This window comes from Macaca fascicularis, chromosome 5 (assembly GCF_037993035.2).
Source record: "Macaca fascicularis isolate 582-1 chromosome 5, T2T-MFA8v1.1".
NCBI classification, from domain to species: Eukaryota; Metazoa; Chordata; class Mammalia; order Primates; family Cercopithecidae; genus Macaca; species Macaca fascicularis.
In genome coordinates this window covers 77014033-77085712 of record NC_088379.1, presented here as the reverse complement: position 1 = coordinate 77085712, position 71680 = coordinate 77014033, and the positions used below count along the sequence as shown (strand labels likewise).

At 45.0% G+C, this 71680-nt stretch overlaps 1 protein-coding gene across 4 annotated transcripts; it reads right to left on the bottom strand.

Moving 5' to 3' along the window:
* Positions 1-29992: 29992 nt before the first annotated feature.
* Positions 29993-40067, bottom strand: SPINK2 (serine peptidase inhibitor Kazal type 2). 4 transcript variants are annotated; one of them, XM_005555216.5, is made up of 4 exons: positions 39649-40055; positions 38777-38811; positions 31824-31933; positions 29993-30316 (listed from the first exon to the last, which is right to left on the bottom strand). In XM_005555216.5, the coding sequence occupies exons 1-4, from the start codon at positions 39851-39853 to the stop codon at positions 30271-30273; spliced, it is 396 nt and encodes a 131-aa protein (XP_005555273.1). In that variant the 5' UTR covers positions 39854-40055; the 3' UTR covers positions 29993-30270. The 4 variants fall into 4 exon arrangements, with proteins under 4 accessions (XP_005555273.1, XP_045248495.1, XP_005555275.1 ...); XM_045392560.3 differs by having other exon boundaries at positions 39694-40053; XM_005555218.5 differs by having other exon boundaries at positions 39799-40007.
* Positions 40068-71680: the final 31613 nt, after the last annotated feature.

Here is a 71680-nt window from a genome sequence, read left to right as displayed (position 1 = left end):
GGGGGGGCAGTCGGTTGCTTGGATTTTAGCGGCCAAGCAACCAGTGCCTTACAGGGTTCAGGGGCTGATTGAAAAGGGGACAGCCAGGGAGGCGGGTTCTCAACAAGGTCCTGCCATACGAGGATATATGGGATTTGATCTAAGTGGCCTGCACGCCCAAGTAGGAAAATCTTGGACTTTACTCTAGTGATGATAGGAAGTCGGAATGTCCCTTCGGGTGGCCACTAATTACTCTGTGCCACTCTGAATGGCCATCAAAGGCAGGCCATTCAGAGTGGCACAGAGTAATTAGCTTTCCCTCCCTGATTTCCATACTAAGATCATGGCCCCTTGCTCTAACTTCCTTGAAATTACTTGTAAGGAGAGATAGGGGAGTGCTCTGGGTATTGCCCATCCTGTAATAATTTGTAGTCTCTTCCTGTAAAGGAATATGGGTTAGAATTCCTGTAAAGGAAATCTGGTGTATTAATAATATCTAGCCGCAAGCGCGCTCCGGAAGCCCGGGTCAGAATCAGTTCAGATAACCTGTAAAGGAAATCTGGCGTATTAATAATATCTAGCCGCAAGCGCGCCGGAAGCCCAGGTCAGAATCAGTTCAGATAAAAATCTAGATCAGACGAGAGCCAGGGGACGTCTCCCACCGGTCTCCGCTGGCCATCCTATAGTGCGTCCGCCAGGACTGCGTCAGCTTCAGTTTCAGACCTCGCGAGTCACAGATACAGGTTCAGAACAGACACAGACAGTAAAACAGAGACGAGCTGGCTCACCTATCAGCAGATCGATCCTGGTAGATCCGTTGACCAGGGGTCTGGTGGACTTGGGGAATCCCGGACGAGCCCCCAGATGTTATACCCAGACCGTTTGTTCCCCGAAGAAGACCACCAGAGTCCAGAGTCAAAGCCAAGCGGCAAGGATCTTTTACTGCAAGTTCGGACTTGGTCCCTCCATTCTACAGCATACAAGAGGGCCCTGAACAATGTGAGTGCTTGCTTTTTATAGCCCGATGTAAATAAGATACATAAAGTTACAGAGGAACAAGGGAATTCTTTTGGTTACAGCATTACAATTGGTTTACATTTTAAGTTATACATTTAGCAGTTTTCTATTGGTTCCCACGCTTTCAGTAAAACCACAAACGGCTGTGTCCTTATCAGGGACTTTTCCAGGTGGTGTTTGTACTGGGCTCAGGAAATTGAGAGATATATGGTGGGATGTGTTTGTACTGGGCTCAGGAAATTGAGAGATATATGGTGGGATGTGTTTGTACTGGGCCTGTTTGTGTTGAGCCCGGGGCTGAGGAATGTGCCTGATTTCTTTCACCTCCAAATGGAATGGAGTCAGGAAGACTTAAGTGATGTAATTTCTTTTTTTTTTTTTTTTTTTGGTGGGAGGGGACAGAGTCTTGCTCTGTTGCCCAGACTGGGGTGCAGTGGCCCAATCTCAGTTCACTGCAGCCTTCCAGGTTCAAGCAATTCTAGTACCTCAGTCACCCAAGTAGCTGGGATTATGGGTGTGCACTACCATGCCTGGCTAATTTTTGTATTTTTAGTAGAGATGAGATCTCACCATGTTGGCTAGGCTGCTCTTGAACTCCTGAAGTCAGGTGATCCACCCATCTCGACCTCCCAAAAGTGCTGGGATTACAGGAGTGAGCTACTGTGCCCGACCAAGTGATGTAACCTCTACTTCTCTTTTCTCTTTGATCTTTACCCTCCCTGACAATGGCTCTGCCAACTTCTCAGCCTCTCAGTTGGCATGGTGAAGTGAGCTCTGTCCTAAGAGCCAAGGATATTCTTGTTGATTCTATATCGGGGAAAAGAATCACCAGCACATCTCAATATAGGTTAACAGGACTTTAGTGCTTGAGTTTGAAAAGTGATGGGTAAATAATAATAATAATATGTCTCCAGGTTCCCCTTACAGTTTTCACAGAGGATGAAACTAGACTGCAGTGAAATGTCCCTTCACTGCACAGGAAGAGGCAACTGCAGATACAAGAATAAATAGGAGTATAAGAATAAACTGCCGGGCGTGGTGGCTCACGCCTGTAATCCCAGCACTTTGGGAGGCTGAGGCAGACGGATCACGAGGTCAGGAGATTGAGACAATTCTGGCTAACACAGTGAAACCCCGTCTCTACTAAAACTACAAAAAATTAGCTGGGCGTGGTGGCGGGCACCTGTAGTCACAGCTACTCGGGAGGCTGAGGCAGGAGAATGGCGTGAACCTGGGAGGCAGAGGTTGCAGTGAGCCAAGATTGTGCCACTGCACTCCAGCCTGGGTGACAGAGTGAGACTCCATCTCAGGAAAAAAAAAAAAAAATAATAAATCCACACTGATGTCTAGACTGAAAAAACACTGAAAGCAAATCAAGTCATTTGCAATGCTGGGATTGGTGCCTTAAAATCAAAATAATTAAAAATATTGGCAATTCACCTAGAATTACAATCTTTAAATGTGTCATGTCAATATTTATGCATATGTACATGTTTAATAAGTGAGGGTTTTTCTTGGGTGGTGGTTGTTGTTGTTGTTTAGTGTCTTGAAATGTGTTTAGCTGTTTCCTACTTCTCTTGAGATTAAGTGGTGACTTTTACAAAGTAGTCACTTGTTGGGAGCAGGCCCCCAAAATCTGGCCATAAACTGGCCCCAAAACTGGCCATAAACAAAATCTCTGCAGCACTGTAACATGTTCATAATGGTCCTAACACCCAAGCTGGAATGTTGTGGGTTTATGGGAATGAGGGCAAGGAACACCTGGCCCACCCAGGGCGGAAAACCACTCAAAGGCATTCTTAAGCCACAAACAATAGCCTGAGCGATCTGTGCCTTAAGGACATGCTCCTGCTGCAGTTAACTAACCCAACCTATTCCTTTAATTTGGCCCATCCCTTCATTTCCCATAAGGGGTAATTTTATACCTACGTTTGAGGCTTTTCCTTTTACTTTTAGTTAATTTAATATCTATGGAAACAATGCTAATGACTGGTTTGCTGTTAATAAATACGTGGGTAAATCTCTGTTCGGGGGTCTCAGCTCTGAAGGCTGTGAGACCCCTGATTTCCCACTTCACACCTCTATATTTCTGTGTGTGTGCCTTTAATTCCTCTAGTGCCTCTGGGCCTGACCAAGCTGGTCTCGGTGGTCACCACAGTTGTCTTTATTATCTTTACATTTGCATTTAATTTATAAACATTTTTCATTTGAACTATATGCTGGACATATCCTTTAAGTGAAATAAGGCAAATTGCCCTAGTAAGGAAATTGGAAAGGAGAGGCAATGAGAGGGGGGTAAGCCCCACGTTCCCACTCTCACTTGCAATTCACATTCACAAGTTGTTCATCCCATGCGTGCCACTTCCCTGCTCCTCTCTTGCTTCTAAAATTACCCCAAGATCCTCTGGCCAATTTTCCTCCAGGATGAAAGCACATTTGTGGTGAAGGAACTTTCCCAGTGGTCACTCCTTATGGTTGCTGCTCCTGAGGAAGTGGACACAGATGGGATGGCGAGGAACTGGCCCCCTTTCTCCTGCCCCACTGTTTCCTTGCCTCTGCTCTTCCATGGTGACCCCTGGAGACCAGGAAATCTCTGACAGTCCCTTCCTCATTCCTACAGGTGACAGAGACAGCTAGATGTCTACCCACCGCCATTTCCCTGCTACAGACTGAATGTTTGTCTTCCCAAAATTCATATATTGAAATCCTAACCCTCGATGTGATGGCATTTGGAGATTGGCCCTTTTGGGGGTGATCAGGATTATTTGAGGTCATGAGGGTGGAGCCCTTGTGATAGGATCAATGCCCTTATAAAAAGAAGAGGAGAGGGCCAGGTGCAGTGGCTTACACCTGAAATCCCAGCACTTTGGGAGGCCAAGGCAGGTGGAACACGAGGTCAGGAGTTCGAGACCAGCCTGGCCAATATGGTGAAACACCGTCTCTACTAAAAATACAAAAATTGGCCAGGCGTGGTGACAGGCACCTGTAGTTCCAGCTACGTGGGAGGCTGAGGCAGAAGAATCACTTGAACCCAGGAGGCAGAGGTTGCAGTGAGCCAAGATCACGCCACTGCACTCCAGCCTGGGCGACAAAGCAAGACTCTGTCTCAAAAAAAAAAAAAGAGGAGGAGACAGGGAATCTTCCTCTCTACTCACCAACATTTGAGGATACAATACAGCCATCTACAAACCAAGAAGTGGGACCTCATCAGACACTGGATCTGCCAGCACCTTGATCTGAGACTTCCTAGCCTCCGGAGCTGTTAGATGTAAATTTCTATCGTTTAAACCATTCAGTCTATGTTATTCTATTATAGTAGCCCATACTAAGACTTCTCCTTTCTTCCTTGCCAATGAAACCTTTACTTTATTGCAAATGTCAATATGACCAGTTTAAGAAAACTACTTTTCCCAGTCTCCCGAGTGAATAGGCATGAGTAAGTGGCAAAATTTTGGCTGGCAAGATGGAAATAGAAATCGTTGAGTAGGACATCTATAAAGCTTCTTAAAGGGGGGAAATGGCTCATCTGTGGGCCCCTTAAATTTTTTCCCTTCTTCTTTATTACTTATGCATACTAAGCACAAACACGGCACCACTACATATATTACAAGGATATATGCATATTCAAGAGCACATCTCAATCTCACCAGAGCAGGATGCCTGCAGGAGGCACATACACAAACACGCACACACACACAACTTTAGGTTTGGGGGTACATGTGAAGGTTTGTTACATTTGTTGTACAGATTATTTTATCACTCAGGTATTAAGCCCGTACCCAATAGTTATCTCTTTGTGGTTTTGATTTGCATTTCTCTAATGATCAGTGATATTGAGCTTTCTTTCATATGCTTGTTGGCCGGATGTATGTCTTCTTTTGAAACATGTCTGTTCATTTCTTTTGCCCACTTTGTAATGGGGCTGTTTGCTTTTCTCTTGTAAATTTAAGTTTCTTATAGATGCTGAATATTAGACTTTTCTCAGATGCATAGTTTGCAAATATTTTCTCCCATTCTGTAGATTGCCTGTTTACCCTGTTGATAGTTTATTTTGCTGCACAGAAGCTCTTAAGTTTACTTAGATTCTACTTGTCAAATTTTGCTTCTCTTACAATTGCTTTTGGTGTCTTTGTCATGAAATCTTTGCCCATTTTTTTGTCCAGGATGGTATTGCCTAGGTTGTCTTCCAGGGTTTTTATAGTTTTGGATTTCACATGTAAGTCTTTAATTCATCTTGAGTTGATTTTTGTATATGGTGTAAGGAAGGGGTCCAGCTTCAATCTTCCGCATATGGCTAGCCAGTTATCCCAGCACCATTTATTGAATAGGGAGTCTTTTCCCCATTGGAGAAACAAATTTTGTAAAAGAGAGAGGAGGTCAAGAAGGAGGATCAGGCCAAGCATGGTGGCTCACACCTGTAATCCCAGCACTTTGGGAGACCAAGGCAGGTGGATCACCTGAGGTCAGGAGTTCGAGACCAGCCTGGGCAACGTGATAAAACCCCATCTCTACCAAAAATACAAAAATTAGCCGGGCGTGGTGGTGGGCACCTGTGGTCCCAGCTACTCGGGAGGCTGAGGCAGGAGAATTGCTTGAACCCAGGAGGTGGAGGCTGCAGTGAGCCAAGATTGCACCGCTGCGCTCCAGCCTGGATGACAGAGCAAGACTGTGTCTCAAAAAAAAAAAAAAAAAAAAAAGAGGAGGACCACTCACACCTCTAATCCCAGTAATCCCAGCACTTTGGGAGGCCAAGGTGGAGGCTTGCTTGAGGCTAGATGTTTGAGACCAGCCTAGGCAACATGGTAAGACTCCATCTCCACACACACAAAAATTTTTTTTTAATTTAGCTGAGCATGGTGGTGCGTGCCTTGTAGTCCTGGACATAGTGACACACTCCTGTAGTCCCAGCTTCTCAGGAGGCTGAGGAGGGAGGATCACTTTAGCTCAGGAGTTTGAAGCGGAAGTGAGCCCTGATAGTGCCACTGTACTCCAGCCTAGGTGACAAGGCAAGACCTTGTTTCAGAAAAACAAAAACAAAAACAAACAAAAAACAGAAAAAAGGGCTCTGTACAGGCTGTTGATAAGAATGTTTTCTAGGGCCGGGCGCGGTGGCTCACGCCTGTAATCCCAGCACTTTGGGAGGCTGAAAGCGGGCGGATCACGAGGTCAGGAGATCAAGACCATCCTGGCTAACATGGTGAAACCCCGTCGCTACTAAAAATGCAAAAAATTAGCCAGGCGAGGTGGCGGGCGCCTGTAATCCCAGCTACTCGGGAGGCTGAGGCAGGAGAATAGTGGGAACCCGGGAGGCCCGGAGCTTGCAGTGAGCGGAGATTGCGCCACTGCACTCCAGCCTGGGCAACTGAGCAAGACTCTGTCTCAAAAAAAAAAAAAAAAAAGAATGTTTTCTGAAATAGGTGTTATGGGTGTTTTTATTTAACTCAGCTGTCTGCACCTTATGTCCTGGAAGGGAGGGGAACAGGGAGAGGAGAGATGAAGAATCAGAGCCAAAACTATGGTCAATAATCATATGAAACCCTGCGGTGGTGCAGCATCCTCTGTTCTGCGGGTAATTAAGAGACGAACTCTCCACTTCCAGTACTATTCCTTGAAGATGTGAGCAGCAACCCATGCTGTCCTGCAGGAAAGACGTGGGCTGCTGGCCAGGTCTTATATCTCAAATCCAAACTTGCATTCCCTTTCCAGATCCTCTGTCCTAGGTGGTGGGCAGGGGCGGCGGGGGGTGGGCGCCTAGCTTCAGATCCTTGATCCATCTTATCTTTGCACAGCTGTCCCTTTTAGGACTCAATAGACTTAACTTCCTGTTTAGGTTCTCTTTTCCATCAGGAGAGACTGCTGGCTGTCTTCTTCCTCTAAGCAGAGGTGCAAAAAATTAAATGTTACCTAAAGTCTCTGTGTTGTGGGAGAGGTTAAAGGAGGAGTGTGGTAGGCTGTCACATTGGTGACCCCCGCTAAGCCATGCCTCCTTGTATGGAATTACAGGCCAGGAGACCTGGCCCTGTGACCTGCTTTAATCAGTAGAAGCAGGCAGAAGGGGTGCTGTTTGGAACTTAAGGCCTGGAAGCTTCCGCTTTGGCCCTCTGAGGGAAGCCAGCTGCCCTGTAGGAAGATGACTGCCCTAAGCCCAGCAAGCTGTGAAAAAGCCCTCATTAAATTTTACAGTGGTTTGTTATGAACACTAGATAACCAAAACAAAGAGGCACCATACTGCACTGCGTTATATTTAGGGCTTGTATTTCCAACTTAGGGGAACAACAGCTTAGGGGAGAAGGTAGTGTTGCTTCTCACAGGGAATGAGAGTGGTTGCTTAACAGACGTCTTCCATGCATAAGAGGATGCATAACACTGCAAAGCATCATCAAATGCTGACTTCCTCTCACGCATTTCTCTCCTCTGGCTCCTTTTCTCCCTCTACCCACCCACCCCAGCATTTTTTTGAGACAAGGTCTCACTCCAGTTGCCCAGGCTGGAGTGCAATGGCATGATCTCAGCTCACTGCAGCCTCAACCTCCTGGGCTCAGTGATTCTCCCAACTCAGCCTCCTGAGTAGCTGGGAATACAGGTGCACACTATCACGCCTGGCTAATTTTTTTGTATTTTTAGTAGAGAAAGGATTTCATCATGTTGCCCCGGCTAGTCTCAAACTCCTGGACTCCAGCAGTCTGCCCACCTCAGCCTCGCAAAATGCTGGGATTATAGGCATGAGCCACCATGCCCGACCTCCTCCCCCTTTTAATGAGCTGATCCCCATGCACCCCGGATTTGCTTTCTGCTTCTTCCCACTCCTGTTGCTTTGCCTGTGCTGTGCCATCCACCTGCAACGCTCCTCCTTCATCTGTGTGTCAAAATCACTCCAGTTTTTCTGAACCATTGTAAAGTATAACCTTTTTTTTTTTTTTTTTTTTGAGATAGGGTCTCACTGTGTTGCACAGGCTGGTCTTGAATTTCTGGGCTCAAGTGATCTTCCTGCCTGTGCCTCCCAAAGAGCTGGGGTTGCAGATGTAAGCCACTACATCTGGCCTAAGTATAACTGTTTTAATAGTTTTCCATGAATACCTCAGCCCCAGTAAAAGTTGTTCCTTTCCTCTGAAATCCATTCTCAAAGCAATTCTAAGTGGAAAATTGATTTGGCCGTTATTCAATTTGTAACATCATTTCTCTTATTGTCTTGAACTAATATGTAAATGTACCTTGATTTAACTTTACAGTAGTTTGTTTCTTGTTCACTGAATCAGATCGTAGTTCATTAAGAACAAGAATATTGGGCCGGGTGCAGTGGCTCATGCCTGTAAGCCCAACACTTTGGGAGGCCGAGGTGGGTGGATCACGAGGTCAAGAGATCGAGACCATCCTGGCCAACATGGTGAAACGCTGTCTGTACTAAAAATTCAAAAATTAGCTGGGTGTGGTGGCGCTCACCTGTAGTCCCAGCTACTCGGGAGGCTGAGGCAGGAGAATCACTTGAACTTGGGAGGCAAAGGTTGCAGTGAGCCGAGACTGTGCCACTGCACTCCAGCCTAGCAACAGAGTGAGACTCTGTCTCAAAAAACAAACAAACAAAACAATACAAACAGGAGTATTGGCTGGGCGTGGTGGCTTACGCCTATAATCCTAGCACTTTAGGAGGCAGAGATGGGGGATCACTTGAAGTCAGGAGTTTCAGACCAGCCTGGCCAACATGGTGAAACCCTGTCTCTACTAAAACTGCAAAAATTAGCTGGGCATGGTGGTGCCTGCCTGTAGTTCCAGGTACTCAGGAGTCTGAGGCAGGAGAATTGCTTGAACCTGGGAGCCAGGGTTGCCATGAGCAGAGATGATACCATTGCACTACAGCCTGGGGGACAACAGCGAACCTCTGTCTCAAAAAAAATACAGGAGTATGTGTTGTCATCCACTCATTAGAAAGTAAGTTAGTAAATATCTATTGATTTCAACTGTATTTACCAGTTATATCCAGACCAAGCAGTGTAATAGCTTTCTTTTTAAAGTTCTCATATCCTATCAAAATGATTGCAACAATTTTAAACTTTTGCCCAAGACCGAGGGGATTTCTGGGAATGAGAACCTTCAGTTTTAAAACTGAAAAATTAGCCAAGTGCGGTGGTGTGCACCTGTAGTCCCAGCTACTCTGCAGGCTGAGGCAGGAGAATTGCTTGAACCTGGGAGGCAGAGGTTGCAGTGAGCTGAGATTGTGCCATCACACTCCAGCCTGGGTAACAGAGCAAGACTCTGTCTCAAAAATAAATAAATAAATAAATAAGTTAATTAATAAAATAAAATAAAATAAAACTGAGAGCGTCCCATGCAAACCAGGACAAGTTGGCTACCCTACTTACAAGTTTACTGCCCCATCTAATTCACATGGTGCCCCACCCAGGGTTTCAAACAGCAGAACAGTTGCCCAATCCTATTTTCACATGAACTACTCTCATAAGTTCTATTAGTTCAAACAGGTGGTCTCCTAAACAAGTTTCACTGTCATTTAAATTTGATAGGCTTTTGAGAATCATTTGTGATAATTATACGTTACCATAATGGAGGTTGTTTTCATAGTAGAAGCTATAAAAAGGAAGGATAAAAACTTGCTGGATTTTCTCCAGCTTGGTTCTTGGAGGGAAGGTGTATGTGGCAAGCACATGTCATTCAGCCCCAGACAGTCTTACTATATTCCATCCTGCTGCAGAGGAAGTTCAGGGCTTCACTAAGACCTTAGTTAGACCTTTTGCTACATTGTATTGAAACATTTACCTGTCACTCTTTACCTCCCAATACTGTGAGCTGCTTTTTTTTTTTTTTTTTTTTTTAGATGGTGTCTTGCTCTGCTGTCAAGCTGGAGTACAGTGGTGCGATCTCTGCTCACTGCAATCTCTGCCTCCCGGGTTCAAGCGATTCCCCTGCCTCAGCCTCCTGAGTAGCTGGAACTACAGGCATGCGCCACCATGCCCAGCTAGATTTTTTGTATTTTAGTAGAGAGGGGGTTTCACCATGTTGGCCAGGATGGGCTTGATCTCCTGACCTCGTGATCCACCCGTCTTGGCCTACCAAAGTGCTGGGATTACAGGCGTGAGCCACCCTGCCCGGCCTACTGTGAGCTTCTTAAAGCCAAGGGCTGGTGTATTTATACGACAACATTTATAAAACACATACAATGTGCCAGATAATGTTCTTTGCTTTTTACACATTTTGTGTGTGTGTGTTTTTAAAAAACATATTGTAATGACATGTTCTCAAAGTTTGCGTCCAAAGATGTTTCTCTGTCAAACACTTATATTCACTGACTGAAAACAGTTTTTGATGCATCTTTAAGAAATCATGCTTACATTTGCCTTTTTTTGGTATAAATTTATGGGGTACACATGTAATTTTGTTTCATGCATACATTGTTTAGTGTTGAAGTCAGGGCTTTTAGAGTATCTACCACCCAAATAATGTACATTTTACCCATTAAGTGATTTCTCATTATCCATGCCCCTCCCACTCCCTCCCTCTTCTGAGTCTCTATTGTCTATCATTCTGCACTTTAATCCATGTGTCCACATTATTTAGCTCCTACTAGTAAGTGAGAACATGCAGTATTTGTCTTTCTGTTTCTGAGCTGTTTCACTTAATGGCTTCCAGTTCCAACCATGTTGTTGCAAAAGACATGACTTCATTCTTTTTATGGCTGAATGGTATCCCAATGTGTGTGTGTGTGTATGTGTGTGTGTGTGTGTGTGTATATATATCACGTTTTCTTTCTCCAACCATCCATTTGATGGATAGTTAGGTTGATTCCTTATCTTTGCTATTGTGAACAGCAGTGTGATAAACACATGAGAGCAGATGTCTTTTTGCTGTAATGATTTCTTTTCCTTTGGGTGGAAACCCAGTAGTGGGATTGCTGGATTGGTTGGTAGTTCTATTTTTAGTTTTTTGAGAAATCCCCATACTATTTTTCATAGAGAACACACTAATTTATATTACACCAATAGTGTATTAGAGTTCCCTTTTCTCCACATCCTCACCAACATGTTATTTTCTGTCTTTTTAATAATGGCCATTCTGACTGATATAAGATGATCTCTCATTATGGTTTTAATTTGCATTTCTCTGATGATTAGTGATGTTGAGCATTTTCTCATATGTTCATTGGTTATTTGTATGTCTCCTTTTGAAAAATATCTTGGAGGCCGAGGTGGGCAAATTGCCTGAGTTCAGGACTTCGAGACCACCCTGGGCAACATGGTGAAACTCCATCTCTACTAAAATACAAACAATTATCTGGGTATGGTGGTGCATGCCTGTAGTCCCAGCTATTCAGGAGGCTGAGATGGGAGAATCACTTGAGCCCAGTAGGTGGAGGTTGCAGTGAGCCAAGATCACGCCACTGCACTCCAGCTTGGGCAACAGAGTGAGACTCTCTCTCTCAAAAAAAAAAAAAAAATGTATATTCATGTCTTTTGCCCACCTTTTAATTTTTATTAGAGACAGAGTCTTGCTCTGTCACCCAGGTTAGAATACAATTGCATGATCATAGTTCACTGTAACCTTGAACTCCTGCTTTGCTCACTTTTGTTTTGTTTTGTTTTTTGTTGTTGTTATTTGAGATGGAGTTTTGCCCTTGTTGCCAGGCTGGAGTGCAATGGTGCGAACTCAGCTCACTGCAACCTCCGCCTACCAGGTTCAAGCAATTCTCCTGCCTCAGCTTCCAGAGTAGCTGGGACTACAGGCATGTGCCACCACACCTGGTTAATTTTGTATTTTTAGTAGAGACAGGGTTTCTCCATGTTGGTCAGGCTGGTTTCAAACTCCTGACCTCGGGTGATCTGCTCACCTTGGCTTCCCAAAGTGCTGGGATTACAGGCCTGAGCCACCGCACCCGGCCTTTGCCCACTTTTTCAATGGGGTTATATGTTTTTCATCGTTGAGTCGTTTGAGCTCCTTGTAGATTCTGGCTATTAGTCCCCTGTCGGATGCATAGTTTGCAAAATTTTTTCCCATCTGGCAGGTTGTCTGTTTACTCTGTTGATTATCTGATTATTTCTTTTGTTGTGCATAAGCTTATTAGTTTAATTAAGTCCCATTTGCCTATTTTAGTTTTGTGGCCTGTACTTTTGAGGTCTTAGTCATAAATTCTTTGCCTAGACCAATGTTCAGAAGAGTTTTACCTAGGTTTTCTTTTAGTATTTTTATAGTTTCAGGTACATATAAGTCTTGTAATTCATCTTGAATTGATTCATCTTATATGGTGAGAAATAGGGGTCCAGTTTCATTCTTCTGCATACGGCAATCCAATTTTCCCAGCACCATCTATTGAAAAGGGTGTCCTTTCCTTAATGTATGTTCTTGTCAGTTTTGTTAAATATCAGTTGGCTGTGCTTTCTTATAAATGTTGACTCGTTTAATTCTCATATGACCTTTATCAGAAAGGTGCAATTATTATTCCCATTTTACAGATGAGGAAACTGGGGCACAAAGTGGTTAAGCAACTGTCAAGCTAGTAAATAGTAGAGTTGGAATTTGAATTCAGGCAATTTGTCTCCAGAATGTGTTTTGTCTTTTTTTTCTTCTTTTCAATGTTTAAAAAATTTCAATAGAGGGCCGGGTGCAGTGGCTCATGCCTGTAATCCTAGCACTTTGGGAGGCCAAGCTGGGCAGATCACCAGAGGTCAGGAGTTCAAGACAAGCCTGACCAACATGGTGAAACCCTATCTCTAGTAAAATACAAAAAAAAAAAAAAAAAAATTACCCGGGCATGATGACAGGTGCCTGTAATCCCAGCTACTTGGAGGCTGAGATGGGACAATTGCTTGAACCCGGGAAACAGTGATTGCAGTGAGCCGAGATCGCGCCACTGCACTCCAGCCTGGGCGGCTGAGCGAGACTCCATCTTAAAAAAAAAAAAATCAATAGGGATGGGGTCTCACTATGTTGCCCAGGCTTGTCTCGAACTCCTGGCCTCCAGTGGTCCTCGCCACTCAGCCTCCCAAAATGTTGATATTACAGATATGAGACATCAAGCCTGACCCCCAGAACGTATTTTAATCACTACATAATCCTGCCTAGTCCTTATTTATTGAACCACAGCACCTAGCTCCATCTCTGGCATTAAGTAGATGTTCAATAAAATATTTATTAAAGAAGAAACAAGTGGCTGGGCACGGTGGCTAATGCCTGCAATCCCAGCACTTTGGGAGGCCAAGGCGGGCAGATCACCTGAGGTTGGGAGTTCGAGACCAGCCTGACCAACATGGAGAAACTCCGTCTTTACTAAAAATACAAAATTAGCCGGGAGTGGCAGCGCACATCTGTAATCCCAGCTATTCGGCAGGCTGAGACAGGAGAATCACTTGACCCTGGGAGGCAGAGGTTGCAGTGAGCTGAGATTCTGCCATTGCACTCCAGCCTGGGCAACAAGAGCAAAACTCCATCTGGAAGGAAGGGTGCGAGGGAGGGAGGGAGGAAGGGTAAATGATTCACTTTTGTACAACAATCACATTCCAGGATATTCTTGGGGAGTTCTAATTTAAAACATTCTGCCATGTTTTCAAAACATGTTAAATTAGGCATGAGATGATACATTTGGATTTAGGGATCAGAAACCGTGGCAGTTTCCATAAGATTATTAATTCCATTTACTCTGATTCTATGTTCAACACATCATCTTCAAATTGATAATTCTTAGTCTACCATCTTAATACCAGGAATGAGGTGCCCTGGGATAATTGTTGTCAAATGCCAAGCACTGGAAAAATATCAAGTGTTGACCAGGTGTGGTATCTCATGCCTGTAATCCCAGCACTTTGGGAGGCTGAGGTGAGAGGATCACTTGAGACCAGGAGTTCATGGCCAGCCTGAGCAACATAACGAGACCCCATCTCTAGAAATATTTTTTTTTTTATTTTTTATTTGAAAAGGATAGAACTTTTTGTTTTAGAGATGGGGTCTTGCTATATTGCCCAGGCTGGAGTGCAGTAGCTATTCACAGGCACAATCCCACTTCTAATCAGCACAGGACTTTTGACCTGCTCTGTTTTCGACCTGGGCTAGTTCACCCCAGGTGAACCTGGTGGTCCCCTGCTCCCAAGAGGTCACCATATTGATGTCAAACTTAGTGTGGATGCCTGATCGACATAGCACAGTACAGCCCAAAACTCCTGGGCTGCAGCGATCCTCCCAGCTCTGTCTCCTGAGTAGCTGGGACTACAGGCATGCGCCACTGTGCCTGGCCCCTAGAAAGAATTTAAAATTCACTGAGTGTGGTGTGGCAGTGTGAGCCTATAGTTCCAGCTACATGGCAGGACAGCTTGAGCTCAGGAGTTCAAGGCTGCTGTGAGCCATGACTGTGCCACTGCACTTCAGCCTGGGCGACAAAATGATATGTTGTCTCAAAAAAAAAAAAAAAAAAAGAGAGAGAGAGAAGAGGAAATTTGGACACAGAGAAGTACAGAGGGAAGACCATGTGCAGACTCAGGGAGAAGTTGGCCATTTTCAGAGCCAAGACAGACCTCAGAAGAAGCCAGCCCCGGAACACTTTGATCTTGAATATCTAGACTCCAGAACTGTGAGAAAATTAATTTCTGTTGCTTAAGCCATCCAGTCTGTGGTACTTTGTTACAACAGCCCTAGCAAACTACCCCAGGGGCCTAGCCAAGAATGTACCTTGTTAGGATACTATCTTATGGCAGGGACTGCTTATCTTGTATTATAATCTGGTCTACAGAATCTTTCAGCTAAGGATTCCATGGTCCAGAAAACTTTCTATGCTAGTGGTTTTTATGTGTTCCCTGACCAGCAGCATCAGCAGCTCCAAGGAACCCATTAAAAATACAAATTTTCGAGCCCATTCTATAACTACGAAATCAGAAACTCGGAGTGGAGCTTAGCTATGTGTGTGCCCTCCAGATGATTCGGCTGCAGGCTAGCGTTTAAAAGTGACTGATCGGCTGGGAGAGGTGGCTTACGCCTGTAATCCCAGCACTTTGGGAGGCTGAGGCAAGCAGGTCACTTGAGGTCAGGAGTTCAAGACCAGCCTGGCCAATATGGTGAAACCTCATCTCTACTGATAAAAAATACAAAAATTAGCTGGGCGTGGTGGCAGACACCTGTAGTCCCAGCTATTCAGGAGGCTGAGGCAAGAGAATCGCCTGTACCCGGAAGGCAGAGGTTGCAGTGATCTGAGATCGTGCCACTGCACTCCAGCCTGGGTTACACAGCAAGACTCTATCTCAAAAAAAAAGAAAAGAAAATAAAAAAAGCTACTGTTTTACAATAATAACTAAATTTGGTTTGTTTTTTAACTCAACTTTATTAAAAGAGAAAGAAAAAGAGATGGCAGGTACATCCCAAGTTCCAAGAATCCCCATGAGGTTAAAGCGGTGTTCGTTTCATGTATAATCAATCAGAGGCTGCCCCTCCTCTACCAGTGATGACTTGGTGCCCTGTCTGCTCTAGCTGTGCTTTCAAGACTAATTCTGGCACACCTTGCCAGAGTGCTCCCTAAATGCCTTTTTCTCCTTAAAGAAGCCTGCAGGGAAAGGGGCTTTGGGCCCTGCTCCACACTCCTGGGGAACCCTAGGTGTTCTCATGAGCACACCCAGGCCAAGGCTGGACCCTTCTTCAAGGGGCCAACCACTGCCGCCTCCCCATTTTCCCCTCCTGACCATTCCATACAGGCGCTGCTGCCTATTATAGTGCCTTCTTTCAGGGTGGGGGCTCTCAGCCGTGTCTCTCTCTGTCCTCACTGCTCTGGGGGTTGTCTCCCACCTTGAGATGCCCTCTCCCCTTGGCAAGGAAGGAGCCATAGAATCCTAAGAAGATGAATGTTCCCTAACTTGCCCTTATGTGACCAGGGCTTATGCAACTACTGACTGCCTCAACCTGCCTGCTCCTGGGGGCCTTTCCTGTCCCCCATAAGCATCAGTAAAGTCGTCTGACTCCGGGTGGTGGGGGGTGATAAGGCTGATTATACTTTCACAGCCATAACTACTGCTATTATCTATCAGAGCTGTGTTCACTTTCAAGATGCTTCCTGTAACCTGCCAGCTGTAGCTCCTACTCCCTTAAGCGGACTTCTTTCTTTCTGTATGATTTTTGCTCTGCTTTTATTTCAGAGAGGTCATGTACACTGACTTTGGGGCAGGAAGAGAACAAATTCTAGTAGTTCATCCAAAGTATCTGGAAAGTCTACCACAATGTGCAGGAGATATTGACTTCATTGTTATTTTCTAGGTGGCACTATCTAACTCCCCTTGGCAATAGCTCCTCAACACTTCCCCATTTAACAATTCATGTCCACTATGTGTGGGCTTCACTTATCCTAGGGATCGAAGACTATCTGTGTGTGAGTCTTGATGAATGAGCTATTTGAAGACAGCTAATTACCCTTAGGGAGGCCTGAAAATGTTCCACTATTTTAAAGTAAATATTCCTAAAGTATTCTTTTGTAGTTCTGTCACCCTTGTTTCTTATTTCTGCCATTAAAATATAGCGGCCAGGCGCAGTGGCCCATGCCTGTAATCCCAGCACCTTGGGAGGCCAAGGCGGGCAGATCACAAGGTCAGAAGATCAAGACCATCCTGGCTAACACGGTGAAACCCTGTCTCCACTAAAAATTCAAAAAATTAGCCAGGCGTGGTGGTGGGCACCTGTAATCCCAGCAACTTGGGAGGCTGAGGCAGGAGAATCACTTGAACCCGGGAGGTGGAGGTTGCAGTGAGCTGCGATTGCACCACTGCACTCCAGCCTGGGTGACAGAGCAAGACTCTGTCTCAAAAAAAAAAAAAAAAAAATATATATATATATAGAGAGAGAGAGAGAGAGAGAGAGAGAGAGAGAGACAGAGAGAGAGAGAGTTAGGCAAAGAGCTTAGGATGCAATTGTGATGTAGAACAAGATTGACCTTAATATTTAACCTCCTTATGCCCTTATCATCCAGTTTGCTGGTTTCTGGAACCCTGACCAAGAAGATAATATATTAGCAACTCATCCAGATTATGCTGCTAAGGTAGGGAGGGATGCCATATAGGCCTCTACTCATATGCCAACGTTGACTAGCCTACATAGGCTGCCAGCAGCACTGTGTTGAGGATTCTTTTTTTTTTTTTTCTGAGATACAGTCTCTCTCTGTCACTCAGGCTAGAGTACAGTGGTGCAATCTCAGTTCACTGGAACCTCCACCTCCCGGGTTCAAGCGATTCTCCTGTCTCAGCCTCCTGAGTAGCTGGGATTTACAGATGCTGGCCACTATGGCCAGTTAACTTTTGTATTTTTTTTTTTTTTTTTTTTTTTAGTAGAGGTGGGGTTTTACTGTGTTGGTCAGGCTGGTCTCGAACTCCTGACCTCAGGTGATCCACCTGCCTGGGAGCCTCCACACCCAGCCTTTTTTTTTTTTTTTTTTTTTTTTTTTGAGACAGAGTTTTGCTCTTGTTGCCCTGACTGGAGTGCAATGGCATGATCTTGGCTCACTGCAACCTCCGCCTCCCAGGTTCAAGTGATTCTCCTGCCTCAGCCTCCTGAGTAGCTGGCACCCACCACCGTGCCCAGCTAATTTTTGTGTTTTTAGTAGAGACGGGGTTTCACCATGTTGACTGGGTTGGTCTCAAACTCCTGATCTCTGATGATCCACCTGCCTTGGCTTCCCAAAGTGCAGGGATTACAGGCATGAGCCACCACGCCTGGCTGCCTTGAGGATTCTAAGGCTAATTCCAGACTCTGTGAGAAAGCACGTGATGATAGATTAGTGACACCTGCAGTCAATTGGCAGCATGCCTGGGAACTTGCCTAGAATTTGCATCCCTGTGTTAAAAACTTAATATATTACCTTTCTATAGGATATTTGCATGTTAAAAGAAGAATGTGAAGGAGACAACCATTTATTAAAAGACCGATGAAATGTGGAGGCTCAGACATTGGTAGAAGGTCAGTGGGATATATTAAATACATTTTGCAGGAGCCATGGAGAGAGTTGAAGAAGGTGGAAGCAACATCTGTTCCAAAAGAAAGAATCAGCTTGAAAGGGTGCAGAGAGAAATTGCTTATCTTAGCCTTACTAACTACCATTTTATAGACCTAATATTAACTCAAAATTCTGGTTAAATGTATAAAATATGTCCAAGGTGCTGTGATTTATTTTGCCAATAATGTGGTTTCTATTTAAAAAACAACTTTCCAGGCTTCACATCGTGCCCTGGCTCAGTTGTTTATTTTATTTTCCTTTGTCTGATGTGAGCCAAAAAGCCTGAGAAGGTGGCCTTATAGAAGGCATGGAAGGGGCCGGGCGCGGTGGCTCAAGCCTGTAATCCCAGCACTTTGGGAGGCCGAGGCGGGCGGATCACGAGGTCAGGAGATCGAGACCATCCTGGCTAACACGGTGAAACCCCGTCTCTACTAAAAATACAAAAAGAAATTAGCCGGGCGTGGTGGCGGGCGCCTGTAGTCCCAGCTACTCCGGAGGCTGAGGCAGGAGAATGGCGTGAACCCGGGAGGCGGAGCTTGCAGTGAGCCGAGATCGCGCCACTGCACTCCAGTCTGGGCGACAGAGCGAGACTCCGTCTCAAAAAAAAAAAAAAAAAAAAAAAAAAGAAGGCATGGAAGGTACTGTATGTGATTTTCCTACTGGTCTGAGGACATCTTTGGTGCTCCACAAATAATAAATCACCTAAGTGCTGCCACCTACTTGGGAACCAGCTTTTTCCCCAACAGAGTCTAAATGAGAAGCTCCTGTCTCAGCAGCACTGAGAACTACATCCTTTCAGCACCTTAGTTGTTTATGTAATCCCAGCACTTTGGGAGGCCGAGGCAGGGAGATCACTTGAGGTCAGCAGTTCAAGACCAGCCTGGCCAACATGGTGAACTCCTGTCTCTACTAAAAATACAAAAATTAGCTGGGTATGGTGGCGCATTCCTGTGATCCCAGCTACTCAGGAGGCTGAGGCAGGAGAATCGCTTGAACCCTGGAGGTAGAGTTTGCAATGAGCTGAGATTGCCCCACTGCACTCCAGCCTGGGTGACAGAGTGAGACTGGGTCTCAAAAAAAAAAGAAAAGAAAAAAAAAGAAAACAGTAACAGTAACAGTAGCCACCAAATCCACTGCAAAGAGAGGAAACAAAGTACTGTTGATCACGACAAGCCCCAAATATATTTACAAGCATTTATTTAGTGTGTAAAACCACACTACCCTAAAATCTCTACCGTAAATGCTCCTTTTGAAAGATTTTTCTGCATGAGTAAGACTTGTTGCAACTTTCGAAAATATATGGTTTAGAAAGGCAACTTTCCCTAATAAATCACCTGTGGCAAACAAAGGAATTCTTCACTCTTCCAAAGACCTCCAAACAACATTGAAAATGAGGGTCATCTGTCTCACATATATATTCACTGCTGATTTGATGTGCACAGATGCCTGTGAAAGTCTTTGAATAGAAAATGCTTCCACAGTGTTGCCTTGCTCTTCCTTTTCAGAAAGAAATTCACTGCCAAGCTCCGTATTTGAGATCCTGGACTTTTCACTCTGCCCACATCAGGAGCTTTAGCCAGCAGGCTGGTCAGTGGTCTCAGGCCAATGCGATGTCATTAGGGCTTGGTCCAATAATCCAGTGGTTTCCAACAGCAGCTTTAGTCACTTGGGGTGTACTCATTTCCAATATAGTGAAGGTCAAAAGCCCAAACCATTTCAGATCATGGGTGGAAAACATGCGTGAAAATATAAAGTGTGAACAACTTTGTAAACAGTATAGCCAAGCAAAGATAGAATGTTATATGCATTGCCTGAAGTAATGCATAAAGGCAGAAGTTTTAGCCAAAATGAAAGATTGTGAACTGGGGGTGGGACAGGGGACCACAGTATTGAGGCAGAAAAGCTGGAGAAGAAAATTGGGAACTTCCTCCTCAACCCGCCACCCACAGAGAAGCACGCCCCTCTTTCTGATGGCTGCGGGAGCTAGGTTAACCTGGACCGCTAAGTTTGAACCCTACCGTGGCAGCTTGTCAAATCCCTTTCCCTGACTCCTACTCCAGAAGGCAAAATGGTTTCGGTTTGTCTTTATTTCCCATCTTTTCACCCAGGTCCTCAACTACATGCTAACCTCCTCCGGACCATTGTTCAGTTTTATTCACAGAAACAGTGTCTTCAAGAAATCAAAGCATAAGAGCCTTTGGAAGCAGCATTTAAGTGCAACGTAACTTTCCCAAGGTTGGTGACGATGAATCGATGAATCGTAGACCGCAGGCTGAGCTGCTTGAGCTAGGAGCAGCAGCAGTTCTCAGGGAGGCACTCACTGCCCCCTGGTGTCTCCACACTGGCCAGGAAGCATTTTTGGTCATTATCTGTAAGAGATTATTGCTGGGCTCTTTCTGACTCGTGCATTTGTTGGTTCAAACAAGACTTCCTTCATCTCATGGCTTTTAAAATCAGACCTTGCTTCCTCCTCCCCCCACTCTGATTTTTAATAAGACCCATTTTATTATAATTAGCAAAATAGTGTATACTGCTTGAAGAAAATTTGAGTATGATTATTTAATTTCATTAATGTTTTAATGTATTTCCTCCCCCAATTTTTTTTCTTTCTACGGATAAGGAAATCTAATTTTACTTGGGGACAGAAAGAAAAGCCACAAAAACTATGAAATCTAATTTTATCATAAATGTCATATAAACACAATCCTCTGCACAGTAATAAAACCAGTTTTTGAATCTGCTAGAGTACTAAGAAACAGAGTTGATGTTTCTCTCTTAATCAATATAAAACATAAAGGATAGCACTTTAAATCATAGGCCCGCATAAAATGTGCCTGAAGTTCCAATACTATGGATTAAGAATACTGGAGTGGGTTTTGGCCAGGCTCAGTGGCTCACGCCTGCAATCCCAGTACTTTGGGAGGCCAAGGCAGGCGGATCACGAGGTCAGGAGTTCGAGACCAGCCTGGCCAATATGGTGAAACTCCGTCTCTACTAAAATACAAAAAGTAGCCGAGCATGGCGCTGCGCACCTGTAGTCCCAGCTACTCGGGAGGCCGAGGAAGGAGAATCTCTTGAGCCAGGAAGGCAGAGGTTGCAGTGAGCCGAGATTGCACCACTGCACTCCAGCCTGGGTGACAGAGCGAGGCTCCATCTCAAAAAAAAAAAAAAAAGAAGAAGAAGAAGACTGTAGTGGGCTGGGCATGGTGGCTCATGCCTGTAATCCTAGCACTTTGGGAGGCTGAGGAGGGCAGATCACTTGAGGTCAGGAGTTCAAGATCAGCCTGGCCAACATAGTGAAACCCTGTCTCTACTAAAAATACAAAAATTAGCCAGAAATCACTTGAACCCAGAAGGCAGAGGGTGCAGTGAGCCAAGACTGTGCATTCCAGCCTGGGCAACAGAGCGTCTCGAAAAAAAAAAAAAATTACTGTAGTGAATGCAACTATAGACAACCATTAAATTAAATATTATCTGATTTTCAACACAGAAAAATAAAACTCCCTGCTCTCAAGAGAGAATGTGCCAATTATTCAATTTGGCAGTCTAAATGATTCTGTTATTGGCAACTGCTTTCACATGTGATTGCTCATATTGCTAAATATTGTGTAGGTATGTTGCTTCCTGTCACCATGGAGAATACAGAAACAGAGGCTTAGATCTGGGTGTTATAGAAGGAGGTGAGAATGAGGTCTTTTCTTCCCCAAGTTCCTTTTCTTCTGTATTTTATTCGTTGTGTGTACCAGTTAAATGCGTATACAATATAACCTAAACATAGTTGTATCATGTCAGAGAGCAACTGTGGATGAGAACTGGAATGAGGTAGAAGGAAGTTTAATGCTTTCAATATTTTGTCTGATGCTTTATTTTCTTTGAAGACCCTGTGACTAAAAGAGGACATTTCAGTATGAGCAGAATTTGATCTCAATTAGGAGTTTGGAGAGGGACAGGTGAAAGAAGCCCTGGAATGTGGGTTCTCCATTTTTTTTAATCCTAAGATCACTTTAATTCTACGGGAAGAAAACTCCATGGTTGGCTGTGCTGGCTCACTTCTATAACCCCAGCATTTAGGGAAGCCAAGGTGGAAACCTCATTTGAGCCCAGGAGTTTGAGACCAGCCTGGGCAACATAGTGAGACTCCTATGTCTATTATTTAAAAATTAAAATTAAAAAGGCCAGGTGCAGTGGCTCACACCTGTAATCCCAACACTTTGGGAGGCCGAGGCAGGCGGATCACTTGAGGTAAGGAGTTCAAGACCAGCCTGGCCAATGTGGTGAAACCCCGTCTCTACTAAAAATACAAAAAAATTAGCCATGTGTGGTGGCAGGTGCTGTAGTCCCAGCTACCTGGGAGGCTGAGGCAGGAGAATCACTTGAACCCGGGAGGTGGAGGTTGCAGTGAGCCGAGATTGCGCCATTGCACTCCAGCCTGGGCAACAAGAGCAAACCTCTGTCTCAAAATAAACAAATAATAAAGACAAATAAAACAAAGTGCTTTTTTTGTGTTTGTTTTTATTTTTTTTAATTATACTTTAAGTTCTGGGGTACATGTGCAGAGCATGCAGTTTTGTTACATAGGTATACATGTACCATGGTGGTTTGCTGCAAAAAAATTAATAAATAATAATAAAATAATTAATAATAAATAAATAATAGAGACAAATAAAACAAAGTGCTTTTTTGTTGTTGTTGTTGTTGTTTTTATTATACTTTAAGTTCTGGGATACATGTGCAGAGCTTGTAGTTTTGTTACATAGGTATACATGTGCCATGGTGGTTTGCTGCACCCATCAACCTGTCACTTACATTAGATATTTCTCCTAATGCTATCCCTCCGCTAGCCTCGCACCCCCTGACAGGCCCTGGTGTGTGATTTTCCCTCCCTGTGTCCATGTGTTCTCTTTGTTCAACTCCCACTTATGAGAACATGTGGTGTTTGGTTTTCTGTTCTTGTGATAGTTTGCTGAGAATGGTTTCCAGCTTCATCCACGTCCCTGCAAAGGACATGAACTCATCCTTTTTTATGGCTCCATAGTATTCCATGGTGTATATGTGCCACATTTTCTTTATCCAGTCTATCATTGATGGATATTTGGGTTCCAAGTCTTTGCTATTATGAATAGTGCCACAATAAACATATGTGTGCATGTGTCTTTATAATAGAATGACTTATAATCCTTTGGGTATATACCCAGTAATGGGATTGCTGGTTCAAATGGTGTTTCTAGTTTTAGATCCTTGAGGAATCGCCACACTGTCTTCCGCAATGGCTGAATTAATTTACACTCCCACCAACAGTGTAAAAGCGTTACTATTTCTTCATATCCACAAAGTGCTTTCTTAAAAACAAATAGTGTTGACCAGGTACAGCATCTCACACCTGTAATCCCAGCACTTTGGGAGGATGAGATGGAAGGATCGCTTGAGCCCAGGAGTTCAAGACCAGCCTGGGCAATATAGTGAGACCCAGACTCTGTCTCTACAAAAAAAAAAAAAAGTTAAAAAGGGTTAGCTGGGCATGGTGGTGCATGCCTGTAGTTCAAGCTACTTGGAAAGCTGAGGCAGGAGGATTGCTTGAGCCCGGGAGGTCAAGGCTGCAGTGAGCTGTAATCTTCACTCCAGCCTGGGTGACAAAGTGAGACCATGTCTGAAAAATATATATATATATATGTATATATATACACACACACACACAAGCATACACATATAGTGTTCAGCAAATAAATGTTCAATAAACTAGGACATAGGGCCCCTTATTTTGAGGTTTATGGCCTGGGTGAGCTCACCTCCAAGACATGGTGAGGAAGTAGCTCCCCTGAAGGTTGAATGAAAGTGATTTATGTCTAACTGTTGCCACTTGCTTTGCTGCCTGAAGTTCAGCTTCTCCTTTTGTCCAAAATACTCTTGCCATTGTAATGCAGAAGCCATCAGAATGAAACTGACTTCAGTAAGCCCGCTCAGAGCACTTATTAAGCACATACTGTATGACAGGCACTATGCCAAGTGCTGGGAATTCAGTAGGGAACACAACAAATATTGGTTTTAACCTCACGGAACTTACAAGTCTACAGCAGACATCAGATTCTTAGTTTTCAGGAGTGAGAGTTTTTCTGCTTTTCAGAGAAAAAGAATGATCCTATAAGTTCTGCATGTATAGGAGCTAAGGGTCATTTGTCATTGTATACCCCATGCTCATCACATAGTAGATATCTACAAGTGTGTACTACATAAATGAGTGAATGATCAGATGTAAAGACTTTTTGTCATTAAAAAAATCTAAGCCAGGGCCGGGTGCCGTGGCACATGCCTGTAATCCCAGCACTTTGGGAGGCCAAGGCAGGCGGATCGCTTGAACTCAGGAGTTCAAGACCAGCCTGGGCAACATGGCGAAGCCCCATCTCTACAAAAATAAGAATAATTTTCAAAATTAAAAAAAGGGCCGGGCATGGTGGCTCACACCTGTAATCCCAGCACTTTGGGAGGCTGAGGGGGGTGGATCACAAGGTCAGAAATCCAAGACCAGCCTGGCCTATATGGTGAAACGCCGTCTCTACTGAAAAATACAAAAAGTTAGCAGGGTTTGGTGGCGGCCTCCTGTAATCCCAGCTACTTAGGAGGCTGAGGCAAGAGAATCGTTTGAACCTGGGAGGCGGAGGTTGCAGTGAGCCAAGATCACACCACTGCACTCCAGCCTGGGCAACGTAGCAAGATTCCATCTCAAATAAATAAATTAATTAAATAATAAAGAAAGAATCTAAACCAGTTTAACGTATGCTCCTGGAACTGTTCATAATCATCTGGGCATGCAGCATTGTTTTTTCAGAGTAACATAGGAAAAAATGAAATTCACTCTTGGGCAAGTCAAAATCTTGTTTTCTTTGTGGTGTGTGGATTTCTGGTTTGAGTTATCTTGCCTGTTCTTGCAGGAAGGAAATTCGTGGAGGTTGGTGGTTTTGTTGTCATTATTTTGTGAGCCTCCTAAGCCGTATTTTCATGTCCTCAACCAACAAATATGCACTGTGCTAGGTGCTGTTCTGAAATACTGAAAATACCATGATGAGCAAGACTTGGAGGATCTCCATCCTTGGCAGCTTCTATTCTAGAACTGTCCATAGACTGTTGCACTTTCTTCTCACCATTTACTTGAGACAACTATAATTACTATGCCACCTTTAAAGAAGAACATTAGACCAGCCTGGCCAACAAGGTGAAACCTCATCTCCACTAAAAATATAAAAACTAGCTGGGCACAGTGGTGTGCACCTGTAATCCCAGCTATTCCAGAGGCTGAGGCAAGAGAATCACTTGAACCCAGGAGGCAGATGTTGCAGTGAGCCGAGATCACGCCACTGCACTCCAGCCTGGAGCGAGACTCCGTCTCCAAAAAAAAAAAAAAAAAAAGTAAGAAGAAGAAGAACATTAAGGGGGAAAAAATAATTCTTCAATAAAGAATGAATGCTGGCCAGGTGCAGTCGCTCACACCTGCAATCCCAGTACTTTGGGAGGCTGAGCGGGTGGATCACCTGAGGTCAGCAGTTCGAGACGAACCTGGCCAACATGGTGAAACCCCGTCTCTACTAAAAATTCAAAAATTAGCCAGGCATGGTGCCACATACCTGTAATCCCATCTACTCCAGAGGCTGAGGCAGAACAATTGCTTAAGCCTGGGTGACGGAGGTTGCACTGAGCCAAGATGGCACCACTGCACTCCAGCCTGGCCGACACAGAGAGATTCTGTCTTGAAAAAAAAAAAAAAAAGAATGGATGCAAACTGAGTTTGCAGAACAAGTCTGAGTAGATTCGGGACAGCACTACTTCTCTAACTCAATGGTAGTAGAAAGAAGAACCAGGCACTCATTTATCACAGAGGATGTAGATAGGTACACCCTTTTCAAAAATGTTTTGCAATTTCTTTCAATATTTTAAATTTGTGTATCTTCTGACCAAGTAATGCCAGTCTTATGAATTTGTCCTACAGAACGTGCACAAACAAGGAAGGGCATGAGTACAAAGACGTAAGTTTAGCCGGGCGTGGTGTCACATGTCTGTAGTCCCAGCTTCTCACGAGGCTGAGGTGGGAGGATCATTTTGGGTCCAGGAGTTCTGGGCTGTAATGCGCTGTGCCTATGGGTGTCCACACTAAGTTTGGCATCAATATGGTGACCTCCTGGGAGCAGGGGACCACCAGGTTGCCTAAGAAGGGGTGAACCGGCCTAGGTCAGAAACAGGGCAGGTCAAAATCCCAGTGCTGATGAGTAGCAGGATCTCGCCTGTGAACAGCTACTGCACTCCAGCCTGGGCAACATAGTGAGACCCATCTCTACTAAAAGAAAATTTTTCACTTTTTAAAAAATAAATAGGCCAGGCGCAGTGGCTCACACCGGTAATCACTACACTTTGGGAGGCCGAGGCGGGTGAATCATCTGAGGTCAGGAGTTCAAGACCAGCGTGGCCAACATGATGAAACCCCATCTTTACTAAAAACACAAAACATTAGCTGGGCATCATGGTGCACGCCTGTAATCCCAGCTACTCAGGAGGCTGAGGCAGGAGAATCACTTGAACCCAGGAGCTGGAGGTTGCAGTGAGCCTTGATCGCGCCGCTGCACTCCAGCCTGGGCAACACGAGCAAAACTTCACCTCAAAATATAAACAGAAATTTATAAATAAATAAATAAAAATGAAAGACATAATTTTAGCATTATTTGTGATACTGAAAAATGAGAAATAACGTAAGTGTCCATCAGGATGAGACTGAATAAACAAATTATGGTATGTCTATATAACGGAATACTATGCAAGTGTTTTCAGTGATGTAGATCTACATGTATAGATCTGGAAAAATATCAGTGAAATAGTAAGTCAAAAAAGCAAGCCGTTTTTGAAAAAAAGGTATAGTTTTCTATAATACAGCCAACATTTCAAGTGTCCTGAACACCTTACATGCATTATCTTAAGTGATACTATTATCTTCCTCACTTTATAAATGAGGAAACTGAGTTAAGCAGTAACTTGGTCAGTGAATGCAGACATCTGGCTTTGAACCAATGTGCTTAGTCACTTCACTACACCAAGGCGGTAATTAAGTCCCCCTTTAGCTTAGGCTAGTTCGAGTTGGGATTTCCCACTTTCAATCAAGAGAATCCTAATAAATAATCCAGATATAGGTCAACAGAGACTGGATAAATTATGGCACAATAACAGGATACTGTGTAGCTGTTTTAAAGAAGAAACAGGCTGGGCATGGTGGCTCACGCCTGAAATCCCAGCACTTTGGGAGGCCAATGAGGCAGATCCCTTGAGGTCAGGAGTTCCAGACCAGCCTGGCCAACGTGGTGAAACCTTGCCTCTACTAAAAATACAAAAATTAGCCAGGTGTAGTGGTGGCATGCCTATAAGCCCAGCTACTCCAGAGGCTGAGGCAGGAGAATCGCTTGAACCCGGGAGGCAGAGGTTGCAGTGAGCAGAGATTGTGCCACTGCACTGCAGCTTGGGCAACAGAGCAAAACTCCGTCTCAAAAAAATAATTATTTTAAAAAGAAGAAACAATATATATCGACATGAAAACAAACCCAATATTTAAGAGTAAAAGCAAGTTTACAGGACAGTTTGTGTGTGCACATGTGTAATTTTGTATACATGTGTACTTAGAGAGAAAAGACATTTCAAAACAGTTTTGGGTGCCTCTGGAGGCTAGGATGGGCAAGACTCTCACTCTATTTTTATATAATTCTGCATCTTTTTTTTTTCATTTATTTATTTATTTAATAGAGATGGGGTCTTCTACGTTGTCCAGGCTGGTCTTGAACTTCTGGCCTCAAGTGATCCTCTTGCCTCAGTCTCCCAAAGTGCTGGCATTACAGGGATGAGCCACTGCACCCGGTGCGTATTTTTCTTTTTAATTTTCCAAAAAGCATATATGATTTTTTTTTTCAAGATGAAGTCTTGCTCTGTCAATGCAGGCTGGAGTGCAGTGGTGCGATCTCAGCTCACTGCAACCTCCACCTCCCAGGTTCAAGTGATTTTCCTGCTTCAGCCTCCCGAGTAGCTGGGGTTATAGGCACGTGCCACCACGCCCAGCTAATTTTTGTATTTTTAGTAGAGACAGGGTTTCACCATATTGGCCAGACCGGTCTCAAACTCCTGACCTCGTTATCTGCCCACCTTGGCCTCCCAAAGTGATGAGATTATAGGCAAGAGCCACCACGCAGGCCCAGGCTCAGTTTTAAATGTGTTCTATCACCTTAGGCAAATGTGTTTGCCTTTGTGGGCCTGTTTTCTCCTCTCTAGGAGGGGTGTCTGAAACAATAGTAGTACCTATTTCAGTGGCTTCTATATGACAAGCACTATGCTAAACAGTTTCCTCACCACAGCTCCAGGAGCTAAACATCAACTCCATTTCCAGATACTAAAACTGAAACACAAGTGTTGGAATCAGAATGAACTCAGATTTAGCTCACCTCCAAAAGCCAGGTTCTCCCCACTATACCACTCTCCCAGCTACCTCTTGCCACGTGTCTCACAATTTCCTGGTGCTGGAATATATTTAAACCCAGGCCTTATGACTCAAATTTCTCTACCTGGAAAATGCTATCATTCTAAATGCCTGTTCACTTATATTATTGTTATAAAATGTTTATGCTGTATCAAACTCTAAAACAGGGTGTCTCAACCTTAGCACTACTGACATTTGGACTGGAAAATTCCTTGCCGTTGGGGGCTGACCTGTGGCAATGTAGGATGTTTAGAAGCATCCCTGGGTAGCACCCCACACCTCAGCTGTTATACCAAACATGCCTCCAGACATACTGCCAAATGTCCCCTTGAAAATCACCCTGGATTGAGAACCACTGCTCTAAAAGGAAGAAAAAGCCAAACTCCTGCGTGAACTCAGAATGAAACTGTATTGAAAGGAAATTTTGAATCTAATAAATATTTGTACCTCCATGATTCTTTAACTCTATGAGTTTGGGTTAATGTTAGCACCAAGTACCTTACAATTATTGGCCGTGTGCAGAACACTGTACCAACTACACATAAAGTAATTATCCAAGAATTAGGGAAAGAAGGAGTTAGGATAGATCTTGCCCTCTCAACAATAACTCCACTTCACACCTACTGAAATCCATCCATGCCTGAGAGGAACAGGGCCATGTGAGGCCGCTGAGTGATGAAGGAGATAAGAATATGCCAACCCAATATATGCTGCCCTGGCATATTAACTATTTTGAGCTAAAAGCACTTGAAAAACAGCAGATGCAAGATCATTCTGACTTTCCTTCTGTTTCTTAAAAGCAGGAGATAAAATTCCCCTGTGAAAGACGTCCTCTCTATGCCAGAAGTAAAGTAACATTCTTATCATCAAGGACGGGGGAAAATTGGAAATTGAGGTCAAGGGAAACGTGTACAAACCAACCTTGTTAGACTAATCCTTATCCTCCCAGCCACTTCTCCACCCAATTAACTCAGCCCAAGCCCCTCTGCCGTGTCACACTTTCATAATTCACAACTCCTTGTCTAATTCAGCATATAGTGTTCAACTCTGTGTCTTTGAGTGTTTATTTCTTTTTCTTTCTTTCGAGATGGAGTCTCGCTCTGTTGCCCAGGCTGGAGTGCAGTGGTGCGATTTCAGCTCACTGCAACCCCTGCCTCCCGGGTTCAAGCGATTCTCCTGCCTCAGCCTCCCAAGTAGCTGGGACTACAGGCACGTGCCACCATGTCCAGCTAATTTTTGTATTTTTAGTAGAGACAGGGTTTCACCATGTTGGCCAGGATGGTCTCGATATCTTGAGTTCATGATCTGCCCGCCTCGGCCTCCCAAAGTGCTGGGATTACAGGCGTGAGCCACCATGCCCGGCCAAGTGTTTATTTCTTTATGAAGGCTCCCATGCCAAGTGAAACTTGTATTAAATAAGTCTGTATGCTTTCCTCCTGTTGATCTGTCTTATGTCCATTTAATTTTCAGAGCCAGCTGAAAAACTCTTAAAGGATACCTCCTCTGCAATGAGAATGATATTTTCAACAGAGCACAGTAGGAACTAAATTCAATGCTGATTTTATTTCAACTAAATAAAGCAATGCACAAGTTATCTGGGCAGCAAGCTTAACTCTAGGAGCAAAAGCCAAGAAACAAGGATTCTTTTTTTCTTTAAATTATCCATCACTACACATGGCTGTCTTCCATACCTGCTCTCAGAAGATGTGTGTTAACAAATTTTATGTAAAGAAATACAGGAAAAGAGAAAAAGGGGAAACGCAATTTATCTAGTCTGCCAGTGAAGGTGGTCTCTCCATCTTCTGTTCTGTAAACTGCTCCATCAGCAGGGTCCACGTCGGAGGATTTTAATATTTTGACCACTTTCCCTGCAAATTGAACAATCATAGAAACACATTTATTACCTACCATACTGAAACTGTCTCATTATTTGTGTTAAGAAGACCCATACAGATATACATTAGATTCCTTCCATGGCTACACTTACTTAATCATTTTTTAAGCTAAATCTAGGAAACAAAGAGGGTGGAAGTCACCAGTCTGCCATTTTTTCCCTAACCCTAGGGCACAGGACATTAACCCCAAACAATCACTCAGAGAGCTGGGCATGGTGGCTCATGCCTGTAATCCCAGCACTTTGGGAGGCCGAGGTGGGCGGATCACTGGAGGTCAGGAGTTCGAGACCAGCCTGGCCAACATGGTGAATCCCCGTCTCTACTAAAAATACAAAAATTAGCCAGGTGTGGTGGCACATGCCTGTAACCCCAGCTACTTGGGAGGCTGAGTCAGAAGAATCGCTTGAACCCAGGAGGTGGAAGTTGTAGTGAGCCAAGCTCTTGCCAATGGACTCCAGCCTGGGCAACAAGAGCGAAATTCCATCTCAAAAAAAAAAAAAATTAGCTGAGTGTAAAGACGCATGCCTGTAATCCCAGCTACTCTGGAGGCTGAGGCAGGAGAATAGCTTGAACCTGGGAGGCAGGGGTTGCAGTGAGTCAGGCGATAAGTGAGACTCAGTCTCAAAAAAAAAAAGAAACAGAAGACCAACTGAGGTCAAATAATGAATCTCCGCTACGTACAAAGCTGCATACCTGAAGGAGTAGTTGCAGTCACCTGGTCAGGTGTGCTACATGAAGCATATCAAGTATCATTACTTAGCATTCTACTAAGCAGAGTCAGTAAGTCGCACTTCCTGACTAGTAGTACAGGGTGTGCAGATCACCTACACATGCCCTTTGAATTAAAAATAAAATTTAATACTTCACGGAGTTTAACTATTAAATAGACTCTTAATTTTAGGAAATTTCACATTAGTGGGCAATAACACAATTTGATTACCTGGCCTATAGTTGACTAATCACACATCTCATTGTTTAACTTGATCTGAAAAATGCACTGAGGATTTTGCATCTCTTTAACCATCACCCTGAAAACTGAGAACTACCATTATCACTTTTGATTCTTACATCCAAGAAAATAGTCACTACCTCCTAAGTAATCAAAATTCAACAAAAGAAACGAAGAGGCTGGGCGTGGTGGCTCACGCCTGTAATCCCAGCACTTTGGGAGACCGAGGCGGGTGGATCACTTGAGGTCAGGAGTTCGAAACCAGCCTGGCCAACATGGTGAAACTCTGTCTCTACTAAAAATAAAAAATTAGCCAGGCGCGGTGGCGGGTGCCTATAATCCCAGCTACTTTGGAGGCTGAGGCACGAGAATTGCTTGAACCCAGGAGGCAGAGGTTGCAGTGAACCAAGACTGCACCACTGCACTCCAGCCTGGGTGATAGAGCGAGACTGTCAAAAAAAAAAAGAAAGAAAGAAAAAGAAAAAGAAATGAAGAATACTTGGCTAGTCTACAGCTGTAAAATCATGTTACCTGATTTTCATGCACAGAGTACATTCATTGGGGTAAGTGATCATGTCAGTGCCACACACAGGGTTAAAGTCCCTGGGACATCCTGGTAATTGATACCGAGCGCAGAATGGCTGGAAAAAAGAAAGGGACAGAGAAATTCAAGAATGATTTGAGATACACTCATAAAATAGTTCAGAGAAGAAAATGTCCCAGATCTCCTTAGATTTCCTAGAATCATTCAATAAAAATATTTTTATTTTCCAGAAAAACAAATTTTTTTTGAGACAGAGTCTCACCCTGTCTCCCAGGCTGGTGTGCAACGGCACAATCTCAGCTCACTGCAACCTCCGCCTCCTGGGTTCAAGTGATTCTCCTGCCTCAGCCTCGCAAGTAGCTGGGATTACAGGAGTATGCCTCCATGCCCAGCTAATTTTTGTATTTTTAGTAGAGACAGGGTTTCACCATGTTGGCCAGGCTGGTCTCGAACTTCTGACGTCATCCACCCACCTTGGCCTCCCAAAGTGCAAGGATTACAGGTGTGAGCCACTGCACCTGGCAAAAAAAAATTTTCTAATGCTAAAGTCAGATACAATGTTGGTGTGATGGTTCCATACAAACTACGTAAAAAAAGGACCCCAGCTGGGTGTGGTAGCTCATGCCTGTAATCCCAACACTTTGGGAGGCCAAGGTGGGCAGATCACCCAAGGCTGGGAGTTCGAGACCAGTCTGACCAACATGGAGAAACTCCATCTCTACTAAAAAATACAAAATTAACTGGGCATGGTGGTGCATGCCTGTAATCCCAGCACTTTGGGAGGCCAAGGCGGGCAGATCATGAACTCAAGAGATCGAGACTGAGGCAGGAGAATCAAATGAACCTGGGAGGCAGAGGATGCGGTGAGCCAAGATCACGCCATTGTACTCCAACTCTCCAACCTAAGCAATGAGAGCAAAACTCCATCTAAAAAATTAAAAAAATTTAAAAATTAAAAAAAAAGGACCTCAGAGGCTTCAATCTGGCTGATTTTTAAATGAAAGTCTGAGACACGCCACCATACCTACTTTTTTATTGTCTAGCTTCATAATTTGCACTTCACTACAATGTCCATGTGGATGTTCTATTAAATTCCACCTTAATCTCTTGCCTGAATGCCAAGACAAAATCAGGAATCTAATCTTTCAATCTGAACTTTTAAGGCACTGACATTTAACCAAAAACATTAAAGAAAGCAGGAGATTCAGAATTGAAGCAAATTTGTGCCAAAGGAAAAATGTTCAAAACAGGTTCATCATCTATGGAGGCTCCAAATTTCATCCCACAAGAGCTAACTACAGGAAGAGAGTTGAATCTGGGCAAACATTGCCCCAAAACTTCCTCTCCACCCTCTGGAAGAGGGCCACTGCACATTTATTATTCCTTAATGTCATTGTAATTCTTAGAGAAGGGCGGAGCGTGGTGGCTCATGTCTGTAATCCCAGCACTTTGGGAGGCTGAGGCAGGTGGATCACTTGAGGTCAGGAGTTTGAGACCAGCCTGGTCAACATAGTAAAACCCCGTCTCTAGTAAAAATACAAAAATTAGCCGGGTATGGTGGCACACGCCTGTAATCCCAGCAACTCGAGAGGCTCAGACAGAAGAATCGTTTGAACCTGGGAGGCAGAGGTTGCAGTGAACCGAAATTGCACTACTTCACTCCAGTCTAGACAACAAGAGCAAAACTGTCTCAAAAAAATTACAAATTAAAATAAAAATAATTCTTATAGAAGGATATGCTAAAATTTTAAGCAATTCTCTGACCTTTATACTCTAGGGCAGGGGTTTCCAACCATCAGGCCACAAACTGGTACCAGTCCATGGCCTGTTAGGAACTGGGCCTCCTGTTAGCAGGAAGGAAGTGGCTGGCCAGTGAGCATTATCAACTGAGCTCCGCCTCCTGTCAGGTCAGCGATGGCATTAGATTCTCATAGGAGTACGAACCCTATTGTGACATGGGCATGCGAGGAATCAGGTTGCGCACTCCTTATGAGGCTGTTATTTTTTTTTCGAGATGGAGTTTTGCTCTTGTTGCCCAAGCTGGAGTGCAATGGCGCCATTTCGGCTCACTGCAACTTCCGCCTCCCAGGTTCAAGCAATTCTCCTGCCTCAGCCTCCCCAGTAGCTAGTATTACAGGCGCATGTCACCATGCCCAGCTAATTTTTTGTATTTTTAGTAGAAATGGAGTTTCACCATGTTAGCCAGGCTGGTCTCAAACTTCTGACCTCAGGTGATCCACCTGCCTCAGCCTCCCAAAGTGCTGGGATTACAGGCATGAACCACCGCACCCGGCCCTTTTTTTTTTTTTTTTTTTTTTTTTTTTTTGACAAAGTCTCACTCTGTCGCCCAGGCTAGAGTGCAGTGATGCCATCTCGGCTCACTGCAATTTCCGCCTCCCGAGTTCAGGCAGTTCTCCTGCCTCAGTCACCCAAATGGGTAGGATTAAAGGCACCCACCACCACGCCCAGCTAACTTTTGTATTCTTAGTAGAGACTGGGTTTCACTATGTTGGCCAGGATGGTCTCAAACTCCTGACCTTGTGATCTGCCAGCCTTGGCCTCCCAAAGTGCTGGGATTACAGGCGTGAGCCACCGCACCCTGCAGAGACTCCTAACTAATGCCTGATGGTCTGAGTTTCATCCCAGACCATCTCTGCCCACCCCACTCCATGCCTCAGTGCATGGAAAAATTGTCTTCCACAAACTGGTCCCTGGTCCCAAAAAGGTTGGGGACCGCTGCTCTAAAGCTTTTCTCCTGAAAGTTTCTTATATCGTTTACTGGTATAGTCACTCATTTACAGATGTTATGGCAGACACAAAGACAAAGAAAAGTTGGATCCTGACTATAAGGAATTTAGGATGGAATAAGGCAATCAAGAAATACACATGCTGGTCTTGAAGAATGGGTAAAATTTAATATAGAAGGCTGGGAGAATGTCTACCGCAAAGAAATAAAATTGATCAAGCAAAGGCACAGTGGCAAGAGAAGTGGTTGGCATTGGAGTTAACAGTTTAAAGGAATCTCCAAAACTCTTTTATGATTAAAAAAAAAAAAAAAAAAAAAAAGGTTGAGGCAGGAGAATCGCTTGAACACAGCAGGCAGAGGTTGCAGTGAGCCAAGATCACTCCATTGCACTCCAGCCTAGGGCACAAGAGTGAAACTCTGTCTCAAAACAAACAAACAAACAAACAAAAAACAAACAAACAAACAAAAAACACAGTACTCAACGAACTAGGAACAGAAGAGAACTTCCTCAACCTTATAAAAGGCATCCATAGAAAAAACAAAAACAAAAATAAAATAAAAGGCATCCATAAATAACCTACAGCAAACATTCTACTCAGTGGTAAACGACTCAATGCTTTTCCCTAAAATCAGAAATAAAAACACAAGAATGTCCACTTTCACCTCTTCTATTCAACACTGTACCGAAGTTTCTTGCCAGGACAATTATCCAAGAAAAATAAATAAAATGCACCCAGATGGGAAAAGAAGAAGTAAAACTATCTCTATTCAAAGATGACACAGGGCTGGGCACAGTGGCTCATGCCTGTAATCCCAGCACTTTGGGAGGCCGAGGCAGGCAGATCACTTGAGGCTAGGAGTTCGAGATGAGCCTGGCCAACATGGTGAAACCCTGCCTCTACTGAAAATACAAAAATTTGCCAGGCATGGTGGCAGTCACCTGTAATCTCAGCTACTTGAGAGGCTGAGGCAGGAGAATTGCTTGCACCCGGGAAGCGGAGGTTGTAGTGAGCTGAGATTGCACCACTGCCCTCCAGCCTGGCGAAAGAGTAAGACTCTGTCTCAAAAAATAAACAAGCAACAAAGATGACACAATCTTGTTATACAGAAATTCCTAAGAAATTCACACACACACACACACACACACACACACACACACACCCCAATAATTACTAATAAACAAGGCCAGGTATGGTGGCTCATATAATTATATGTACTTTGGGAGGCTGAGGTAGGAGGATGACTTGAGGCCAGGAGTTCAAGACCAGCCTGGGCAACATAGCAAGACCCCATCTCTACAAAAAATTAAAAATTAGCCATGTGTGGTGACCTGTGTGTGTAGTCCTAGCTTCTCAGGAGGATGAGAAAGAAGGATCACTGCAGCCCAGGAGTTCAAGGTTATATTAAGTTATGATCACACTATTGCACTCTAGCATGAGCCACAGAGCGAGACTCAGTCTTGGAAAAAAGAAAAAGGACTAATAAGCAAGTTCAACAAGGTTGAAAGATACAAGATCAATATATAAAACTCAATTTTATTTCTATACACTAACAATGAACAATCTGAAAATAAAACTAAGAAAACAATTCCACTTACAATAGCATCAAAAAGAATAAAACATCTCTAGGGCCAGGTGTGGTGGCTCACACCCTTAATCCCAGCACTTTGGGAGGCCGAGGATCACCTGAGGTTAGGAGTTCAAGATCAGCCTGGCCAACATGGTTAAACCCTGTCTCTACTAAAAAAAATATAGGCCGGGCACAGTGGCTCACAGCTGTAATCCCAGCACTTTGGGAGGCTGAGGTGGGAGGATACCCGAGGTCAGGAATTCAAGACCAGCCTGGCCAGCCTGGTGAAACCCCATCTCTACTAAAAATACAAAAATTAGCTGGGCATGGTGGTGGGTGCCTGTAATCCCAACTACTCAGGAGGCTGAGGCAGGAGAATCGCTTGAACCCAGGAGGTGGAGGTTGCAGTGAGCCGAGATCATACCATTGCACTCCAGCCTGGGTGACAGAGTAAGACTCCATCTCAAATAAATAAATAAATAAATAAATAAATATATATATATATATATATACACACACACACACACACACACACACAAAGTAGCTGGGCATGGTGGCGGGAGCCTGTAATCCAGCCACTTGGGAGGCTGAGTCAGGAGAATCACTTGAACCTGTGAGGCGGAGGTTGCAGTGAGTCGAGATGGCTCCACTGCACTCCAGCCTGGGTAACAGAGTGAGACACTGTCTCAAAAAAAAAAGAATAAAACATCTAGAAAGGCCAGGCGTGGTGGCTCATTCCTGTAATCCCAGCACTTGGGGAGCCCAAGGCGGGCAGATCACAAGGTCAGGAGTTTGAGACCAGCCTGACCAACATGGTGAAACCCCGTCTCTACTAAAAATACAAAAATTAGCTGGGAGTGGTGGCATGTGCTTGTAATCCCAGCTACTCAGGAGCCTGAGGCAGGAGAATCACTCAAACCCAGGAGGTGGAGGTTGCAGTGAACCGAGATCACACCATTGCATCCAGCCTGGGCAACAGAGTGAGACTCTGTCTCAAAAAAAAAAAAAAAAAAAAAAAAATTAAGAATAAATATTTACAAAGTGTAAGACACGTATACTGAAAACTACAAAGCATTGTTGAAAGAAATTAAAGGCCTAAATACATAGAAAGACATCCCATGTTCATGGATCAGAAGACTTAACACTTTTAAGATAGCAATACTCTCCAAATAGATATACAAGTTCAATGGAATCCCCATCAAAATCTTAGCTGTCTTTTTTTTTTTTTTTTTTTTTTGAGACGGAGTCTCGCTCTGTCTCCCAGGCTGGAGTGCAGTGGCCAGATCTCAGCTCACTGCAAGCTCCGCCTCCCGGGTCCATGCCATTCTCCTGCCTCAGCCTCCCGAGTAGCTGAGTAGCTGGGACTACAGGCGCCCGCAAACTCGCCCGGCTAGTTTTTTTTTTTTTTTTTTTTTGTATTTTTTAGTAGAGACGGGGTTTCACTGTGTTAGCCAGGATGGTCTCGATCTCCTGACCTCGTGATCCACCCGTCTCGGCCTCCCAAAGTGCTGGGATTACAGGCTTGAGCCACCGCGCCCGGCCTTAGCTGTCTTTTTTTGCAGCAGAAACTGACTAATTGATCTTAAAATTCAGATAGAAATATAAGGGACTCCAAGTAGCCAAAACATTCTTGAATAAGAAAAAGAGGTTGGAGGATTCACACTTTCTCATTTTGAAACTTACTATAAAACTACAGTTTTTTTTTTTTTTTTTTTTTGAGATGGAGTCTCACTCTGTCATCCAGGCTAGAGTGCAGTGGTGTGATCTCAGCTCACTGCAACTTTTGCCTCCTGGGTTCAAGCGATTCTCCTGCCTCAGCCTCCCCAGTAGCTGGAATTACAAGCATGTGCCACGATGCCTGGCTAATTTTTTGCATTTTTAGTACAGACGGGGTTTCACCATGTTAGCCAGGATGGTCTTGATCTCCTGACCTCGTGATCTGCCCACCTCGGCCTCCCAAAGTGCTGGGATTACAGGTGTCAGCCACCATGCCCAGCCGCAAAATGGTTAAGACTTGATTACTAACTGACAGCTTCCATAATTTCTGTCCTTGATTCCAACTTAGGACAACCAGAGAAAACCAAATACGCACCCCTAACCCATACCATAGAATGTCCTGCTTCTAGCTAGCTCACCTGCAGCTTCCCTGTGCCAACGGCCTCCAATCAGGCCATACCTGAAGCCATTTCTTTTTTCCACTATAGTTTTCGCACTCCTCTCTTTGACTCGAGTCCCTATTCAAATGCAGGTGACAGTGGCTGACTCTCTTGCTATAACAAGCCCTGAAAAACACAGCCTTTGCTTGTTCTCATTTGGTTGGTCTCCTTTTACATCCTCACAATTTAATTTGATAAAGTACATAAAATATCTAGTACAAGGCATAACTATTTTTCTAAGGACCTTTTGAATCTTTAAAGGAAATATTAACAGAAACAAAGACTGGGCTGTTTTCAACTAAAATTTACACTTTTATCTGAATCAAAAGGGCTGCGTGACAACCTGGTTTCAAACGCAGTCCTCAATGGTTTCAAAAGCGGCAGGTCAGACCTGAGAGCCAGCCTCCCTCCCAGACGGTTTTGGGCTTCACTGTATTGGTAGAAATAGTACAAGTGGTTTCCTACTTACCGTTTTATATTTTGAAAATCGACGGAACAGAGGGCCTGTAAGAAGAAAGCATAGACATTTTACAGTATGGGATCAAGGTAAGGTATTGTTCATGAAGACTTTTTTTTTTTTAATGAGATCTTGCTATGTTGCCCAGGCTGGTCTTGACCTCCTGGGCTCAAGCGATCTTCCTGCCTAGGCCTCCCAAAGTGCTGGAATTCGAGGCGTGAGCCACCACATCCAGCTTCATAAGAATGTTTTAAAATCCAGTTTGGGATTTATCCAGGTCACATCTTCTATTTTCCCCTCTAAATCCTACCTTCTTTAAACTGTCCCCAGCCCACTTCCTCCAGAAAGGATATTCAGTTTTTTATGGCACCTCTCCCCACAAGCACACAGAAATAACATTTGGTTCTGTTGCCATTAGGTTTGGTTGAGAAAGGACTTTGAAGCTACGGAATAAAAGTCGTGCTAGCGCACTGCAGCTTCAATTCCTGGTCTCAAGCGAGCCTCCCGCCTCAGCCTCCGGAGTAACTGGGACTACCGGCCCAAGCCACCGCAGCTGGCCAAGGAAGTAACCCTTAATTAATAGTTCATGATATTCTTTTCCTTTGCAGCTCGGGGTAACAAATGTAAAATTTAATGCAAGATGTGAGCATTTTAACTCCATTGTAAGAGAGGTGTGGACTAAAGCCCCTTTCTCGTAAGCATCCACAATTCCTCATTCCTGCGCATCTCCTCCTGTGGGACCATACATAAAAACCCAACTCCTCATCTTGGGCACCTGAAAATCTACTTTAACAGAGAAAGCGCTCTAGATAGCAGGCGTCCTTGGAGCTGGGAGTGAAATCCAAGCAAGAACTAACCACACCCCCCAATTCGCGCTCCTCCACCTGGCAGGTCCTCTGGGGAACCGCCCGTAACGGCCGCGCGGGTACCGTCGCCGAGGCCGCCCAGAGCCGGGCAGGGGCCGCCGCCGGCGTGACTCCCTCTCCCGCTTTTCTCCAGAGGTCCCCGCTCTCCAGGACCGCTCCGAGCGCTACCTGCGAAGGTAACTGCCAGGAGCAGCAGCGCCAAGCGCAGCACCGCTAGCGCCATCCTCCTCCCGCGCCGGGCGTCTGGCCCCTGCGCTCTGGTGCCAGCGCCACTCGCAAGGGGCGCGGGGAGGGCGGGGGAAGGGAGGAAGAAGGGGCGGGGCGAGAGTGGGAGGAAGTGCAGGGGTAGGTGGCGAAGGCAAGAGGGGCGGCGGGAAGAGGAGCCGTGAAGGGTCGAGGGAGAACCGGGAAGGGCTGGGAAGGAGAAAGGTAGAAGGACGGGGGAGGGGGCCATGGGGAAGGAGGGGGCGAGGGAGATAGAGGAAGGGGCGGTTGTTGCCCCACACCCTCTCCTTCCCGCCGAGGAGACTAAGGGGAAGACCTCTCCCTCCGACATACAAGAACCTGAGAGCTCTAGGGAACCCTCGTGGAACTCTTTGGGAGCTCTGTCAATCAATCCCTATTTCTTAAGCATCTACTGAGTCCCAGATAGTGTTTTGTTGCTGAAGACACAGCCCTGACCTCGACAAAGGAGGTCCTTGCTCTCAGGAAGCGTTCCGCCTTTCCCTCTTTTAATATATTTTTTAACTATTTTAGTTGACACATAATGATTATACATACTTATGGGGGTACATAGTGATATTTGGATATATACAATGTGTAGTGATCAAAACAGGATAATTAGCATATTCATCACCTCAAACATTTATTATTACTTTGTGTTGAGAACATTCAAAATCCTTTCATTTAGCTACTTGAAAATACGTAATAAATTATTATTATTATTTAAATTTCAGACAGGGTATCGCTCTTTTGCCCAGGCTGGAGTGCAGTGGCACAATCTCAGCTCACTGCAACCTCCACCTCCCAGGTTCCAGGTATCCTCCCACCTCAGCCTCTCTCCCAAGTAGCTGGGACCACAGATATATGCCACCATGCCCAGCTAATTTTTGCATTTTTTGTAGAGAGGGGTTCTCACCATGTTGCCCAGCCCTTCTTTTGAAGCCGAAATGCCTACTCACACAACTCTGAGCATTGCCCCTGAGTCTGGGGTCAGATTTGTGCTGTAATCCCAGCACTTTGGGAGGTTGAAGTGGGTGGATCACTTGAGGTCAGGAGTTCGAGACCAGCCTGGACAACATGGTGAAACCTAGTCTCCACTAAAAATACAAAAATTAGTGGGCATGTTGCCATACTCCTGTATGTACTCAGGAGGCTGAGGCATGAGAATTTCTTGAACCCGGGAGGTGGAGGTTGTAGTGAGCCAAGCACACCACTGCACTGCAGCCTGGGCAACAGAGTGAAACTCTGTCTCAAAAAAAAAAAAAAAATGCTGGAGACTGGAGCCAGCTGATTTTGTCAGAGTGATGAAGAGTCGTTGCTGTGGCACTGCTGAAAGGAACAGCCAGCAGGCAGGAGCCAGTCCCTTCTCCCTCCTCCTGCCTTCTGGTGTTCCCCTCACGGACCCTATGGGCATAACCTTCCAGAAGCCAGCTGGAAAAGCAGAAATGAGGTCTGCTGAGACCTGGCACCACATAGCAGAGTATAGAAGGGGAGGTGTAGAGCTGATGGAGAATCACCTTATGACTGGCATGTTCCCATGCCCACCCCTTGACCTTAGCAACCTCAAGGGCTGGAACAAGAAGACACTGTGCAGTTTTCAACTCCACTTGGCACCACACATGGCTGAGTTCTGGCTGGTATCCTGCTGAGGCCAAGGGGTAAATTTGAAATGAGTGTTAGTACTTTTCTAAGTCACATCACATTCAGTTCTTTGAACAACAGTCATAAAATGGTCATAGGTCATTTTGCTGAAGATTCTTATCAAGAATTGATAAAATATAATTTATATATAAAGCTTTCTCAACTCTGTTGGATGTCTGTTACCAAATGACATGTGCACTTGCTTACGAACACCTTTGATGCTCTGGGAACACAAATCTGACCCCAGACTCAGGGGTAATGCTCAGAGTTGTGTGAGTAAGAATTTCGGCTTCAGAAGAAAAGCCATTTACACCTCAAGATAGATTTCTTATAAATGTGATGTGTGTGGATACAGCTGCCTTTACGTTATTTTGTTTCGAAGAGCTGACTGACTGGCAGGATGGCTCATGCCTGTAATCCCAGCACTTTGGGAGGCAGAGGGAGGCAGATTGCTTGAGCCCAGGAGTTGGAGTGCCAGCACCACTCACAGGTGATGCGGGGAGGGCAGAGGAAGGGAGGCAACATGGTGACAAAACCCTGTCTCTACAAAAAATACAAAAATTAGCCTAGTGTGGTGGTGCGCACCTGTAGTCCCAGCTACTCAGGAGGCTGAGGTGGGAGGATCACCTGAGCCTGGGAGGTGGAGGCTACAGTGAGCCATGATCACACCACTACATTTCAGCCTGGGTGATAGGAGTGAGAACTTGTCTCAAAAAAAAAAAACAGTAACATTGATAGTTATACCTTAGAAATATTTTCTATAATGGTGCTTTTCACATGTTGTCTCAGCATTTGTGAGCCAAGAACAACGGTCAAAAAACATTTTCTGTAAAGGGCCAGATAGTAAGTACCGTAGACTTCTTGTCACAGCTAAACTCTGTCATTGTAGTGCAAAAGGAGACATAGACTATAACTCAATGAATGGGCATGACTGTATTCTTGTTTTGTTTTGTTTTGTTTTGTTTTTTTGAGAGAAGGTCTTGCTCTGTCACCCAGGCTGGAGTACAGTGGCGTGATCTCGGCTCACTGCAGCCTCAACCTCAGCCTCCTCCCACCTCAGCCCTGCAAGTAGCTGGGACTACAGGCATGCACCACCACACCCAGCTAATATTTTTGTAGTTTTTGTAGAAGTAGGTGATATGGTTTGGCTGTGTCCCCACTCAAATCTCAACTTGAATTGTATGTCCCAGAATTCCCAAATGTTGTGGGAGGGACCCAGGGGGATAATTGAATCATAGGGGCCAGTCTTTCCCATGCTGTTCTCATGATAGTGAATAAGTCCAGGAGATCTGATGGGTTTATCAGGAGTTTCCACTTTTGCTTCCTCATTTTTTCTCTTGCTGCCACCATGTAAGAAATGCCTTTCACCTCCCACCATGATTGTGAGGCCCCCCAGCCATGTGGAACTCTAAGTCCAATTAAACTTTTCTTCCCAGTCTCAGGTATGTCTTTATCAGCACTGTAAAAACAGACTAATGCACAGGGTTCTGCCGTGTTGCCCAGGCTGGTCTCAAACTCCAGAGCTCAAGTGATCTGCCTGCCTCAGCCTCCCAGAGTGCTAAGATTATAGGCATGAGCCACTGTGCCCAGCTGGCATGGCTATATTCTAATAAGACTTTACAAAAATAGGCAGCAGGCCGTGTTTAGATTATGGGCCTTAGTTTACTGACCTTAAGCCAAACATACCCCAAAAATGGCCATGCAGACCACTGGCGTGTTTGTTAGAGGGTAAAACCAGGTGCAAGCTAAGAGATCTGTTTTGTGGTTAATCCTTGTGGTTTGGTTTTTAGTCATTTTTTAGGTATTCATTGCTGCTTAGGTCACCATAGCTCAAAATGAATTTTAAAAAAATTGATAAAGTGTCTAGACAATTTAGGCAAAATAAAAAATTTTTTTCAGTCTTATTATCTGGTCACTACCTTTAAAATCATGTTTTTTTAATCATGAATTATCTAGCTAATTCTGCCTGTAGAAGTCTGACTTTCAATTTTAGTTTTCTGTCAGTTCCTGCTGCTCCCCTTGTCATCATAGGGGCTTACAGAGGAGCTTTCACTGTTTCTCATGCTACAGCCTACTAAGATCTTATTACTAACCCCATCAAAGCATATTATCCGATACCTGTTTAATAATCAATTCTAGGCTTTTGAAATGCAGCCATAGGCATAAAAAAGCAAGCTCTGTTATACTAAAATTAGCTCAAAATGAAACATAGACTCAAAATATGAAACTTTAAAATTTTAGAGAAGAGCATAGGAGAAAGCATTTGCTTTGGGGAAAAAAAAAAAAAAAATCCTATGCAGAAGATGAGGCTGGGTGCAGTGGCCCACGCCTATAATCCCAGCACTTTGGGAGGCCAAGGTGGGCGGATCACCTGAGGTCAGGAGTTTGAGACCAGCCTGGCCAACGTGGTGAAACCCTGTCTCTACTAAAAACACAAAAAATTAGTCGGGCTTGGTGGCACATGCCAGGAGGTTGTGGCAAGAGAATCACTTGAACCCGGGAGGTGGAGGTTGCGGTGAACCAAGATCATGCCGTTGCACTCCAGCCTGGGCAATAGAGTGAAACTCTCGGGAAAAAAAAAAAAAAAAAAAAAACAGAAGATGAAAAGTAGCAAGGCTCAGTGGCAAGCACCTGTAATGTCAGCTACCCGGGAGGCTGAGGCAGAAGGATCACTTGAGCTCAGAAGTTTGAGGCTCTAGTATAGACCGGGCATGGTGGCTCACACCTGTAATCCCAGCACTTTGGGAAACTGAGGTGGGCAGATCACCTGAGGTCAGGAGTTCGAGACCAGCCTGACCAACATGGAGAAACCTCATCTCTACTGGAAATACAAAATTAGCTGGGTGTGGTGGCACATCCCTTTAATCCCAGCTACTTGGAAGGCTGAGGCAGGGGAATCACTTAAACCTGGCAGGCGGAGGTTGCAGTGAGCCGAGATCACATCATTGCACTCCAGCCTGGGCAACAAGAGCGAAACTCCGTCTCAAAAACAAAAAAGAAGTTTGAGGCTGTAGTGCTTAATGATCTCACCTGTGAATAGCCACTGCACTTCAGCCTGGGCAACACAGGGACACTCCATCTCTAAACACAAACAAACAAAAAAGGCAGAAGGCTAAGGCACAAGAATCACTTGAACCTGGGAGATAGAGATTGCAGTAAGCTGGGATAGCGCCACTGCACTCCAGCCTGGGCAACAGCAAGACACCATCTCAAACAAAAAAAAAAAGAGAAAGAGAGCGCTAAAAGGAGAAATTGTAGACCAGGAGAACATATTTTGTCTAAAATATATAAAGAGATCTCGAAACCAAGAATAAAAAAATATACATGATTAGAAAGTGGGCAAAAAGATATGAATAGACATTACCCTGGAGAGGATATACAGGTGGCAGATGAGCATAACATTGTAAGCCATTAGGGAAATGCAAAATAAAAACTGCAATAACACTACACACCTGTCAGAATGACTAAAATAAAAAACAGTAGTAATATCAAATGCTGGCAAGGATGTGGAAAAAGTGGATTACTCATTGTTCACAGAAATGTGAAATAGTACACCTACTCTGGCCGGGCACGGTGGCTCACGCCTGTAATCCCAGCACTTTGGGAGGCTGAGGAGGGTGGATCATTTGAGGTTAGAAGTACAAGACCAGCTTGGCCAACATGGTGAAACCCCATCTTCACTAAAAATACAAAAATTAGCCGGGCATGATGGCGTGCGCCTGTAATCCTAGCTACTCAGGAGGCTGAGATAGGAGAATCACTTGAACCCGGGAGGCAGAAGTTGCCATGAGCTGAGATCGCACCACGGTACTCCAGTCTGGGCGACAGAATGAGATTCCACCTCAAAAAAATAAATAAATAAATAAATAGCCTGGGCGCGGTGGCTCGTGCCTATAATCCCAGCATTTTCAGGGGCTGAAGTGGGCAGATCACCTGAGGTCAGGAGTTCAAGACCAGCCTGGCCAACATGGTGAACTCCTGTCTCTACTGAAAACACAAAATTAGATGGGCGTGGTGGCGCACGCCTGTAATCCTAGCCACTCAGGAGGCTGAGGCAGGAGAATCGCTTGAACCCAGGAGGTGGAGGTTCCACTGAGCTGAGATCGAGCCACTGCACTCCAGCCTGGGTGACAGAGCGAGACTCCATCTCAAAAAATAAATAAAATAATAAAATAAAATAAAATAGTATGGTTGCTCTGGAATAGAGTTTGGCAGCTTCTTAACAATCTAAGTGGTTGGGCGCGGTGGCTCACGCTTGCAGTCCCAGCACTTTGAGAGGCCAAGGCGGGTGGATCACCTGAGGTTGGAGTTTGAGACCAGCCTGGCCAACATGGCAAAACTCTGTCTCTACTGAAAATACAAAAATTAGCTGGTCTTGGTGGCGGGTGCCTGTAATCCCAGCTACTGAGAAGGCTGAGCCAGGGAGAATCCCTTGAACCTGGGAGGCGGAGGTTGTGGTGAGCCGAGATCGCACCATTGCATTCCAGCCTGGGTGACAGAGTGAGACTGTCTCGAAAAAAAAAAAAAAAAAAGAAAAAAATCTAAACATACAAATACCACATGACATATGACTCAGTAATTGCACTCTTGGGCATTTATCCCACAAAAAAGAAAACTTGGGGCCAGGGGTAGGGGCTCGTGCCTGTGATCCTAGCACTTTGGGAGAACAAGTCAGGTGGATCATTTGAGGTCGGGAGTTCGAGACCAGCCTGACCAACATGGTGAAACCCCATCTCTACTAAAACTACAAAAATTAGCCAGGTGTGTGGTGGAACATGCCTGCAGTCCCAGCTACTCGGGAAGCTGAGGCAGAATAATCACTTGAACCCAGGAGACAGAGGTTGCAGTGAGCCGACATTGTGCCACAGCACTCCAGCCTAAGTGACAGAGTGAGACTCCGTGTCAAAAAAAAAAAAAAAAAAAAACCCACAATCAATCAATCAATCAATCAAAGCAGGCCAGACGCGGTGGCTGTTTTTTATTTTTGTTTTTGAGATGGAGTCTCTCTCTGTGACCTAGGCTGGAGTGCAGTTGCGCAATCTCATTTCACTGCAACCTCCGCCTCCTGGGTTCAAGTGATTCTCCTACCTCAGCCTCCCAAGTAGCTGAGATTACAGGCGTGCACCACCACGCCAGGCTAATTTTTCTATTTTCAGTAGAGACAGGGTTTTGCCATGTTGGCCAGGCTGGTCTCAAACTACTGACCTCAGGTGATCCGCCCACTTCAGCCTCCCAAAGTGCTGGGATTACAGGTGTGAGCTACCACGACCAGCCCTTTTTTTAAAAAAAAGAAAAAAAAGAAAAAGAAAGTAAACCCTGGGTTTTTTTTATTCTGTTATGTATCTTCACGGGGTTGGTGGTCACAGGAATCTTCAAATGTGGATACAATTGCATAGAATTAAATATACGCACAAACACGCACACATGAACATTGGTAAAACTGGTGAAATCTGATTAAAGTTAGTAGACTGTATTGTCAGTTTCCTGTTTTCTACATTATAGTTACGCAAGATATTACTATACTGTTTTCTAACAACTACACGCAAGTCTACTATCATCTCAAAATATAAAGGTGAAGCTCTGAAAATTATCTATAGAATCTGAATAGTAAAGGGACATAATTCTTTTTTTTTTTTTTTCTTGAGACAGAGTCTTGCTCTGTCAACAGGCTAGAGTCTTCATTCCAGCCTGATCTTGGCTCTCTGCCTTCTGGGTTGAAGTTATTCTCCTGCCTCAGCCTCCCAAGTAGCTGGGACTACAGGTACACGCCACCATGCCTAGCTAATTTTTGTATTTTTAGTAGAGATGGATTTTACCATGTTGGCCAGGATGGTCTTGATCTCTTGACCTCATGATCCACACATGTCGGCCTCCCAAAGTGCTAGGATTACAGGCGTGAGCCAGCGCGCCTGGCCTTCGTTTTTTGGGTTTTGTTGTTGTTGTTGTTGTTGTTGTTGTTTTTGAGACAGAGTCTCGCTGTGTTCCCCAAGCTGGAGTGCAGTGGCACGATCTCGGCTCACTGCAACCTCCGCCTCCCGGGTTCAAACAATTCTCATGTCTCCACCTCCCAAATAGCTAAGACTACGGGCCAGCGCCACCACACCTGGCTAATTTTTATATTTGTGTACAGATGAGGTTTCACCATGTTGGCTTGACCTCAAGTGATTCCCCTACCTCAGCCTCCCAAAGTGTTGGAATTATAGGCATGAACCACTGTGTTCAGCCATAAAGGTATGTAATTCAAAATATTCTGAGCATACAGAGTCTCTTTTCCTTCTTTAACATCATCATGATTTAAATGAACCTGAGTAATTAATGTTATTCTAGTAAATCGTAGTGGCCTTAAGTCTAAGTATTAAGAATAGGTAATTTTAGCCGGGTGCGGTGGCTCAGGCCTGTAATCCCAGCACTTTGGGAGGCCGTAGGCTGGTGGATCACCTGAGGTCAGAAGTTTGAGACCAGCCTGACTAACATGGAGCAATCCCATCCCTACTAAAAAAAAAAATACAAAATTAGCTGGGCATGGTGGCACATGCCTGTAATCCCAGCTACTTGGGAGGCTCAGGCGGGAGAATTGCTTGAACCCGGGAGGCAGAGATTGCAATGAGCCAAGATCTGGCCATTGCACTCCAGCTTGGGCAACAAGAGCGAAACTCCTTCTCAAAAAAGAAAAGAAAAGAAAAGAAAAAAGAACAGGTAATTTTATTATATTCTACAATGAAGGGCAATTTAAACGTAATGTAATTTAATGTTTAGACATTTGTGAAACTTTCATCTAAAAGATTCCAAGGTTTCTATGAGAAAAATTAAAATAACATTTTGTCAGAGTAGGCATCCCAATTATTTTACAAAATATGCTCACCGTAAACAAGACAATGATATGACATAGAATTAAACGTTAATATAACCTTTCTTGCCTTGCTTTCTACACAGCATTGTGAAATTATGTGTCCTGGGTATTTTTGACTTGTATGTGCTTCTGATTAGCTGGAAAATAGCTAGGAAAATACAGTGGTCAAAACACAGAATTTGGCCAGGTGTTCTAATCCCAGCACTTTGGGAGGCAGAGATAGGAGGATAGCTTGAGGCCAGAATTTGAGACCAACCTGGGCAACATTGTGAGAGCCCTATCTCTACAAAAAATAAATAAAAGGCAAGCCTAATTCAATGTGGTTTTCTTTACCATTAGGCTCTGTGGTGTAGATAGAAACTTTAACCCTGAAGCTAACATAATTGAAATGCAATTGTCGATCAAGTTGGCAACCCAACATGTATGTTCCGTATTGCCTCTGGCACCAAGTTTAAACATTTAAGAAAAATTATCCTAATGTGTCCTCCAAATATGTCCTTTCTTTATTTTATTTTATTTTATTTATTTATTTTTTGAGACAGAGTTTTGCTTTCCTTGCCCAGACTGGAGTGCAGTGACGTGATCTCGGCTCACTGTAACCTCTGCTTTCCAGTGGTTTCAAGCAATTCTCCTGCCTCAGCCTCCTGAGTAGCTGAGACTACAGGCACATGCCACCACACCCAGCAATTTTTTTTTTTTTTTTTTTTCCTGAGATGGAGTCTCGCTCTGTTGTCCAGGCTGGAGTGCAGTGGCGCAAACTCGGCTCACTGCAAGCTCCTCCTCCCAGGTTCATGTCATTCTCCTGCCTCAGCCTCCCCAGTAACTGGGACTACAGGCACCTGCCATCATGTCCGGCTAATTTTTTGTATTTTTAGTAGAGATGGAGTTTCACCATGTTAGCCAGGATGGTCTCGGTTTCCTGATCCCATGATCCGCCTGCCTCGGCCTCCCAAAGTGTTGGGGTTATGGGCGTGAGCCACCGCACCCGGTTTACGCCCAGCTAATTTTTTGTATTTTTAGTAGAGACAGAGTTTCACCATGTTGGCCAGGATGGTCTCGATCTCTTGACCTTGTGATCTGCCCACCTCGGCCTCCCAAAGTGCTAGAATTACAGTCATGAGCCACCGTGCCCGGCCCAAGTATGTCCTTTCAAAGTCATACTAGAGTACTGTCTAAAAGGCCGGCATGAAAGTTATCTGATTCCAGAGGAAGTCATTTCATTTCATTTATTTACCATTGATAGGGCCCAGAGTCTGTAAAGTTAGATGTTAGCTTATGGAAAATAAGTGGCAAATGATTTTGTTGGGTAGAAAAGATATCTCCAGGCCAGGTGCGGTGGCTCACCCCTGTAATCCCAGCACTGAAGTGCTGGGATTACAGGGGTGAGCCACCTTGCCCAGTCAAAAAAAGGTTTTTTGTAAGATGAGGTCTTGCTGTGTTGCCCAGGCTGATCATGACTTCCTGGGTTCAAGTGATCCTCCTGCCTCAACCTCCCGAGTAGCTAGACTACAGACACGCCACCCAGCTAATTTAATTTTTTTTTTTTTTTTTTTTTGTAGAAACAGGGTCATGCTACACTGCCCAGGCTGGTCTCAAACTCCTGGCCTCAAGCAGTCCTCCTGCCTTGGCCTCCTAAAATGCTGGGATTACAGGTATAGGTCACCATGCCTGGCCTAATACAAAGGTTTTTTGGTTTGTTTTTTTTTTGAGACAGAGTCCCACTCTGTCACCCAGGCTGGAATGCAGTGGCTCAATCCTCAGCCTCCCATAGTGATGGGATTGCAGGAAAATCGATTGAACCCAGGAGGCAGAAGTTGCAGTGAGCCGAGATCACGCCATTGCGTTCCAGCCTGGGCAACAGAGTAAGACTCTGTCTCAAAAACAAAGATGAAAAACAAAGATGTGCACATCCAAAGATGAAGATGGAAACTGAGGGAGAGGGGTATGGAACAGGCTCTATATTAAGAATAATCATTTTTCACAATCCACATCAAGCAAAAATATTTCTAAGCTCAAGCAGGTAGTCCATTCATTTGAAATCAAAACTCCAACATTTCAATATAATCACAAATCCAAGACTAGTTAAGTCATTTCCTAAAAATGTACGTTCTCCAACAGCTAGTAGAGCTAAGCTGGTTTTGGCGATGTCTACTGCCATCTAGTGGAAATGGATTGACATAACTAGTGCATCATTTAGTGCTAAAGCTTTCAAAGTAAAGCTTTCAAATTAAAGTTTTCAAAGTACTCTCATTTTATCTCCACAGTAACCTGTGAAATAGACATTATTATTCAGTTTGTTTCAATTTATTAAAAAATTTAAGGCCGGGCGCAGTGGCTCACTCTTGTAATCCCAGCACTTTGGGAGGCTGAGGCAGGCAGATCACTTGACATCAGGAGTTCAAGACCAGCCTGGTCAACATGGCAAAACCCCATCTTTATTAAAAATACAAAAATTGGGCCAGGCACAGTGGCTCATACCTGTAATCCCAGCACTTTGGGAGGCTGAGGCGGGTGGATCACTTGAGGTCGGGAGTTGAAGACTAGCCTGACCAACATGGAGAAACCCCATCCCTACTAAAAATACAAAAATTAGCCGGGCATGGTGGTGCATGCCTGTAATCCCAGCTATTTGGGAGGCTGAGGCAGGAGAATCACTTGAACCCAGGAGGCGGAGGTTGCAGTGAGCCAAGATCGTGCCATTGCACCCCAGCCTGGGCAACAAGAGTGAGACTCCGTCTCAAAAAAAAAAAAAAAAAAAAAAAAAATTAGCTGAGCATCGTGTCAGGCTCCTGTAATCCCAGCTGCTCAGGAGGCTGAGGCAGGAGAATTGCTTGGACCTGGGAGGCGGAGGTTGCAGTGGACCTAGATTGAGCCACTGCATTCCAGCCTGGGTGACAGAGTGGGACTCTGTCTCAAAAAAAACACAAAAAACCTTCATATTAGGCCAGGCATGGTGACCTATACCTGTAATCCCAGCATTTTAGGAGGCCAAGGCAGGAGGACTGCTTGAAGCCAGGAGTTTGAGACCAGCCTGGGCAGTGTAGCATGACCCTGTTTCTACCAAAAAAAAAAAAATTAAATTAGCTGGGTGGCGTGTCTGTAGTCTAGCTACTCGGGAGGTTGAGGCAGGAGGATCACTTGAACCCAGGAAGTCATGATCAGCCTGGGCAACATAGCAAGACCTTATCTTACAAAAAACCTTTTTTTGACTGGGCAAGGTGGCTCACCCCTGTAATCCCAGCACTTTGGGAGGCCCAGGCAAGCAGATCACTTGAGGTCAGGAGTTCAAGACCAGCCTGGCCAACATGGTGAAACCCCATCTCTACTAAAAATGCAAAAAATTAGCTGGACGTGCTGACACATGCCTGTAATCCCAGCTACTCAGGAGGCTGAAGCAGAGAATTGCTGGAACCTGGGAGGCAGAGGTTGCAGTGAGCTGAGATCGTGCCACTGTACTCCAGCCTGGGAGACAGAGCAAGACTGCCTCAAAAACAAAACAAAACAAAAAAAAACTAACCCTTCATATTGTCAAGCACTTATTATAAGCACTGTACATGAATGATCTAATTTATTTTCCATTACAATCTAATATAATAAGTATTATCTGTGTTATTATTCCCACTTACAGATAAGAAGCCAGGACTTAGAGAATTTAAGAAGCATGCTGAAAGTCCAACAGCTAGTAAAGTAGGAGAATCAGGGTCAAAGTAGGGGATCCTACAAGGCATGCATGTTAATGTAAGTTATCATCAACATCACAAAATGTGTCAGACATTCTCCTAAGCAGTTAGTTTATAGGTATCAGCTAATTTAATCTTCACAAAACCCGAACCAGGAGAGGTGGCTCATGCCTATAATCCCAGCATTTTGGAAGGCAGAGGTGGGCAGATCACTTGAGGTCAGGAGTTCGAGATCAGCCTGGCCAATGTGGCAAAACCTCATCTCTACTAAAAAGACAAGAAATTAGCCGGGTGTGATAGCTCCTGTCTGTGGTCCCAGCTACTCGGGAGGCTGAGGATCACCTGAGCCTGGGAAGTTGAGGCTGCTGCAAGCCATGATCACGCCACTGCATCCAGGCTGGGTGATGGGAATGAGACCCTATCTCAAAAAATAAAACCAAAACCAAAAATGTATGAAGTATGAATAATTATTATTTCCATTTTCTACATTAAGAAACCAAGGTATGGAGGAGTTAAGCAAGATATTCAAGGTCACCAACTAGTGAAAAGCATAGCCAGAACTGGAATCCAGGAAGTTTAATTCTAGAGCCTATGTTCTCAACCAGTAAGCAATTTTTTAAAAAATTATTATAACTTAGGCCAGGCACGGTGGCTCATGCCTGTAATCCCAGTGTTTTGGGAGGACTTTAAGACCAGCCTGGGCAGGAGGACTTTAAGACAAGCCTGGGCAACATAGTGAGACCCCCATCTCTACAAAAAATATATATTTTTAAATAGCTGGACGTGGTGGCACATGCCTGTAGTCCTAGCACTTTGGGAGGCTGAAGTGGGTAGATCACTTGAGCTCAGGAGTTCAAGACCAGCCTGAGCAGCATGGCAAAACCAAGTCTCAAAACATAAAAATAAAAAAAAAAGGCCAGGCATGGTGGCTCAGGCCTGTAATCCCAGCACTTTGGGAAGCCTAGGTGGGTGGATCACTTGAAGTCAGGAATTTTGAGACCAGCCTGGCCAACATGGTGAAACCCCGTCTCTATTAAAACTACAAAAATTGGCCGGGCGCAGTGGCTCACGTCTGTAATCCCAGCACTTTGGGAGGCTGAGGCGGGCGGATCACGAGGTCAGGAGATCGAGACCATCCTGGCTAACACAGTGAAACCCCGTCTCTACTAAAAATACAAAAAAATTAGCCGGGGGTGGTGGCAGGTGCCTGTAGTCCCAGCTAGCTACTCAGGAGGCTGAGGCAGGAAAATGGCGTGAACCCAGGAGGCGGAGCTTGCAGTGAGCCGAGATTGCTCCACTGCACTCCAGCCTGGGCGACAGAGCGAGACTCCGTCTCAAAAAAAAAAAAAAAACACTACAAAAATTAGCTGGGCATGGTGGTGAGCACTTGTAATCCCAGCTGCTCAGGGGGCTGAGGCAGAAGAGTCAATCGAACCCAGGAGGCAGAGGTTGCAGTGAGCCGAGATCGCACCACTGCACTCTAGCCTGGGTGACAGAGACAGACTCTATCTCAAAAAGAAACAAAAACAAAAAACAAAAACAAAATGCAGATTCTGATGCAGAAAGCCTGAGGTAGGGCCTAAGATTCTGCATTTCTATAAAGCTCTCAGTAAGGACAGTGCTGCTGGCAAAGTGTGCTCCTACATTTTCAGGAGCAAAATTCTGGCAAGGGGAGGGAGGGGAGAGGAGCAACTGAACTATTGAAAGAAAAACTCTAGACAAATTAAATTTAACAGAGGGTAATTTAACAGATAATGATTCCTTAAAAATATATATTATTTTTTAGAGACTGGTCTCACTCAGTCGCACAGGCTGGAGTGCAGTGGCGCAATCCTAGCTCACCACAGCCTCAAACTCCTGGGCTCAAGGGACCCTCCTGAGTAGCTAGGACCACATGCCACATGCCATGATGCCCAGCTTTTATTCATTTATTTCTTTTCTTTTCTTTCTTTTTTTTTTTTTTTTTTTGAGACAGAGTTTTGCTCTTGTTGCCCCAGCTGGAGTGCAACGGCACAATCTTGGCTCACTGAAACCTCTGCATCCCAGGTTCAAACGATTCTCCTGCCTCAGCCTCCCGAGTAACTGGGATTACAGGCATGCACCACCACAGCTGGCTAAGTTTGTATTTTCAGTAGAGATGGGGTTTCTCCATGTTGGTCAGCCTGGTCTCGAACTCCCAACCTCAGATGATCCACCCACCTTGGCCTCCCAAAGTGCTGAGATTACCGATGTGAGTCACCATGCCCAGCCTAAAGAACAATTCCTGAATCGGGTGGCACTGGGAACAAGCAGAGCTTCAGAGAGCTCCAGTATGTAAGGTAGGCAGGGATCACTTATAGACAGAAAAAACAGAAATGAGGTGTGGAAAACAGCTTGATCGGTTACAGCTCAGTATTAAGACATGATCTGATCAGCTGGTAGCCTGTGACTGACTGAAGCTCAGCTGCTGTGCTTGGCTGACACTTAGCTATTTGTTACAAAACAAAACTTCTATATTAGGCTCTCAGTTTACCTGCTGAAGTTAGGTTGCAGTTCTTTCAGTAGGAACTCAAGGTAAGGAGGCAGCCTCTGGCCAAACTTAGTTTAATTTACTAGGACCCTCAGTAATGCCTATGTTATTGGGGTAGGAGTGGAATTAAAGGAGGCTCTGAAGGAGCCTGAGGGTGAGAGGGGACTTGGCCTGAAAAGGTCCTTGGAGAACCAGGACAGTGTGTTGTCGGAAAAGATACTATAGAAGCATTTCTTTCTTTCTCCTTCCCTTCCCTTCCCTTCCCTCCCCTCCCCTCCCCTCCTTTCCCTTTCCCTTTCCCTTTCCCTTTCCCTTTCCCTTTCCTTCTTTTTCTTACCGGAGTCTCACTCTGTCTCCCAGGCTGGAGTGCAGTGGTGCAATCTTGGCTCACTGCAGCCTCCACCTCCCAGGTTCAAGTGATTCTCCTGCCTCCACCTCTGAGTATCTGGGATTACAGGCATGTGCCACCAAGTCCAGCTAATTTTTGTATTTTTAGTAGCGACAGGGTTTCGCCATTTTGGCCAGGCTGATCTCGAATTCCTGACCTCAAGTGATCCGTCCCACTCGGCCTCCCAAAGTGCTGGGATTATAGACATGAGCCAATGAGCCCAGCCTATAGAAGCATTTCAAGGCAAAATAGTCAACAGCAATATAAGCTAAGTGACAGTAAGGGGCCCTGCTGGTTTCTCAATTAAGAGGCAACTACAAAAAAAAAAGGCTACTGATCAATGTAGTGAATATGGTTTCTGTGAATAATAGAAGCTGAAAGATTTTGTGATGTTGGGGTGTAGGGAGTGAATAGGGGAAATGGAGCTAATCTCTTTTTCTAGAAAGACAGAACAGTAGCTAAGGTGGATGGCAGGGGCAAATGAGAGAAAGAAAGTGGGGCAGGGATGGCTTATGGGGAAGCTTGTTTGGTTTGGTTTTGCAGGTGTGACACCAGAAGCTATGGCGTTATGCAGAAAGGGAAAGCATGAGGGAGAAATTGACCCAGAGAATGTGGGTGGCTTCTTCTCTCCTAAATAGACCGTCATGTTTACTGAATGTCTGCAGTGTGGCAGCTCCAGGAATAAATAGGACACATCCTTGAGCTTCAAGGTCTTGACTACTAAGGGACCTTTGTGCCTCTTCTGTGAAACTTTGAGAGACGGCAGTAAAACAGGCGTGGGGTTCACAATGAACAATCTTTTCTACATGAGGCCCAATTCAAGAAAGATACATGTGTATCTATCTGGTCACCAGTTGTCCTGACAATTCAGTTGAAACATTCTTTATTTCTCCATCACTGGAGAGTTCAGTTTTTAACCTAAAATTCCAAAACAGCGCCGTACTGTCAGAATAGGTAGTTAGGCAGATGTGAGCAGGGCAGAAGAGGACTACCCTCCCCCTAGGAATGTCAGGTGATGATCAGGCAACTGTCAGGTGATGGTCAGGCAGCTGTTAAACTGTCTCTCTAAAATAATAATTGGGCCAGGAGCTGTGGCTCACACTTATAATCTCAGCACTTTGGGAGGCCGAGGTGGGCAGATCACCTGAGGTCAGGAGTTCAAGACCAGCCTGGCCAACATGGTGAAACCCCATCTCTACAAAAATACAAAAATTAGCTATGCATGATGGCAGGTGCCTGTAGTCTCAGCTACTCAGGAGGCTGAGGCAGGAGAATCACTGGAACCCGGGATACGAAGGTTGCAGTGAGCCCAGATCATACCATTGCACTCCAGCTTGGGCGACAGAGCAAGACTCCATCTAAAACATAATGAAATAAAATAAAAATTGGTTGCAACAGGCACCAGGGAAAGGCAGTCTCCCAATAGATAGAAAACACCTAGTGGCCGGGCACGGTGGTTCACGCCTGTAATCCCAGCACTTTGGGAGGCCAAGGCGGCTGGATCACGAGGTCAGGGCATCAAGACCATCCTGGCCAACATGGTGAAACCCCATCTCTACTAAAATACAAAAAATTAGCCAGGCGTGGTGGTGCGTGCCTGTAGTCCCAGCTACTCGGGAGGTTGAGGCCGTGGAATCGCTTGAACACAGGAGGCAGAGATTGCAGTGAGCCAAGATCACGCCACTGCACTCCAGCCTGGTGACAGAGCAAGATTCTGTCTAAAAAAAAAAAAAGAAAGAAAACACCTGACGCTGGTGATCTACAGCTTCCCGATAACATCTCAGGAGTTGGGGGAGTGGGCTCAAGCGTATGCACTAAGAGGCAAAATGGCAGAGTTTAAGTGGTATATGACCTTCCTCTAGGAACACTCAACTGGTAAGAGAAGAATGCCTCAAATGAGCATGTGCATAACTTCAGCAAACACACTGCACTGCTCACGCGGCCCCTCCCAAGTATCCGCAGGCCACTGCACAAGGACAGCCCACACCAAGGGAAGAATCAGGGGAGAAGGAATGCACACCCCAGAACCATGCCAATGTATAAACCTCAAGCCAAGGTCAGTTGGAGCACGTGGATCTCTCAAGTTGCTTGGTTGCCCCTGTTCCAAGTGTAGTGTATTTCCTTTTGTTCTTGCTCTGAAGCTTTTTAATAAACTTTAACTCCTGCTCTAAAACTTGCCTCAGTCTGTCACTCTGTCTTATGCCCCTCGGCTGAACTGTTTCCTCCGGGAGGCAAGAATGGAGTTCTTCTGACCCGTGGGAATCACTGCTGCTGACATTATCAGTAGCACCCCCTGCAGTACTAAGCGACAACACTGGGTCTCTGAAGCAATGTTGAGTGAGACAGGCCACATGGGGTTGTTGAAGGGGATAAAACATGGGGTTAGGTTAGAGATTTGGTGCTGAAGGACTGGGCAAGGTGGCCCATGCCTGTAATCCCAGCATTTTGGGAAGCCAAGGCAGAAGGATCACTTGAATCCAGGAGTTTGAGACCAGCCTGGGCAACATAGCAAAACATCGTCTTTACAAAAAAATTTAAAAAAAAAACAAAATAACAAAAAAAAAGGCCGGGCACAGCCCACGCCTGTAATCTCAGCACTTTGGGAGGCCAAGGCAGGTGGATTACCTGAGGTCAGTGTTTGGGTGAGGGAGAAAGGACAAGATGGAGGAAGGTGAACAAGAAGGCACAATCCATGTTGCTTCCGGGTTCTTCCTCACCAACTTTCCCACGTGCGGGAAAATGCAGCCTGCGCCCAGGAAGATGCAGATCAACCGAGCAGGCACCAGGTGACGTAAATCCGAAGAGATCGAAACTTACCCGGCCACGCCTATGGAGACCCCCTATCACGCCCTTATCCCGCCCACTGCCCTCCCCCTTCCAGTACCAACGTATAAAAGTCCGGTGCCGGCGGGAGCCGGCGTGACTTCTTCGGCCCCTCCTACTTGTGGACCGGAGAACCGCACCCGAAAGCGCTGGCGTGACTTCCCTGGCCCCATACCTGAGGACCAGAGAACCTCACCCGAGAGTGTGTGCATATTTGCAATAAAAGACTGCCGCTTTCTTATGTACTTTGGCCTCATGTTTAATTATTTAGCTCTCCTAAATTAAGTATTAAATTAAGACAATTATTAAATTAAATTAAATTAAGACAGTCAGGAGTTTGAGACCAGTCTGGCAATATAGTGAGATCCTGTCTCTACTAAAAATAAAAAAATTAGGTGGGCATGATGGCAGATGCCTGTAATCCCAGCGACTTGGGAGGCTGAGGCAGAATTGCTTGAACCTGGGAAGTGGAGTTTGCAGTGAGCCAAGATGGTGCCATTGCACTCCAGCCTGGGCGACAAGAGCAAAACTCTCTCAAAAAAAAAAAAAGAAAAGAAAAGAAAAAGAAAAAGCAATTAGCCAAGCATGCTGCATTACTATGTACATGCTACAGGCATTAGTGCATGCCTGCAGTCCCAGCTACTCAGGAGGCAGAGGTGGGAGGATTGCTCCAGTCTGGGAAGTTGAGGCTACAGTGAGCCACGATTGTGTCACTGCACTCCAGCCTGCATGACAGAGCAAAACCCTGTCTCAAAAAAAAAAAAAAAAAAAAAAGAGAGAGAGAGAGAGAGAGAGATTTGGCATTGTGATACAGTCACAGACCAGGGACAACTGCAAAAGTTCCAGCCCTTTGGAAAAATTCAACATCTGATGTCAACTGGAGGCAGGGGCTGCTATCTTAGTGGTAGCGGGTGGGTTACAGAGTAAAGTGTAGTGTGCAGGGCATAAATAAGAGGGTGAGGGCCATGGTGCAAAAGCCTTCCAGAAACCTCCATCCACCCCTAGCTTCTCTCATCCTAAACAAAGATAAAAGAGAATTCAAGTATTCAGACCCCACTCAGCCCATCCTTCTGAATAGACTCTGCAGTCCATTAAGTTGCTCTGCAGATTTCTAGAGGAGTTGAAGTTCAATCCTCCTCCAATTCTGCTCCCCAAATCAGCCCACCTAGGAGTTTATGTAACTGTTGTCTCTGGTTTTCATTTATATGCAAATATTCAAAACCTGACCATCACAGAACTGCCCCCAGGGAGCAAACAAGCTTCAGACTCATTTTCCTTCCAGCTTGAAAGTGCCTACAGGTTCCCAGAATCAGATAACTGGAGATTGAGGGATGCCTCTCGCATCTTGGCTTTGGAGGCGCTCAATGCCTCTTGCCGTGGGCCAATGCCTCCTCTGCTATGCTCTCTGGGGCCTTCTCCCTCCTCTGCCTCCCTCCATCCCCTGGGCATTCAGAGCCATCTTAAAGCAGTTGGGCCCAAATAAAGGAAGAACCATTGCAGTTCTTTCCTTCAAGAATAAGTGCTGGCCGGGCTCAGTGGCTCACGCCTGTAATCCCAGCACTTTAGGAGGCCGAGATGGGCGGATCTTGAGGTCAGGGAATCGAGACCATCCTGGCTAACACGGTGAAACCCTGTCTCTACTAAAAATATTGCCGGGCGCGGTGGCTCAAGCCTGTAATCCCAGCACTTTGGGAGGCTGAGACAGGCGGATCACGAGGTCAGGAGATCGAGACCAGCCTGGCTAACACAGTGAAACCCCGTCTCTACTAAAAAAATACAAAAAACTAGCTGGGCAAGGTGGCAGGCACCTGTAGTCCCAGCTACTCGGGAGGCTGAGGCAGGAGAATGGCGTAGACCCAGAAGGCGGAGCTTGCAGTGAGCTGAGATCACACCACTCACTCCAGCCTGGGCGACAGAGTGAGACTCCGTCTCAAAAAAATAAATAAATAAATAAATAAATAAAAATACAAAAAATTAGCCGGGCATGGTGGCAGGCGCCTGCAGTCCCACCCACTCAGGAGGCTGAGGCAGGAGAATGGTGTGAACCTGGGAGGCAGAGCTTGCAGTGAGCCGAGATGGTGCCACTGCACTCCAGCCTGGGGGACAGAGCGAGACTCCCTCTCAAAAAAATAAAAAAGAGTAAGTGCTTATACAGGCAGTGATATATGATGCATGATTCAGGATTGGCTCTATGGATAGTGAGTTTCAGGCTGCAATAAGCCATGATTGTGCCACTGCACTCTAGCCTGGGCCACAGAAGCAGACCCTGTCTCTAAACAAACAAAACAAAAGAACTTGAGGAGCTTTTCCCAGGTGGGCAGAGGCCAGGACTTTCGTCCAGGCTTTTGTCTGTCTATTCTGCCTGCCTGGGATGCCCTCCCTCATTTATCTTCCAGAAAGCCTTTCTAGGACCCCCGAGTCTGGTTAGTTTTCCATGGTACTTGAAGAACACCCCAAAGATATAATCTACTATATAGTAATTTGGTAGTTCCTTGGGCATAGAACTGTTCCATTTTATTCATCTTGGAATTTGAGTGCCTTTCAAAAGCACCAGGCACTCAGTAGGCCCTCATTTTTTTTTTTTTTTTTTTTTTTTTTGAGATGGATTCTCGCTCTGTCACCATGCTGCAGTGTAGTGGCGTGATCTCAGCTCACTGCAACCTCCGACTCCCTGGTTGAAGCGATTCTCCTGCCTCAGCTTCCCGAGTAGCTGGGATTACAGATGCCAGCCACCACGCCCGGCTAATTTTTCTATTTTTAGTTAGAAAAGGGTTTCACCATGTTGTCCAGGATGTTCTCCATCTCCTGACATTGTGATCCGCCCACCTCAGCCTCCCAAAGTGCTGGGATTACAGGAGTGAGCCACCGTACCTGATCCTCTCTCTCTTTTTAACAGAGATGAGATCTTACTATGTTACCCAGGCTGGTCTCAAACTCCTGGGCTCATCGGATCCTTCCATCTTGGCCTCCCAAGCTGCTGGGATTACAGGCCTGAGCCACTAGGCCTGGCCTCATGAATGTTTTCTGAATGAACGAGTGTGAATGAGGGTGAGCTGAATCCAAAGGGTCAGCTGGCCTGGAGAGTAGGGGCAGGCAGGGCAAGACGGCAGTGGAGACCAGGACCAAAGCATGGAGGAGCTTATGAGCTGTGCTAAGGAATTTGGCCTTGACCCCTTGGGAAGGTGGGCCGTTCAGGAAAATTACTCTGGTTTTTTTTTTTTTGTTTTTTTTTTTGTTTTTTTTTTGAGATGGATTCTCTCTGTGTCACCCAGGCTGGGGTGCAGTGGCACGATTTCGGCTCACTGCAAGCTCCGCCTCCCGGGTTCTCGCCATTCTCCTGCCTCAGCCTCCCTAGCTGGGACTACAGGCGCCTGCCACCACGCCCGGCTAATTTTTTGTATTTTTAGTAGAGATGGGGTTTCACCGTGTTAGCCAGGATGGCCTCGATCTCATGACCTTGTGATCTTCCTGCCTCGGCCTCCCAAAGTGCTGGGATTACAGGCAAGAGCCACTGCACCCAGCCGAAAATTACTCTGTCATATGGTGAATACATTGGTTGAGGTGAGGGAACTGCTAGAGTGAGGGTGTCTCACACAGGGTTTGACACAAGCAAGAAATGGATGACTATTTCCTTATGAAGAGGCAGCTAGAAGGCTACTGAAGTTAGGCTGCGTGTGGTGACTGACACCTGTGATCCCAGCACTTTGGGAGGCCAAGGTGGGTGGATCATCTGAGGTCAGGAGTTTGAGACCAGCCTGGCCAACACAGTGAAACCCCGTCTCTACTAAAAATACAAAAATTACCCAGATTTGGTGGTGCATATCTGTAGTCCCTGCTTCTCAGGAGGCTGAGTCAGGAGAATCACTTGAATCTGGGAAGCAGAAGCTTGCGGAGGTTGCAGTGAGCTGAGATCGCGCCACTGCACTCCAGCCTGACAACAGAGCGAGACTCCAGCTCAAAAATAAAAGGCTACTGAAGTTATCCATGTGAGAGTTGACTGGGCTGAAGCTAAACAGATGACTGTCGGGGGCAAGAAATACTATCTCACTGTTTCTGCAGGTCAGGATTCTGGACATGGTTTTGCTGGGTCCTTTGGCTCAAGGTCTCTCACAAGGAAGCAGTTATGGTGTCAGCCAGGGCAATAGTCATCTCAAGGCTCTACTAGGGGAAAGTCCACTTCCAAGCTTACTCAGTAGTTGTTGGCAGGTCTCAGGGTCTCCCAAGCTGTTAGCCCAAGTCACCAGTTCCTTGCCACATGGCCCCCTCCACAGGGCTGCTGACAACATGTCAGCTGACTTTCCCCAGGATGAAGGTAGAGAGATCCAGAGAATACAGGATGAAAATCACATCTTCTTTTTGTATGCTAATCTTGGAAGTGCCAGTCCATTACTCGTGCCCTATTCTATTCTATTTGTTAGAAGCAAGTCACTTTGTTCAGCTGACACTTAAAGGAAGGGGAGGGAGTACACAAAGGCATGAATACCAGGAGGGGGAAATGTTGGGAGCTATCTTACAGACTCCTATGGCAACTCCCAAAAAGGAAGGGAAGGAGAAGCTGGGGAGAGAGAGAGGGAGAAATGTAAATACCGGCCAGGTGCAGTGGCTCACGCCTGTAATCCCAGCACTTTGGGAGGCTAAAATGGATGGATCACTTGAGGTCAGGAGTTTGAGACCAGCCTGGCCAACAGGGTGAAACTCTGTCTCTACTAAAAATACAAAAAAAAAAAAAAAAAAAAAATTAGTCAGGCCTGGTGGTAGGCCCTGTAATCCCAGTTTTTTGGGAGTCTGAGGCAGGAGAATCGCTTGAACCTGGGAGGCAGAGGTTGTAGTGAGCCGAGATCACGCCATTGCACTCCAGCCTGGGCGACAAAGCGAGACTCCGTCTCAAAAAAAAAAAAAAGGAAAAGAAAGAAAAACATGCAAATTTAATTTTAAGATGGGTAAAATTGAAGGAGTCCAGCTAACAGTTGCCAGGAAATATAATATCCGTGGAACAGATGGAAATTATCAATGATATTAAGCAGCAGGTAGCAAAGAAAAGTTAACCCCTGGAGGCTGGGTACGGTGGCTCATGCCTATAATCCCAGCACTTTGGGAGGCCGAGGTGGGGAGAACACTTAAGGCCAGGAAAAAAATTAGCTGGGTGTGGTGGCACATGCCTGTAATTGCAGCTACTCAGGAGGCTGAGGCACGAGAATCGCTTGAACCCAGGAGGCAGAGGTTGCAGTGAGATCGCACCACTGCACTCTAGCCTGGGCGAGAGACCACAACTCTGTCTCAAAAAAAAAAAAAAAAAGTTAACCTCTGGAAAAAATGAAGCCTATAAGGAAATGGTATAAACCACGGAGAGAAAAAACATTTTTAAAAAATTTCAATAGTTTTTGAAGTACAGGCAGTTTTTGGTTCCATGGATAAGCTCTTTAGTGATGATTTCTGAGATTTTGGTACCCTTGTCACCCGAGCAGTGTACACTGTACCCTGTGTAGCCTTTTATTCCTCAACCCCCCTACCTTTCCTTCCGAGTCCCCAAAGTCCTTTTTCTGTTGTTGTTTTGAGACGGAGCCTCGCTCTATCCCCTAGGCTGGAGTGCAGTGGCATGATCTTGGCTCACTGCAAGCTCCACCTCCCGGGTTCACGCCATTCTCCTGCCTCAGCCTCCCGAGTAGCTGGGACTACAGGCGCCTGCCACAACTCCCGGCTAATTTTTTTGTATTTTTAGTAGAGTCAGGGTTTCACTATGTTAGCCAGATGGTCTTGATCCCCCGACCTCGTGATCCACCCGTCTCGGCCTCCCGAAGTGCTGAGATTACAGGCGTGAGCCACCACGCCCGGCCTCTTTCTTTTTTTCTGTTTTTTGAGATGGGATCTTGCTCTGTCACCAGGCTGGAATGCAGTGGGGTGATCTTGGCTCACTGCAACCTCCGCCTCCTGGGACGGAGACAGGGTTTCACCCTGTTAGGCTGGATGGTCTCTATCTTGTGACCTCGTGATCCACCCGCCTCGGCCTCCCAAAGCGCTGGAATTACAGGCATGAACTAGGGCGCCCAGCCATATCATTCTTAGGCCTTTGTATCTTCATAGTTTAGCTCCCACTTATCAGTGAGAATCTATGGTATTTGGTTTTCCATTCCTGAGTGACTTCACTTAGAATGATGACCTCCACCTCCATCCAAGTTGCTTCAAAGGCCATTATTTCATTTTGTTTTATGGCTGAGTAGTATTCCATGATGTGTATATATATATATACATAACCCATTTTCTTGTGTGTGCAAGTGTCTTTTTCATATAATGGCTTCTTTTCTTTTGGGTAGATACCCAGCAGTGGGATTACTGTTAAATGGTAGTTTTACTTTTAGTTCTTTAAGGAATCTCCATACTGTTTTCCATAGTGGTTGTACTAATTTACATTTCCATCAGCAATGTAAAAGTGTTCCCTGAGAAAAGCTTTTTAATCGAAAAAAGTTGACTTTCCTGTATCGGTGTTAGGGTTAACAATTAAACAGGCTTAGGCTGGGTGCAGTGGCTCATGCCTGTAATCCCAGCACTTTGGGAGGCTGAGGCGGGCAGATTACCTGAGGTCAGGAGTTCAAGACCAGCCTGGCCAACATGGTGAAACCCTGTCTCTACTAAAAACACAAAAATTAGCCAGACGTGATGGCAGGTGCCTAGGACCTGTAACCCAAGCTACTTGGGAGGCTGAGGCAGGAGAATTGATCAAACCCAGGAGGAGGAGGTTGCAGTGAGCCAAGATTGTACCACTGCACTCCGGCCTGGGCAACAGAGTGAGACTCCATCTTGAACAAAAGAAAACAAACAAACAAAACAAAAAATTAAACAGTCTCTAGACTCCCGAGAATGTACTGAAGAACTGCTTTCCATATACCCTGAGACCTGTGCAGTAGTGACTTTCAAACCCTTTGACCTCAGCAAATAGTAAGAAATACATTTTACACAGCAACTACTATGCACACACTCACACACATAAAATGAAAGTACAAATTTTATAAAAACAATACTTACCCTGATTATGTACTATGTACTCAAATTTTTATAGTCTATGTCTCTTAAAAATATTTTATGTTAAGAACTATTAAATTTTTTATAACATTTTATGAACTATTAATAGGTTATGACATGCAGGTTGAAAATGCTGCTCTGGGCCAGGCACCATGGCTAGCACCTGTAATCCCAGCACTTTGGAAAGCTGAGGCAGGTGGATTGCTTGAGCTCAGGAGTTGGAGACCAGCCTGGGTGACATGGCTAAACCCTGTCTCTACAAAAAAAAAAAAAAATAGCCAGGTGTGGTGTGCTCACCTGTGGTCCCAGCTACTCAGGAGGCTAAGATAGGAAGATCACTTGAGCCTCGGAGGCAGAGGCTGCAGTGAGCAGAGATCACAACACTGCACTCCAGCCTGGGCAGCAGGCTTGTTACTTGCAGTAGTTATATTCTATGAAGTTGCCATAAGCACTGAATTAGCAAATATTGAGCCATTGCGTGCACGGGAAATGCAGGGTTAGGTTCTGTTGAGCCTGTGGTCATATTTTTGTCAACTAGTCAATATGTAACCTTGTTTTATGGGTGTTTCTGTTTTGGTTTTGTGTTGCTGTGTTTTTTGTTTGTTTTTTTGTGGTTTTTTTTTAAGATGGAATCTCACTTTGTTGCCCAGGCTAGAGTGCAGTGGCGTGATCTCAGCTCACTGCAACCTCCTCCTGCTTGGTTCAAGCAAGTCTCTGCCTCAGCCTCCCGAATAGCTGGGATTACAGGTGCCAGGCACCTACCACCATGCCCAGCTAGTTTTTTTTTTTTTGTATTTTTAGTAGAGACAAAGTTTCACCATCTTGGCCAGGCTGGTCTTGAACTCCTGATATCATGATCCACCTGCCTTGGCCTCCCCAAATGCTGGGATTACAGGCATGAGCCACCGTGCCCAGCCCATGCCAGTGGTTTTTGAAACCTCTGTGCTGGGCTTTGAGATGGTGGGGCTGAAACTCTACAAACTACATTTATTCTTTGTCAGCCAGCTTCTGTTAGGGTCAATTAGTAGGGGGCACTAGAGAAACATGTGAAGGAGGAAGGGGGAGCAGGACCAGGCTCCTTTCTACTGCATGGTTCCTGTCAGAGTCTGTCATGGCATTGACATTTTACAAAAAACAGAAGCCATCATAAGAATGCTTTTCAGCTGGGCACGGTGGCTCATGCCTGTAATCCCAGCACTTTGAAAGGCCATAGTGGGCAGATCACTTGAGGATTTCAAGACTGGCCTGGCGAACAAGGTGAAACCCGTCTCTACTACAAATACAAAAAATTAGCTGGGTGTGGTGATGTGCACCTGTAATCCCAGTTACTCGGGAGGCTGAGGCAGGAGGATTGCTTGAACCCAGGAGGCGGAGGTTGCAGTGAGCTGAGATAGTGCCATTGCACTCCAGCCTGGCAACAGAGTGAGACTCCGTCTCAAAAAAAAAAAAGGGTCGGGCACGGTGGCTCACACCAGTCCGCCTATAATCCCAGCACATTGGGAGGCTGACGTGGGGAATTTGAGACCAGCCTGACCAACATGCCAACATGGCGAAACCCGTTCTCTACTAAAAATACAAAATTAGCTGGGCGTGGTGGCGCATGCCTATAATTCCAGCTACTCAGGAGGCTGAGGCAAGAGAATCGCTTGAACCTAGGAGGCAGATGTTGTGGTGAGCCAAGATTGCGCCATTGCACTCCAGTTTGGGTAACAAGAGCAAAATTCTGTCTGAAAAAGAAATAATAAATAATAAATAACAATAATTATGGAATTGGCCAGGCACAGTGGCTTACGTTTGCAGTCCTAGCACTTCAGAAGGCCAAGGCAGGAGCATCAGTGGAGCCCAGGAGTTCGAGACCAACTTGGGCAACATAGTGAGACCCCATCTCTAAAAAAAAAAAAGATCAGAACTAAAAGGACTGAAATAATTATGGGGTTGTATCATACACCCTAACAGCTAGACATTTAGGTTCACTGCAGCCTCTGCCTCCCAGGTTCAAGCAATTCTCCTCCCTTAGCCTCCTGAGTAGCTGGGATTATAGGCATGCGCCACCATGCCTGGCTAATTTTTGTATTTTTAGTAGAGATGGGGTTTCACCATATTGGCCAGGCTAGTCTTGAACTCCTAACCTCAAGTGATCCACCCACCCTGGCCTCCCAAAGTACTGGGATTATAGGCATGAGCCACCACACCCAGCCTATTTATTTTTATTTGTATAAAAGTAAGGAGTACAAGTGCAGTTTTGATACGTGGATATACTGCATAATGGTGAAATCTGGGCTTTTAGTGTAACCATCAACCAAATAGTGTACATTATACCCATTAAGTAATTTCTCAACATTTAGACATTTAATGCTCTCTTTATAATAACTGTGAATAGCAGAAAAATCAGAGAAAATTCAAAACCAAACAGAAAATGTACAAAAGATAAGCATTAAGAAATTTCTAGACATTTTCATGGTCTCAAAATATCTTTTGTTTTGTTTTGTTTTTTGTGTTTGAGACTGAGTCTTGCTCTATTGCCCAGGCTGGAGTGCAGTACTGCAATCTCGGCTCACTGCAATCTCTGCCTTCTGGATTCAAGCAATTCTCATGCCTCAGCCTCCCGAGTAGCTGGAATTATAGGTACCTGCCATTATACCCAGTTAATGTTTGAATTTTTGGCAGAGACGGGGTTTTGCCATGTTGGTCAGGCAGGTCTCGAACTCCAGACCTAAAATGATCTGCCCGCCTTGGCCTCCCAAAGAGCTGGGATTACAGGTTTGAGCCACTCCGCCCGGCCTGGTCTCAAAATATCTTGCCATAGATTGCTTATTAATTGCATGCAGAAATAAAAAATAAAAATAAAATAAAACTAATTGCATGGACCAAAATAGTGGAGAAACTGGACAACATCTTGTCTATGTAACCAAAATTAACATCACCAGCTGCGGTGCAGTGGCTCACATCTGTAATCTGCATGGTGGCTCAAGCCTGTAATCCCAGCACTTTGGGAGGCCGAGAGGGGCGGATCACGAGGTCAGGAGATCGAGACTATCGTGGCTAACACAGTGAAACCCCGTCTCTACTAAAAAATACAAAAAACTAGCCGGGCGCGGTGGCGGGCGCCTGTTGTCCCAGCTACTCGGGAGGCTGAGGCAGGAGAATGGCGTGAACCCAGGAGGCGGAGCTTGCAGTGAGCTGAGATCCGGCCACTGCACTCCAGCCTGGGCGACAGAGCGAGACTCCGTCTCAAAAAAAAACAACAACAAAAAAAAAAACAAAAAAAAAATTTTTTTAGGCCAGGTGCAGTGGCTCATGCCTGTAACCCCAGCACTTTAGGAGGCCGAGGCAGGCAGATCATGAGGTCAGGAGATCGAGACCATCCTGGCTAACACGATGAAACCCCATCTCTACTAAAAGATACAAAAAAAAAAAAAAAAAAAAATTAGCCGGGCATGGTGGCAGCACCTGTAGTCCCAGCTACTCGGGAGGCTGAGGCAGGAGAATGGCGTGAACCCGGGAGGCGGAGCTTGCAGTGAGCCGAGTTTGCGCAGCTGCACTCCAGCCTGGGCGACAGAGCGAGACTCTGTCTCAAAAAAAAAGAAAATTTAATTTAAAAATAAAAAATGAAGAAATAAATCATATTACTAAAGTGAAGAAACTATTTGTGACCGGGTGCGGGGGCTCATGCCTGTAATCTCAGCAACTTTGGGAGGCTGAGGTGGGCAAATCCCTTGAGTCCAGGTGTTCAAGACCAGCCTGGGCAACATGGCAAAATGCTGTCTCTATTAAAAAACAAAACAAAACTATTTGTTATGCTTATTTTATTGTATGTTTTTAAGTTCTCTCTTTTTTTTTTTTTTTTTTTTTTTTGAGACGGAGTCTAGCTCGTCGCCCAGGCTGGAGTGCAGTGGCGCGATCTTGGCTCACTGCAAGCTCCGCCTCGCGGGTTCCCGCCATTCTCCTGCCTCAGCCTCCCGAGTAGCTGGGACTACAGGCGCCCGCCACCACGCCTGGCTAATTTTTTTGTATCTTTATAGAGACGGGGTTTCGCCGTGTTAGCCAGGATGGTCTCGATCTCCTGACCTTGTGATCCTCCCACCTCGGCCTCCCAAAGTGCTGGGATTACAGGTGTGAGCCAACGCACCCGGCTGTTTTTAAATTCTTAAGCCTTTTAATTAAAAAAAAAAAAATCTGTTAAATTGTTAATATAGTTGAATGGTTCAAAACTCAAAAGATACAAAGAACATACAAAGAGTTTACCTCTCACCCCTGTAATCCAGCTACCCAGTTCTCCTCTGGAAATACTAATGTTACAAGTTTCTCTGTGTCCTTTTAGAGACAATTTTTACATTATCTTAGTTCATATGGGGTGCTATAACAAAATATTATAGTCTGTGTGACTTATAAACAACAGAAATTTATTTCTCACAGTCCTGGGAGCTGGAAAGTCCAAATCTAGGTTCAGCAGATTAGGTGTTTTCTCATTCGTTTGTTTGGTTTGTTTGAGACAAGGTCTCACTCTGTTGCCCAGGCTGGAGTGCGGTGGCGGGATCATGGATCACTCCAGCCTCAAACTCCTGGGCTCAAGGTATCCTCCCACCTCAGCCTCCCAAGTAGCTGGGACTACAGGCACATACCACTACAACCAGTTATTTTTTTATTTTTTACTTTTTTTTTTTTTTGTAGAGACAAGGTCTCACCATGATGTCCAGGCTGGTCTCGAACCCTGACCTCAATCAATCCTTTTGCCTCAGCCTCCCAAAGTGCTGGGATTACAGATGTGTGCTACCAGTACCTGGCCCAGATTGGGTATTTGATGAGAACCCACGTCCTGGTTCATAGCCAGCCATCTTGCTGTGTCCTCACATGGCTGAAAGCAGTAAAAAATCTCTCTGGGGCCACTTTTATAAGAGCATTGATCCCATTATGAGGGCTCCACCCTCATGACTTAATCACTACCCAAAAGCCCTACCTCCAAATACCATTACATTGGGGATTAGGTTTCAATATATGAATTTGGGGAAGGGGGTTGGGGGAGACACAATCATTCAAACCATGGCATGCGTATAAAGCAAAAACATATATTCTCTCCACTCCCCTTTCTCTACTGTTGCTTTTGTGTATACTTTCCACACTGTTCTGCATTTGTCTTTTTTCATTTAACAATTTAACAATACAACCTGGAGATCATTAAATATCGGTACATTAAGTGTCAGCCTCTTTTTTTTTTTTTTTTTTTTTTCAGATGGAGTCTTGCTCTGTCACCCAGGCTGGAGTGCAATGATGCAATCTCAACTCACTGCAATCTTCGCCTCCCGGGTTCAAACAATTCTCCTGCCTCAGTCTCCCAAGTGGTTGGGATTACACCACCTTTCCCGGCTAATTTTTGTATTTTTAGTAGAGAGGGGATTTCGCTATGTTGGTCAGGCTGGTCTCAAACTCCTGACCTCAGGTGATCCACCTGCCTCGGCCTCCCAAAGTGCTGGGATTACAGGCATGAGCCACTGTGCCTGGCCAATATAAAATTCTTAGAGTTCAAAAACTTACCTTATAGATGACATTAAAATTTTAGTTTAATTCATGTACAAGTGTTGTACAAGTACTGTAAATATTATTGTTTCTAACACTCCAAAGTCTTGCTATTTGGCTTAATTTTTTATTTAAATAATGTACATATTTCCAGTTGCACTATAAACTACGGAGAGCAAAACTCAGGAAAGTGGCAAATAGTTCAGCTGTTTTGCAGACCTGAGCCCTGGCAGAAGAGAAGAGGTAAAGGGCCTCTCCGCTGGAGCGCTCCTGCAAGCTCTTACTGTCCTTGAGGCATTTTCCTTGCCCAAATAAGAAGGAAATTATTTTCCAGTCTTAAATCAAGTGCCAAAATTATTCTTGGAATTGCTCCCTTCATCTGTCAGTTTCAGTTTTTTCCCAATGGAGGTGTGGTCAGGGCAGCCAGACCTTCACCATCAGAATCAGGATTGGAACTTAATTGCTCCCACAGACAGCTGGTTTGGAAAAACTCCTTGCAAGGCAATTTTGATAAGGGATGAGAAACATCAGAAAGCTGATACATGTTGGATCTGAAGCTCTAACCATACACCTGACTTGAGTCTTTCTACAGGGCTAGTGGCTAACAAAGGAATTAATCATCTTTGGGAATTTCTTAGGAAAGAAAAGACAGAGGAGCTGAGTTCCATGGCTTCTTAGTGTTAGTCTCTAGCTCATTTCCCAAGTTCTTCATTTTCACTCTCTTGCTTAGTCTGGTCTAGTCAAGAGTGTGGGCTTTGGAGTCAGATGAACCTTAGCCACATCCATGTTTGTCCCTTGTTGGCTGTGGGATCACGGGCGAATTAGCCTCCTAGAGATAGGGTCTCCACCAGTAAGACCGGGAGCATGCTATCCTGCTCTACCTTCCTGTCAGTGTTGAAGTGAGGATTAAAGAAAATCAACTATGGGCACGGTGTCTTGCATGGTTCTGACAAATAAGGCTCAGTAAATGTTAGTTCCTTTCATATTATCACCTTTCTACCCCTCTTACCGATGGCCTAAAACTCATTCTTCTGGAGTTTATGGTCTTGACTAGTGTTAAGTTAGAAAAGAAGCATTATGGTAAGGTAATCTAAGTGGAAACACCGGCTGCAGCTGTACCTAAACTAGAATTTGGAATTTTTCTAAAAATCCATTCCTTTCAATGTGGTGATTTTCAAACCTTCTGAAATGTATTTTGCAGTGTCGACAGCCCCTCTGTGAGAAAATCCATACTTCTGGGGGCAACTCTAACAGGTTTTGTAATCAAGTCAAAACAGCAGCTTATATTTAAACATTTCACAATCTTGTAAAGCAATTTAGATACAAATAGATGTTTTACAAAATCAGGTTCAAGTTTCTCTTTTCTTTCCTCTCCCTAGAGAATATAAAAGACAGCTCCCAAAAAT

What these genes read in the sequence shown, in the direction of transcription:
- SPINK2 (XM_005555215.4), bottom strand. Translation starts at nt 39,853, where the DNA reads ATGGCGCTAGCGGTGCTGCGCTTGGCGCTGCTGCTCCTGGCAGTTACC. An exon ending in TTCCCCAGAGGACCTGCCAG is followed by an intron (nt 30,317 to 39,648) that starts GTGGAGGAGCGC and finishes TTCAATTTGCAG; the next exon opens with GGAAAGTGGTCAAAATATTA.